Source organism: Triturus cristatus, chromosome 3_2 (assembly GCF_964204655.1).
Source record: "Triturus cristatus chromosome 3_2, aTriCri1.1, whole genome shotgun sequence".
Classification (NCBI taxonomy): Eukaryota; Metazoa; Chordata; class Amphibia; order Caudata; family Salamandridae; genus Triturus; species Triturus cristatus.
Window position 1 is genome coordinate 298,904,849 of NC_140584.1, and position 72,089 is coordinate 298,976,937.

General features: G+C 47.4%; 1 protein-coding gene across 1 annotated transcript; it reads right to left on the reverse strand.

Moving 5' to 3' along the window:
- Positions 1-18,763: 18,763 nt before the first annotated feature.
- On the reverse strand, positions 18,764-56,729 carry SESN2 (sestrin 2). Its single transcript, XM_085647683.1, has 10 exons — positions 56,528-56,729; positions 37,510-37,575; positions 29,105-29,302; positions 28,558-28,740; positions 28,009-28,209; positions 27,123-27,273; positions 25,893-26,008; positions 25,410-25,600; positions 25,129-25,273; positions 18,764-21,133 (listed from the first exon to the last, which is right to left on the reverse strand). Exons 1-10 carry the CDS (start codon positions 56,648-56,650, stop codon positions 21,047-21,049), a joined length of 1,461 nt encoding a protein of 486 aa, XP_085503809.1. The 5' UTR covers positions 56,651-56,729; the 3' UTR covers positions 18,764-21,046.
- Between the last annotated feature and the right edge of the window lie 15,360 nt (positions 56,730-72,089).

Sequence of the window (72,089 nt, forward strand, 5' to 3'; positions counted from 1 at the left end):
GCTGCAGACTGAAGCACCTCAGTGAGGACGTTAGTCCTCACAGCCACAGCAGGCAGCTTGAGCCCAAGGGCTGCGGCCGCCTTGCGCAGCACCACAGAGAAAGCAGCACCCTCCTCCGAAGCCAGTCGGAGGAGAGATGAATCCAGTGTCTGGTGAGGTATCCAGACCACTGGCCTCCCCCAGTTCATCTGCCCAGTCCTGTGACAGCGGAGCCTGAACGGCCATAGGATCCTCGGACCCCTCCCAGTCGCCCCCGTCATCCGATTCCTGGTAAACAGGAGGAAGGAGCGGAGCCGGACGATAGACATGTGTCTCTAGCAGCGCCGTACGCGGCGTCCATCGACGCCGCAACGGCGCCGGATCCGGAGCGGGGCTGAACAGGGGCTCGACGACGAGCGGAGCCGGCGTCGGAGGTGGAACCGGTGTAGACGCCGGCGGAGGAGGCGTGACGAGGTCGACCGGCGTCGGCGGGGACTCGGTGAATCCCTCGGCGTCGTGGCCGGAGCCGCCGGCATGCAAGGTTGCCCAGTCGGGTCCGCGGGGCCCAAAGGCGCGCCAGCGGGCGTAGACGGCGGAGCCAGGCTCCTCATGGCCGAGAGGAAGGCACTGACTTCCGCCGGCGTCGCGTCAGTCCCAGGGACCGGCGGGTATGGGGACTTCCGCCGGCGTCGCGTCAGTCCCAGGGACCGGCGGGTATGGGGACTTCCGCCGGCGTCGCGTCAGTCCCAGGGACCGGCGGGTATGGGGACTTCCGCCGGCGTCGCGTCAGTCCCAGGGACCGGCGGGTATGGGGACTTCCGCCGGCGTCGCGTCAGTCCCAGGGACCGGCGGGTATGGGGACTTCCACCCTGACCCTCGGCAGAGTCGCGTGACCCTCGGCAGAGTCGCGCGACTCTGCCGAGGGTCAGGGTGGAACCACCGTGACCCTCGGCAGAGTCGCGCGACTCTGCCGAGGGTCAGGGTGGAACCACCGTGACCCTCGGCAGAGTCGCGCGACTCTGCCGAGGGTCAGGGTGGAACCACCCTGACCCTCGGCAGAGTCGCGCGACTCTGCCGAGGGTCAGGGTGGAACCACCCAGACCCTCGGCAGAGTCGCGCGACTCTGCCGAGGGTCAGGGTGGAACCACCCAGACCCTCGGCAGAGTCGCGCGACTCTGCCGAGGGTCAGGGTGGAACCACCCAGACCCTCGGCAGAGTCGCGCGACTCTGCCGAGGGTCAGGGTGGAACCACCCAGACCCTCGGCAGAGTCGCGCGACTCTGCCGAGGGTCAGGGTGGAACCACCCAGACCCTCGGCAGAGTCGCGCGACTCTGCCGAGGGTCAGGGTGGAACCACCCAGACCCTCGGCAGAGTCGCGCGACTCTGCCGAGGGTCAGGGTGGAACCACCCAGACCCTCGGCAGAGTCGCGCGACTCTGCCGAGGGTCAGGGTGGAACCACCCAGACCCTCGGCAGAGTCGCGCGACTCTGCCGAGGGTCAGGGTGGAACCACCCAGACCCTCGGCAGAGTCGCGCGACTCTGCCGAGGGTCAGGGTGGAACCACCCAGACCCTCGGCAGAGTCGCGCGACTCTGCCGAGGGTCAGGGTGGAACCACCCAGACCCTCGGCAGAGTCGCGCGACTCTGCCGAGGGTCTGGGTGGAACCACCCAGACCCTCGGCAGAGTCGCGCGACTCTGCCGAGGGTCTGGGTGGAACCACCCAGACCCTCGGCAGAGTCGCGCGACTCTGCCGAGGGTCAGGGTGGTTCCACCCTGACCCTCGGCAGAGTCGCGCGACCCTCGGCAGAGTCGCGCAACCGGCGAGGGGAGTCCGAAGAGCGGTGTCGCCTCTTGGACTTCTTGGAGTGCTTCGACTTACCCGAAGACTTGGAGCCAGACGAGCGAGGATGACATCGGCTGCTGCTACGCGACCGATCCTTGGACCTCCTCCTGGACCGGGATCGAGAGGGGGGCAGAGCAGAGTGGCGAATCTCGAGGAGCTTACGAGACCGCTCCCGTCTAGCCTTCGAGGTCAGGGCCTTGCAGTCCGAACAAGACTCCGCGTCGTGGTCGAGGCCCAAGCAGTAAAGGCACCGGCGGTGATGATCCGTAACCGACATCAAGCGGTTACAGTCAGCACAGGCTTTGAAACCAGGCATCCTACCGGCACCGGAGTAGAGACAAGATCAAAAAGGATCAAAAAACTTAGTCAAAAAAGACTTAAAGGGGTAGCTCTCCCGGATCTGCGCTTACTGGCGCGGAAAAAAGAAGAACTGACGTCAGCGCGCGAGGGCGGCGTCTAAGTACTCCGACGACGTCATTCCAGCGCACGACGCCGACGACGGATACGGAGCCGCAGACGACGCCTAGCGACGTGCAAGGGGTATTGCTGAGGAAAAATCTTCCGGATCCAGTCTGACGCCTGGGGATATTCCAAGGTGAGGAATCTAACTAACGTTTTTCTTTCAGATCTATTTTACACTGCTGCACTCTCCGCCACTCCACTCTATGCCACTGCACTCTATTCAACCTAACTCTGCACCACTATTTATTTGCAAAGTTTTATATAGCGCTGGCTAGACCCGGAGGTATCAGAGTGCTTTACATGAGGATCAGCGAGTTACAAGTTACAAAATTACATCAGAGCCAAGTAGAACATTGGAGAAAAACAGTGAATACACAATAACATGCGGTTATTAGCACATAGCATAGCCAAGACAACTCAAATGGGGTATGGAAGGTGGTGGTGGTGGGGGGGGGGGGGGGGGGGGGGGGGGGGGGGGGGGGGGAATGGTAAAAAGGGGTAAGGAATGCATAATCGGGTCAGGCAGACCGGCAAGAGGGAAAGTACTTACAAGTAAAAGACATACAAACCGGCTGGGGACCAACAATCATCAACATCCTGTGAATCGGTGATAGTATAAGATGGGAGGGGAGTAGGAGACCAAAGGGGGACGACTTGAGGAAAAGAACAGACAGGCGAACAAGGAGCAGTCCAGCAACAATGAGGATAGGTGGAAAGATGGAGGAGCCAGGCCATGGGAACCGACAGCATCAACCCAAAATGGCGGAACACACAAAAATCCAACACGAACACCGCAAGGCAGCAGATTTGAAGGCTTACACTGTACCAACCTCTGCCAGTGCACTTTACTCTGTGCTACTGCAATCTACGCTGCAGCATTGTACGTCGCTGAATTTTGTGCCGATGTATTCTAAGTCACTATACTCTGCAACACTACTCCAATGCACTCTACACTAGGCTAATCCACACCGCAGCACTCTATGCAAGTCCACTCTACGCTACAGCACTCTACAACATGGCATACCACTGCAATCTATGCCACTCCGCTATAATCTACTCTGACCACTTCACTATTCAACTCTATAATCGAAGCTGCTGCATTCCCTGATGGTGCATTGTACTCTGCTGAATTCTATGCAACCCTCTACGACAATGTACTCTACACTACTCCACTCTATGCTATGCCACTGTACTCAACGCCACTCCAATACACTACACTTTCTGCCACTCCACTTTTCGTCAATCCACTCTACGACACTACATGCCACTCTCCTCTGCACCATTAACTTTTAGCCATGCTGAACAGCAGCCACGCTGGTGTAAAACAGGTCTAAAACCCATTGGCAAAACCAATAGTTATTGCATAGGCAAGACCTATTGGCTTTGCCAATGCTGGTTTCCAGCGAGCAAATACCCAGGAGAGCTAGCTGCTGGTTTCTCAAGGTCTTGGCTGCTTGTCCATCTCCATCTTTCCAGGGTTTAATGCTAACTAACAAGTTACTTACCTACGGTAACGCTTTTTCTGGTGGATACAATATCTGCCTGTGGATTCCTCACCTTATGAATATCCCCTGCGCCAGCATTCCGCAGAATTTTTTCCTAGCTCTCCACGCGGACGTTGGCTCCGCTCGCGACTCCGCATGATGTTACCGGAGCCCTAAGAGAGCCTCATCGGCGTGATAACGTCAGTTCCACCCTTTTTTTCTGTGCCTCCGAGGCGAACAGATGGACCGACAACAGATTCAAAGTATACACAGTACACAACATTTGAACCAATATACACAGTAAAAAGTCAAAAAGGAAAGCTAAAGAACATCAGCATTTCCTATAAATGTACCAGATAGAAAGAAGATACAATGTAAAACAAGCCAAATAAGGCATCCTTTTAGTTATACAAAGGTGGACAACGGGGAGGAGGGTGGGTCAGTGAGGCATCCACAGGCAGATACTGTATCAACCAGAAAAAGTGTTACCAAAGGTAAGTAACTTGTTCTTCTGATGGATACATTAGCCTGTGGATTCCTCACCTTATGAATAGATTCCCACAGAAGTCCCACTCCCGGAGGAGGGTGTCCACCTTTCCTATACCAAAAACTCCTGCAAGACAGACCGCGCAAAATGGCCCTCCCTCCTCACTTCGGAATCCAAGCAATAATGCTTCGCGAAAGTGTAGAGGGAGGCCTTACAAATGTCCACTACTGGAACACCTCTGGCCAAAGCAGAGGTGGAAGACTTGGCTCTAGTAGAATGAGCCCCAATACCCTCAGGCGGTTCCTTACCAGCAAGGGCGTAGCCGATCTTGATGCACAAGATGATCCACCTGGACAGAGTGCGCTTCTGCACAGCTTTGCCTTTTGAGTGTCAAACGTAGCCCACGAAGAGCTGATCAGCCAAACGTAAGAACTTTGTTCTGTCCAAATAAAAGCTCACCGCTCTTTTAGGATCCAGGCGGTGAAGTCTCTCCTCCTTGGAAGGGTGAAGGGGAGGATAAAACACAGGGAAAGTTATGGACTGCGCCAGATGAAAAGAAGTAACTACCTTAGGCAGAAAAGCAGCCCTGGTCCTGAGGACCATTCTTTCAGCATGTATGGTCAAAAACGGGGGTTTTGAACTAAGAACTTGAAGCTCACTCACCCTCCTTGCTGAGGTAATGGCTACAAGAAAGACTGTTTTAAAGGACAAAAGCCTCAAAGGACAGCTATGAAGGGGTTCAAAAGGGGAATCCATCAAAAAAGTAAAAACAAGATTAAGATCCCACTGGGGCATAACAAAGGGAGTAGGCGGACACTTATTGGTAAGGCCTTTGATAAATCTCAAAACGATAGGAGACAAATAAAAATGGCTGATCAGGAAGACACAGGAAAGCCGATACGGCCGACAAATAGCTCTTAACCGTGGCCACAGCAAAATCCTGCTGAGCCAAGGAATGAGCAAACTGAAGAACATTGGACAAGTGGGCCCTTAAAGGGTCAATGGATCTCTCCACACCATTTAACAAATCTTGACCATCTGTAGGAGTAAATGGATTTGGTGGAGTGTCGCCTGGGCGATAAAATAACATCCACCACATCAGGCGGGAGAGGGGAAGAACTCCGGTTGCCCCGTTCAATCTCAAGGCATGAAAGTGCAGGCTCTGGAGGTGGGGGTGTAGAACCTGCCCCTGCGAGAGGAGGTCTGCCCTGAGACTGAGAGGAGGGTGCGATGAGAGGGTAAGTAGATCTGTGTACCACACCCTTCTTTGCCAATCCGGGGTGATCAATATGACTTGGGCCCGGTCTTTGCGAATCTTCCTCAGAACCCGAGGAATCAAGGGTATGGGAGGAAACACGTAAAGGAGTGGAGAGCTCCAACTCAACTGAAATGTGTCCCAACACCCCCTGCATCGGAAACTGGGGACTGCAGAATGACGAGCAGTGCGTGTTCGAGAGTGGCAAACAGGTCCACCCGAGGAGTCCCCCACGTTCGGAAGATGTGTCGAACTACCTCCGGATGAAGCCTCCACTCGTGGTTGGCGAAGAACTGCCGACTGAGACTGTCCTCATACACGTTCAACACCCCGGCCAAATGATTAGCCATCAAGCAAATCCGATGGTCCTGAGCCCAGGACCAAAGCCGCAACGCCTCTCTGCAGAGACGGTACGACCCTACTCCTCCCTGCTGGTTGACATACCACATCGCGGTAGTGTTGTCCGTCAGGACTTGAACCGACTGACTGCGAAGGGAAGGGAGAAAGGCCTCGAGTACCAAACGTATCGCCCGCAATTCCAGAAGATTGATATGAGACTATCTTTCTTCTGGAGACTAAAGACCCTTGATCTCCAGATCCCCCAGATGAGCACCCCACCCTAGGGCAGAGGCATCCGTTATCACTGTGGCCACCGATGGAGGAAGATGGAAGGGCTTTCCTTGAGACAGATTGCCCTCCACGCTCCACCAAGACAGATCCACCGCAGCTTCTCCTCAGATCCTGACAGACTCCCGAGATCTCCGTTGGGCTGATACCACTGCCGTCTGAGACACAACTGGAGCGCCCTCATGTGCCAGCGTGCATGGTTGACCAACAGAATGCAGGAGGCGAACAGACCAAGCAGGCGAAGGACCTTCAGAACTGGAACGGCTCCATTGTGGAATAAAGGGATCATCTCCTGAATGTCAAGAATTCATTGTGGAGGAGGAAATGCTCGACACACAGTAGTGTCCAGTACCACCCCTATGAACAGGTTGTGCTGAGAGGGCACCAGGTGAGATTTGGGCACATTGATTGAAAAACCCAAGTTGAACAACAGTTGAGATGTTACCCGCAGATGATGCACCATCTCGGACGACTCCGCTTTGAGCAGCCAGTCGTCCAGATAGGGGAAAACAGGAACTCCCGACCTGAGTTGAGCTGCCAGCACTGCCATCACCTTTGTGAAGACTCTAGGTGCAGTAGTAAGACCAAACGGGAGGACCGCAAACTGGTAGTGTTGCGACCCAACCGTAAAACGGAGATACTTCTTGTGCGACTTCAGAATGGGGGATGTGAAAATACGCAACCTGCAAGTCTATCGACACCATCCTCTCCTTTTGCTGCAGCGCTAAAAGAACCTGAGCAAGGGTCAGCATCTTGAATTTCTCCTGCTTCAGGTAAAAATTCAAGACCCTGAGGTCCAGGATTGGACGCAAGTAACCTGCCGTCCTTTGTGGGAATCAGGAAATACCGGGAGTAGCATCCCTCACCCCTTTCCTGCTCCGGAACCACCATCATCACATCTTTTTGAAGCAATGCAAGAACCTCCTTCTGCAGAAGCAGCAGATGGTCCTCTGAGCAAAAACCTTGACAAGGAGGAGGAAATTCCCAAAAGGGAAGGGTGTACCCATTCTCCACAAGGTTTAAAACTCAAAAAGGTCTGTTGTGACCTATTTCCAACCTTGCAGAAAGTGAGACTGCTGACCCCCTACAGGACCCACATGATCCAGGATGGGGGATCTAGGGCTGCTTTCCTGCAGTACCAGAGGGAGCGGGGGGGCTGAAGAGGAGGAGGAGAGATTGCGGGCAGAACCACGTTGGCGACCTTTGGCTCTTCCTCCAAGATTTATAGAGCGGATTTTGGTGCTGCTGAGGTTGACGGAAGTTGCGAAAGGAGGACCTTGCAAAACCTCTAGATTTCTTGTAGCCGAAGCCTCTCGACTGGGTCTGCAACCCCAAGGATTTCGCAGTGGCCCTGCGGTCTTTAAGCCTTAATAAGGCCGAATCTGCTTTTTCCCCAAAAAAGCTTCGACCCGTCAAAGGGCAAATCAACAAGAGTGGCCTGGACATCAGGGGAAAATCCAGAAGAACGAAGCCAAGCCTGCCTTCTTGTAGCTATGGAGGAGCCCATAACTCTGGCTACGGAATCAGCCGTATCCAAGCCTGATTGAATAACCTGTCTAGCCACAGCCTGAGCGTCTGACAGAACCTCCATTAAGTTTCCCCTCTCTTCATCAGGCAACTTAGGGGCCAATTGCTTTGCCGAGTCAAAGCATGTATGTAGCGGCCCAACAGACAAGTGGCATTGGTTGATTTCAGTGACAAGCTAGAAGAGGAGAAAGCCTTTATTGCTGACTGTTCCATCTTCTTTGAGTCCCTGTCAGCTGGGGCCTGTGGAAAAGCACCTGATGATTGCTTGGAGCAGGATGCTTGAATCACCAAACTCTGGAGATGGGTGAGAAGAGAGAAAATATGGATCCCGTGGAGCAGTCCTATACCTCCTAGCCACAGCCTTAGAAACAGCAGGTGAAGAATGTGGCTTGCGCTAAACTGCGATCGGATCCAAAAGGGCTTCATTAAAAGGTAACAGAGGCTCAACTATGGAGAAAGGTGAATGCAACACCTCAGTCAACAAATTTGGTTTATATTCAGCAGTAGGTAACTGCAAATCTAAAAGCTCTGCAGCTTTCCTCATCACCAAATGGTAGGGAGTTACCTCTTGAGGAGGTGAAGCCCTTGTAGAAGAGAGCTCCCACTCAGGGGGAGGTGTCCAATCCACTCGCCTCTTGAATTCCCTCGAATTCATCTAGAGACTCCTCCAACTCGCCCTCCTCTACATCCTCTCTACGATACTGCTCCTCTTCTAAAAGCCGCTGAGCCTCTTTCCGTGAACGAATCTGCAGACGCGGCGTCTGTGGCGCTGTATGTGGCGCCGACTGCTCCGGAGCTGGCGTCGAGGGAGGCTCCGATGGAGTCACAAGATCCACACAAGGCTCTCCAGACGGCGCCGAAGATTCGATCAACAGCGTAGAGACTCTGCACCAGAAATTGCCATGACTGCGCCATGGGCATGAAGGGTGCCTGGGCATAGTGTTGTGGCACGCCCAAATTGAATGCCAGCGGACCCACAGGACTAGAAGTTGCTCCGGATGGGAAAGTCGCCCTTTGAAAAACTCCGTACATGGCATTTAAAAAACGCGACTGATCCACCACCGGAGCCGGGAATTGAGGATATGGATTCGAACCAGTATCCAATCAGGGAATGTCCGACGTCGGAACGATCGAATTCACCGGTTCAATCTCAGGCACAGGAGAAGATGGAACATGAACCGGCTCGGCGTTGGAAGCTGGTGAATCCCTCGGTGCCGGAGACTGCTCCGGAGTGCCTCTAGGCGAAGGGGACTTCTCCGGAGTCGCACGAGGAGGAGAGGGCAAAGGAGAAAAAAGTCCTTATGGCGACGTCGAGGGGCAGGCGATCTCGAAGCCTTACCCTTCGTCGAGCGGCGCCGAGATCCAGGTCTTCTTTTTCTTGCGTTTTCTCGACTTCGACGTATGCGAAGTAGACGACTTCGACTTATCACGCTTGCTCCCTCTACAATCTTTCTTCGCCTTAGCCAGAAATAACTTTGCTTCACGTTCCTTAAGTGCTTTGGGGTTCATCTTCCTGCAACAGGAACAGTCCTCCACATCGTGATCCGACGATATGCACCACAATCTTCATGGGGGTCAGTGATGGACATGTGACCCCCACATTCCCTACAGGGCTTAAAACCAGACTTCCTCGAAGAAGACATCACTTCTAGCGACAGTTAAAACAACAAAGTAACTCAACAAATATGGAGAGTGCTAGAAAACCGTTATACGTCGACGGCGCGGCAAAAAGGGAACTGACGTCATCACGCCAGCAAGGCTCTCTTATGGCTCCGGTGACGTCATGCGGTGTCGCGAGCGGAGCAGACGTCCTTGTCGGCATGGAACGCTGGCGCAGGGGATATTAATAAGGTGAGGAATCCACAGGCAGATGTATCCATCAGAAAGGCACTACAGACCAAGAGAGGGAGTGAAAGAAAGCTTGAATGAAAAAGATGGTAAAGACAAAGGAAAGAAAGACGGTAGGCAGTGGCGTCTGATTTGAATATTGTTGCCACGGCTGCTTTTATATCCAGTCTGGTCATATGCATATTTTCTGGTAGGTTAGGTTAGGCATGTTTGATAGAATGATCAAGGGGGGGTACTTAAAAAGAGTGGCTGTCTCTCAGCAAGGTATCCTGGACCTCTAGAGCGAATAGGAAGCAGTGGCGGCTCATCTGCTAAGAAGCATCACCCACTGCTCAAAAGGAAAAATAAACGTATCGTTATCATTTATTTTTATCTTATGCGGTAAGTGGCAGGCGGTGCTGGCCAGAGTAGGACGAGGAGTGGTTTGCACTCCTTAAGTGCTCATGACTTTTTAGCTGGCCCAAACAGTCATGCGCACTTTGTATGTTTCCCACCAGGCTGCATTACACAGCCTGGTGAGGAACATGCACAGGCTCCCTTTCCCAGTCTGAGCGCCGATCCATGGTGCTCAGACCGATCACAATGCAGCGTTGGGATTGGTTCAGGGAAGCCGGTGTACCCGGGTGCTTAATGCTGCTGGCCGGGACTGTAGGCAGAAGGAAGAGGACATGGACGGAGGAGAGGCACTGGCCAGCCGTTCGAGGCAAGTCCCCCCCCCCCCCCCCCCGCCCCCCATATACACCCCCTCGCCACCCCACTACCCCCATTCAGTAGCAGCTGCTACTGGTAAGAAAGTCAGATGAACAAGTTACTTACCTTCGGTAACGCTTTTTCTGGTGGATACAGTATCTGCCTGTGGATTCCTCACCTTGTGAATATCCCCTGCGCCAGCAACATTCAGAAACTTTTGCAGCAGTCCACGCCGATGCGGTCGAAGACGACGTCACAGAGACACGGCTCCGCTCGCGACTCCGCTGACGTCACCGGCTCCATAAGAAGACCCCATCGGCGTGATGACGTCAGTTCCGCCCCTTTTTTCCGTGCCTTCGAGGCACACGGACGGACTGACAGCAATATGTACATTAACAGTATACACAGTACACAATATGCATATCAACACACAGAGTGTGGAGAATAAACATCAAAGCACTAGAAATAACATAATGCCCTTGACAGTAAGAAACACATTTGAAACCATCAATAGAATTACAGCCATAGAATTACTGGTATAGAAGGATGGACAACGGGGAGGCGGGTGGGTCAGTGAGGAATCCACAGGCAGATACTGTATCCACCAGAAAAAGCGTTACCGAAGGTAAGTAACTTGTTCTTCTGATGGATACATCTGCCAGTGGATTCCTCACCTTGTGAATAGATTCCACAGCAGTCCCCACTCCCGGAGAAGGGTGTCCATCCCTCTATACCAGAAAGTCCTGAAGGACGGAACGAGCAAAGTGTCCGTCCCTCCTCACCTCGGTGTCCAAGCAATAATGTTTTGCGAAGGTGTGGAGGGAGGCCCAAGTTGCCGCCATACAAATGTCCTCCACAGGAACACCCCTAGATAAAGCAGACGTAGAAGACTTTGCCCTGGTAGAATGAGCCCTCAAACCCTCCAGAGGCTCCTTACCAGCTAGGGAGTAGCAGATCTTGATGCATAGCACAATCCATCTGGAAAGGGTGCGCTTGTGCACCGCACGACCCTTTCTGCAACCAGCAAAGCCCACGAAGAGCTGGTCATCAACTCTGATGTCCTTTGTCCTGTCCAGGTAAAAGCTCACCGCCCTCTTAGGGTCCAAGCGGTGAAGTCTCTCCTCCTCCTTGGAAGGGTGAGGGGGGAGGATAAAAGGAAGGGAGGGTAATGGATTGCCCCAGATGGAAGGGAGTTACCACTTTAAGCAAAAACGCAGCCCTGGTCCGGAGCACCATTCGTTCAGCATGCATAGTCAAGAATGGGGGTTTTGAACTAAGAGCTTGAAGCTCACTTACCCTCCTTGCCGAGGTGATTGCAACAAGGAAAACCGCTTTAAAAGACAACAGTCTCAAGGGACACTTATGTAAGGGCTCGAAGGGAGAACCCATAAGATAAGTCAGTACAAGGTTTAAGTCCCATTGAGGTACAATAAAGGGAGTAGGAGGAAATTTATTTGTGAGGCCCTTGAGAAACCCAAGTACAATAGGTGATTTAAAACAAGGACGGCTGATCCGGCAGGCATAGGAAAGCCGACAAAGCCGATAAATATCCTTTAACTGTAGCCACAGCAAAGCCTTGCTGAGCAAGAGAAAGGGCAAACTGCAAAGTGTTAGACAAACGAGCCTTCAAGGGATCAATTGACCTCTCTCCACACTAGAGAACGAATTTAGACCATCTATAGGAGTATATGGATTTGGTGGAGTGTCGCCTGACCGATAAAACATCCACCACATCCGGCGGGAGAGAGAAGGAATTCAGGTTGCCCCGTTCAATCTCCAGGCATGAAGGTGTAAGCTCTGGAGGTGGGGGTGTAGAACCTGCCCCTCCGACTGCGAGAGGAGGTCTGCCCTCAAAGGGAGACGGAGCGGAGGGCACGAGGAGAGGTGGAGAAGATCTGTATACCACACCCTTCTTGGCCAATCCGGGGCGATCAATATGACCTGGGCCCGGTCTTGGCGAACCTTCCTCAGAACCAGAGGAATCAAGGGTATGGGAGGAAACGCGTAAAGGAGTCGTGAGCCCCAACTCAGCTGAAACGCGTCCCCCAAAGCACCCTGCATCGGATACTGGAGACTGCAGAATGACGGGCAGTGAGCATTCTCGTGAGTGGCAAATAGGTCCACCCGAGGAGTCCCCCACGTCCGAAAGACGTGACGAACCACCTCCGGATGGAGCCTCCACTCGTGGTCGGCGGAGAACTGCCGACTGAGACTGTCCGCACGCACAGCACCCCGGCCAGATGATTTGCCGTCAGACAAACCCGATGGTCCTGAGCCCAGGACCAAAGACGCAGGGCCTCTCTGCACAGACAAAGAGACCACACTCCTCCCTGCTTGTTGACATACCACATCGCGGTCGTGTTGTCAGTCAGGACTTGAACCGACTGACCGCGAAGGGAAGGGAGGAAGGCCTTGAGTGCCAAACGAATCGCCCGCAATTCCAGAAGGTTGATATGAAGCAACCTCTCCTCTGGAGACCAAAGACCCTTGATCTCCAGATCCCCCAGATGAGCACCCCACCCTAGAGTGGATGCATCCGTTATCACTGTGGCCACCGATGGAGGTAGATGAAAGGGCTTTCCTTGGGACAGATTGCCCTCCACGCTCCACCAAGACAGATCCGCTGCAGCTTCTCTGGAGATCCTCACAGACTCCCTGAGATCTCCCCTGTGCTGATACCACTGCTTGCGGAGGCACCACTGGAGCGCCCTCATGTGCCAGCGTGCATGGTTGACCAACAGGATGCAGGAAGCGAACAGACCGAGCAGGCGAAGGACCTTCAGAACTGGAACGACCGCTCCGCTCTAAAATAAAGGAATCATTTCCTGTATGTCGAGAATCCTTTGAGGAGGAGGGAATGCCCGACTCACAGTAGTGTCCAGTACCGCACCTATGAACAGGTTGCGCTGAGAGGGCACCAGGTGAGATTTGGGCACATTGATCGAAAAACCCAATCTGTACAACAGCAGAGTTGTATCCCGCAGATGGAACAGCACCTTCTCCGACGACTCCGCCTTGATCAGGCAGTCGTCTAAATAAGGGAAAACCGAAAACCCCGACCTTCTGAGATGGGCTGCGACCACCGCCATCACCTTTGTGAAGACTCGAGGTGCCGAAGTAAGACCAAACGGAAGGACCGCAAACTGATAATGTTGCAACCCTACCGTAAACCGGAGATACTTCCTGTGCGACTTCAGAATGGGGATGTGAAACTACGCATCCTGCAAGTCGAGCGACACCATCCAGTCCTCCTGATTCAGCGCCTGAAGAACCTGCGCAAGGGTGAGCATCTTTAACTTTTCCTGTTTCAGGTAAAAGTTCAGGATTCTGAGGTCCAGTATCGGACGTAATCTGCCGTCCTTCTTGGGAATCAGAAAATACCGGGAGTAGCATCCCTGACCCCTCTCCTGCTCCGGAACCACCTCTATCGCACCTTTCTGAAACAACTTCAGGACTTCCTCCTGAAGGAGAAGACGGTGGTCCTCCGAGCAAGCCCCTTGGCAAGGAGGGTAATTTGGAGGGAATTCCCGAAAGGGAAGGGCGTACCCATTCACTACAAGATTCAGAACCCAGAGATCTGTAGTTACAGATTCCCAATCTTGTAGAAAATGGGCAAGCCGGCCCCCCACAGGACCAGCATGATCCGGAATGTCGAATCTAGGGCTGTTTTGCGGTGGTGGGAGGGGCTGAGGAAGAGGAAGAGGAGGAGGAGAGTTGACGGCCACGTGAGCGACCTCTAAGTCTTCCTCTATATCCCTTGGACAGAGAGCCTTGCTGCTGCTGCTGCTGCTGCTGCTGGGTTGGTCTGTAGGAACGAAAACTCGCCCTTCCAAATCCTCTGTACCTCTTGAAAGTACCTCTCGGCTGGGATTGAAGGCCCAACGACCTAGCCGTAGCCTTACTCTCTTTGAAGCGCTCGAGAGCAGCGTCAGCCTTCTTCCCGAACAGACCAGACCCATCAAAAGGTAAGTCCAATAAAGTTGACTGGACATCAGAAGAGAATTCGGAGGACTTAAGCCATGCACCCCTCCTGGTGGCAACTGAAGACCCCATGACCCTGGCAACTGAGTCTGCTGTATCCAGGCCACTCTGAATAACCTGGCGAGCAGCCGCCTGGGCATCCGATAACTTCATTGAAGCCTCCTCTATCCTCCTCTGACAGTTTTGGCGCCAACTTTTTAGCCGAGTCCATAAGCGCATGGATATAGCGCCCCAACAGACAAGTCGCATTTGAAGATTTTAATGCCATACTGGCTGATGAAGACCTTCTTGGCCCATTGGTCCACCTTTTTTGCCTCCCTGTCCCCTGGGACTTGAGGAAATGCCCCTTTCGACCATCCAGAACAAGCCGCCTGAACTACTAGGCTTTCAGGTGAAGGGTGTGAAGATAAAAATTCAGGATCCCCTGGAGCCACCCTATACCTTCTTGCGACTACCTTTGAGACTGCAGGAGCTGAGAAAGGCTTGCGCCATACATCCAGCACAGGTTCCAAAATTGCTTCATTGAAAGGCAACAGAGGCTCTGAGAACGCAGATGGAGAATGCAACACCTCAGTTAAAATATTGGACTTGAATTCGGTGGATGGCAATTGAAGGTCCAACAACTCCGCAGCCTTTCTAATCACTGCTTGATAGGGTGCTGCGTCTTTAGAGGGTTCATCTGATGGTGGAGTGATCTCCCACTCCGGAGACAAATCCAGACCACTTGCCTCCTTCAATTCGTCGAACACCTCATCGGATTCGACCAATTCCCCCTCTTCAGCCTCTTCCATCAGAAAGCGTCTCTCCTCTAGCACTCTCTGCGCCTCCCTTCTCGAACGGATCCGCACCTGCGGCGGCGCCGTGATCGAATCAGACGGCGCCGGCAGTGGCGTCGAACGCGGATCAGCTGGAGCAGCCGGCGTCGAACGAAGTCGAGTCGGCGCCGGCGAAGAGGGAAGCGGCGTCGATGCTCTCGGCGCCGCCATCTGCCAAGACGGCGTCGCTGGGAAGAACGGCATAAACGGTGCTTGAGGGTAAACCTGCGGCACTCCCAGATTGAAAGCCATCGGACCCATAGGTGCACCAGAGGTATACATGGCCCGTGAGAACACCCCATACATTGCATTGAGTAGGGAAAGCAGGATACAGGTCAGGTAGCACCGGACTCGGGCCTATCGGCGCCGATGGTGGAGCAAGCGGCGTCACAGACTCACCCGGAGCCTGACGATCCTCATCCTGGGCCGGAGACTGAGCCGGAGGACTTGCAGGATCTGGAGATGGAACCGGCGCTGGAGATGACACCGGCACCGGGGATTCAGCCGGAGCCGGCGAAGGCACCGGAGAAGATGGAACCGGAGTCGAAGTCGGGACAGGAGAGGGAGACACTTGACTCTCTCCCGACGTCGAGCCGGCGATTTCGACTTTGACGTCGAAGCCTTATGATGCGACGAATGCCTCCTCTTTTTCTTATGCTTCTTGCTCTTTGAAGCATGTCCCGAAGTCGACTTGGAAGCAGACCTCGACCTCGACCTGGATCTTCTTCTTCCTCTTTTCTCCTTCTTCATCCGGGCGATAAAGAGCTTTGCTTCTCTCTCCTTAAGAGCCTTCGAGCTCATTTTCCTGCAACTCGAACAACCTCCCACATCATGGTCCGAGGACAAACACCAAACGCAATCGTCGTGCGGGTCGGTGATGGACATGTGCTTGCCACATTCTCGGCAAGGCTTAAACCCAGACTTCCTTGTCGACATTTTTAGAAGATAGACAGAGAAATCCAGAAAAACAGAGAAATCCAGAAAACATACAAAGTAACCAGAACAGCTACCAGTAACGATTCCCGAAATCCGTTGGCGTCGTCGGCGCGGAAAAAAGGGAACCGACGTCATCACGCCGATGGGGTCTTCTTATGGAGCCGGTGACGTCAGCGGAGTCGTGTCTCTGTGACGTCGTCTTCGACCGCATCGGCGTGGACGGCTACAAAAGTTTCCGAATGTTGCTGGCGCAGGAGATATTCACAAGGTGAGGAATCCACTGGCAGATGTATCCATCAGAAGTGCAAAGGACTCAAGGAGGAGTTATACAAAAGTGGGTTTGGAGAGAAAATGCTCGGAAGACGTTCACCAATTACTTGGCTACTCAGCACTTTCTTTGAGAATGAATCTGCTGTTTGCCTGCACATGGTCTTTCACAGTTCAGGGAAAGAAGTCTGGTGTAAGATGGAGCATCAGGATTTCATTGAGGGCAGAGCTCTGGGGATCGAGTGTATTGGCTGTGCAGAAGTGTGCGCAAAGAGTGACTGTAGGTTGTGACTGCTGGGTGAATCAGTGGGGTTCAGGTCTTTCTACCCTCAGTAATGGGTATTCACAAAACAAAAATATGGTGCCAGAAAGTACAGTCTGGGGTGTGTCAAAGAGCCACATCAATGCTGGGGTATCCTCGTGGTGATGTGGGTTTATGTGGACAGGAAATAAAAATAAAATTAAAAAAGGAGATAAATAAATTCAACAAAGTGCATTCTTTGCTCATTTTGCAGCAGCCTGACATGCTATGTGTATGTAGCCTATGTTTCTATAGCCTATGTTTCTATAGCCCATGTTTTTTTCTGTAAAATACATTTTTTTAACTGACAGTATTGCAATTGCATTTAAATAGCACTTACTACCCCACCAATACCACCACCAATCTAATCCCACCACCACCAATCCCACCACCTCCGCCAATCCCACCAATCCCACCACCAATACCAATACCACCACCACCAATACCAATACCACCACCAATACCACCAATTCAATACCATCAATCCCATCACCACTACCGCCACCACCAATCCAATACCACAACCACCATGAAGAACAGTACCACCGCTTAGAACAGTACCACCGCCAATACCCCCACCACCTCAGCGCCTCTGGATCACTAGAAATAGCAGGGGCACTGTATGAGGCTGCAGCCAATACCTCCCTCCCTCCCCACATACCTACATCCATCCATCCATCCATCCATCCATCCATCCATCCATCCATCCATCCATCCATCCATCCATCCCTGCCTGTCTGCCTGCACAGCCCGCCCTGCACCAGGAGGTGAAGCCAGGGCCCTACTACAGCTGGAGTGTTTTTTTTATTAGGCCAAAGATAGCAATGACATTACCCAATGCCACACTCAAATCATGTAGGGCAGGAAATCGCCCCCCCCCCCCGTGCTCTTCCACCTGAGCCGCGACAGTGCAATCTCAGAATGAAAGGTGCTGGAGCAGTTGGTTAGTGTTTATAGCGCATATCATACGGAACTCTCACTTCACACTGTAATTTACAACACTTACACATCTTCCCTGCATTACTTACCACTAATTTGAAGATGTCGCAGGACGGCCTCTTCCTCGGATATTCACAATCTAACAAGCGGTCGAGAAGGCCCTTTAATGCAATAGGTCTCGCATTTGCGAGAGTTTAAGCTATTCGTATTGTAAATGACAATGCCTTTCATTTATGTTTTAAAAGCCAAATGATAAATAAAAGGCATTGTCATTTACAATGCCAATAGCTCAAACTTGTGTGAATGCGAGACCTATTGCATTGCAACACATTGTTGAACAAATGACTTTGTATTGTAATTGCATTCATATAGCACTTACTACCCCCCAACGAGGTGTCAGAGCTTTTTTGGAAAGTAGCACGCTACTCCGGAACGAGTAAAGGATTAGTGCTGAATTCGTATAGTGAAATATGAAAGTAATTTGAGTGGTGGAACGGTTAGTCAGTTATATGGATTGATAAGGATAGTGGCGGGATAGAAGAGAAAAAAAGGTTTGCTTTTAGATGGTGCTTGCTACCCTTGATGGGGTGTTGAAAAGCTTTTTCGGCGACTACTTGGGATGTTCACAGTCCCAGGATGGAGCCTCATAGTATTGTAAATACACACCACTCTTACCCAGTGAACCATCTGGAATTCTAGTCAGTGCCCTCCTGTTGCACACATTTAAAGTTTGTAATGACAGGAATGTAAAGCTATGCGGCGCTGTTAAGAAAGACGCAGCTGCCGAGCAACTGCTACCTAGTCTTGTAGTGCCATGTGAACACAACCCCTGAAGCACAGGGCACCGTATTTGATATTTTCTTTCCAAATTGTCAATGTTGAGAAGTTTAAATAAAAAAATTTTAAAAGTATTTTAATAATACTGCACAAACGTAGTTCGGAGGTTTAGGATTCTTCAACATTGCATAACAATAAACCCCGATTGCATTCCACATCACTTCCTAAAATGAGGTTAAACATTTCTGCTAAGCGCACCCAGTGAACTCCATTCACAGCATAGTTGCCACTCACATCACTATGTGTCCCTAGAGCTCAGGGGGGGCAGCCCAGTGAGAATGACATTGGTTTCTAGAAGTGTGTCACAACAAACAATTACGACCAAAGTTGTAGGATTTCTATGACTATTCACTTGTTTATCACCAAACTCTAGCCCTAGAGAGCCCACACCCCATCTACCCACATGAGCTTAGATAGCCACCTCTAGCGGAGAGCGCAAACGGGCCTTGGCACAAAGAAAAACAAAACAATGCTGCACACGTAACTGAAAAAACAGAATTCTTTATTTCTCATTGAACAGAATTAGTAGAAAATCCACACAAAAAACAAGCAAAAGACAAAATTTCAACTACGAAAGTAAAGAAAAAACAAGAGTCAAATTACAATAAATTAAAAAGGAGCGTATATTTCACACGACTGCAGAAGTAGTGCCATCAAAACAATCTTCTCCCCCCCCCCCCCCAAATTCCTAAAGTGTACAGCAGTATAGGGGACATGCCCCCCGATCACAGTAAAAGCCTTCCTTTTATTTCACAGAGGAGGGCTGCAGCTTATGTGAAATGTAGAGGCACATTTGGTTGTAAAGTAATTCATAGTACTACCCCTCTACTCCAACCCCGCCTAACACTATACCTTCCCCAATCCCATGGGTATACCTAGTCGAAAAAACCTTCCTCAATCATCCCAAAAACCTTAGGGGTGGGAGGTGGGAGAATTCAACATGGTATCTGGGAGGATAACTTGTGCCAGTGACAAAAATGTAAATGCTGTTTGGCACATAGCAGTTTGAGACAAACCCTTTGCAGCACTCTACATTAACCCAACCTGCAAAAAGGGCTTTCATACTTTAGTAATGTCAATAAAGTCACCTGTGGCAAGCCAAAGGTTTAAGACGACCGGAGCCAAATGCACCACAGATCAGGTATTTGCTAACCCCATGTAATGGCTGCAGGTCAACCATTACTGTTTGAGGGAGTGCTCATTTCTGCCCCAAGACGGATAAACACATATTACTTTTAAACTTAGGCAGCGCACATTGGGTGGATATGCCATCTTTGGGGCACGCAAGATACCAACTAAAGGTTTATATCACAAAAAAATCACAAGAAGACACTAGCTGGATAAAGTACCAATTCTTACAGTCAAGCAATGTAGCGAGGACAGGGAGAAAATTCTGCACACTATATCGGTATACGTTCTATCACTAAAGACATACCAAAGCAGCCAGAGTCAGCAAACCAACACTACATGACGCATATACGAGAACCAGAGCGTGAAACAGGGACTACAGTACCCAGAGGCACTGGGGCAAATACCTGACAGGAAAAAAGTATTCCAAACAAAGTGCCAAACAAGCAGCTCTTTGGTCCTCAGTACCTAATTTGTGTTTATTCTTCCCAAATCAGGTTTAGTGAAACAACCTTAAAACCAAGCCACAGAGCAGACTGTATGAACTCCCCTGTTGCAAGTGATCTCCTGTGCTGAATGACCAAGCCGAAAATCTCAATCCTACCATTCTACAGCCAAATATGAACACAACAAAAAGGATATTAACTGATGACTTATTGGGGACAAAAAGGAAAACATTGGCTTCAAATGTGCAAACATGCCTAATCTAACCCATGCCCCTCCCTCAACGAGTGTGCTTGTAACCCACGAATCACTACTCTCCGATTTATGCTATGGCACAAGGGTGTGAGATCGGTCTAAGACTTAACCCTTCACTTTAAAAGCCGCTAGTGCAAGAAACCCAGTTGTGTGAAGCAGTCCTTTTGGGCAATGAACCCCCAATACAACACTCTTCCTGCTACCACCCGCCAGCCCCCCTTCCCATCAGTGCAAAATTTTTAATAGCATTAAACTGCTGCAGCAAGCGACATTTGCACCAATTGTGGATGTTACAAAAGCCTTGAGTGCAAAGGGTGTACACGCCCCTCGTCCCCACTGCCCCCCGTTTCACATTTGTAAACTAACACTCATGATGCCTAGAGCAAACAGATATTCTGCCTTCCCACATCAACCTGAGGGGTACACACGTGGTCCGCAGGGACGACTCACTAGTCCCAGGTGGCCTCTTTTTGGGGGTCGAGTGATGCTGGAGATCTTTGGTGAAAACATTGTTTTTATTCGGAAAAAGTGCAAGGGGAATCTGAATCACTTTGGTCCCAGCTGACCACAGCCCCGACCGGCTGTAGAAGTTCCACACTCCGGTGTGCCAGTACGATGCACTGAACACATGAAGATGGATGCATAGCTTTCCTGGTCGAAAACCAGCGTTGGAGCAGCAGCGATCCACAATGGGCACATGTCATTCAAGTACGAGTCAGGGGTCCAGCCCCCATACCTTTTGACCAGGTGAACTTTAATACTGGTTGTGACGATGAATCAGTGCAGCCTTGAGCAATCAGTGCATGAGCTGAGCATCCTCCAGTGTCACAGCATACTCCTTCAGAAAGAAAATCTTTACTGATGGTTTGCAACTCCTAATATGTATAAGGGGTGGAACTGTGCAGAAGGTGCTGCCAGGAAGAAGAGGGCCGTAGAGCAGCTCAGGTCATGTATCGAGTGATGGCTCTTAAGGCATAGAGTAGTGCAGCCTGCATTCGAGCTTCCAGGAGCAGCAGGTTCACATGGACCTGCAATGAAAAGAGAATAATAGGTTAAAACATTTTTTTTTATCTAGTCCTTAGACACACCAAGTACCCCAAAGCCATGGAAATGTTATTTCTCGAGTTATCAAAGTCTACTCAAAACTGGTACAAACTGTCAGACATTCATCAATTCCTCAATGTTTTAGTTAAGTCAGGAGTTTACAAAAGGAAGAGGTTTGTTTTGTTGGGCTAACAACTCTGGCACTGTATGACGAATCTGCACATAACTTTACAAAACAAAGTTCATTGACCTCTGCTCTTTCAGGGAAGTTTCACACCAATCCATCAAGTAGGGGCCAGAAAAAAGGGAGAGGGATGCTCCCAAAACATGGATTTCCCTTGATACCCATGGGAAAAAGTGCTCTCCGACACAGAACAGCTGAATGGAATTACTCCAAATTTGGAAAAAGTTAGCATTTTACTCAGAAAGGGTGCTTTTTGCGATTTAGTGTATATCTGTTCCATTTAAGAACTTTGCTTTTAGAGTTTTACGGTCCCATAGTACCGAAAAGGTTTTCAATAAATATAAATTAAGCCCCCTTATTGATCAATGAAAGATTTCTTCCCCATCGAACATTTCAGTACCATGGGACTGGTCCGGGCAATGAGATTGGCTGGCTGCAAATCAGATGAAAAAGTTGCAGTTGCCATAAGAGGACTCTGTCCTTGTGTCCTAAAAATGTTATATGGGGCAGGGTAGGGGGTGAATGTTTTGCCAATGTGCAACATAACGTCCATCATCTTGTGTGTTTTGCTGTTTGCCCTATGTGGGAAGGGTATGCCCAGACGTGGGTCCCGTGCTCACTACGCCACTGGAGTCAAGCTATCCTGGCTGAAGAGGGGTGAAACCCCGAAACCGGTCCTAGGATGCTTGATTCTGGTCCAGGGAAGACATGGCTTGGCAGTTCGGGCTGGACTGTTCCCATGAGGCACAGGATCAAGACTGATTTGCATATGGCCATGTCTGAACTGGGGTGGCGTGGTGAGCAAGATAACGATGGATTAAACCCAGATCTGTGACTGGGGGTAATGTTTTGCCAACATTCCGTACATCATCTTGTGCGTTTTGCGGCAGGGTAGGGATACCATGATACGTGTGGGGTTCCAAAGTGAAAATAATAGACAGAAGGCGGAAAAAAAAAAAAAAAAAAAGTTGCAGGTACTCTTGTGGGAGCCCCTGCTCAAGCTTCACACTTGCGGTAGCATGAGGGTTTGAATACCAGTACTGGGAGAGGAGGGGGAGACCGCATACGTTTTTAAACATATATTTTTTTTTTTTAGGGGGGGGGAATTTGGTGGTGGGAGATAGTCTGCTCTTCTTTCGTTTGTGGGGACCGGTACAAATCCTCCCCCGCCTGCTGCGCAGTCAATGGTCTTGTGCAGTTGAGGTCTGGCAGTCTGCAGGAAGGAGGCCTTTGGCTGTGCGCAGGGCAGTTTGCTGAATGGAGGAGGGGGGGGAATAGTAAAAAATAAATTCCAGAAATGCACTGAAACACCCCCCGCCCCCCAAAAACAGCAAAAGTTAAAGTGACACTATATTTAACACTGCACTTATTAGGAGTTGGGGGTTAGAATATCCAGGCTGTCAGACTACTCCTGCACCTTCGCCAGCAATCTACTCCTGCTTTAGAAATCGGTTTCTAGATCCATAGGTAGAAGTTTATGCAAATTGCCACCTGTTCCTCTAGGTTGCATATTGGGCTGTCGCCTCACAACATTGCTCTTTTAATGACCAGGACCAACGGACACAAACCAAAGACATTAAGCATGTCTAGTTATGTTATTCGAAGTTTCATCTCTAAACTAGAACGGTGTCCATTTTATGGACTATGGGTACCAGTAGTAAGGATGACCGTCTCATTGCCAACATTTGGGGCTGAAAAGCAAAAATGTATCTTGACAGATTTACCAATTTTTCCAGTTCCCAAGTTGCCTATTGGGTTACCTTTCCATTTAAAATATACTTTTCATCGGAGGTAGCCTGAATAAAAAGGTATAAACAACCATGAAAGGAAAGCCGAATGTGCACACACAAAGGGGCTTGCGTTGAAGATAAAACTTCAGGGGAATCTTGAGCTCAGATCAGTATAAAAAGCTAGCCACAAAAGTCTTAGATTATCACGTTAAATCATTACTAACAGTAGAAATCACACATGGATACCGATGTTCACCACACGAGATCTGATGCTCAATAAAATTAAGTAGCATGTTTAACATGTAAAGGAGTAAAGTCTTGGATGAGTAAGCCTGCCAAGGTACTTCTCACATAGGCACCAGTGAAGTGCCAATGCTGGGACTGACTGTTTGAAGAAGAGGAATCTTTAAGGTGCCAGGTCCGGTGAAGGCCCCAGAATATCCTCCGCTCAGATATTTGAGGCTCTAGTAGCAGTCACAGTTTAAAGTAGAAATATGGCCGGATTACAATTTTCACATCGCCAGGCCACATTCCACCTTGCCGCTGTTCACCAAAAACATCCATATTGGTGGATTGGTTTAACCTTACACACTTTAACGGGACTTCTCTGAAAGGGGTATGAGTGTCCTATACATATGCCCGTTTCCCCATTAATTCGCCCCCACCCCATAGGCATGCTGGATGGATTTCCCTTTCAATAAACAAATGGGGTTACACACTGAACCTTGGGGGGGGGGGGGAAGAGGGGGAGGGTGGTCTGGAAATCCATCTTCCAGATACCAAGAACATGGTCGGTGGATTCTGAAGTATCTGCAGGCGGCCTCTCCTCTGCGCTTCTCACTCCATCTTCCCCAGGTTAAAAACTGGTGTATGGTGAGACCGGATCAGACTGAAAGCTAGTGATGAAGAGGGTGACGGGCAACCATGAAGCACTGGCAGCAGCGCATGATCCGCAACCCGTAATAGATGTGGTGGGTCTACACCAGGACCGCGTGAGAACAGGGCACCGTTGGAGGGGGGAGGCTGGATTGAACCCCACTGTGGAGGTTGGTGGGTGAAACTGTAGCGTCCCCCAGAGGTAGTATTTGAAACAATGGAGCCAAGACGCCCGACTTGTAATCAGAACTGCTACTCTGCATTTTTCGGATCAGCTTTTAGGGACATTAAAGGAACTGGTGATTACTTCAGTTATTGGTAAAATAGAACATATCACTGATCTGCATAAAGCACGGTCTCTGCGCCTAGTTTACTACGGCACAATGCAAAACAATCGAAGTCCTCAATGGAAGAAGGCAATAAGTAATGAGACTACATGTCTCTGGCCATGCTTAATTCCAACGCAAAGAAAACCCCAGTAATGAGGAATGTCCTCTATACAAAATAGACATATGAAACAAGTCGTTACAGGAAGCAAAAAGAATAAAGGTAAAGGGTGGTCACCCGGTGGTAAAATAGATAATTGAAAAGAAAACATGCTGCCACGGATAACGGACTGCAAAACCTTTGCAGACAGAACTCAAAAGCTGGCAGACTGAGGAGTACTAAAGGAACATCTGTCAATTAAATAGCCGAGCATTCTCACACATGTTAAAAACAATTCAGACATTAAGGGAATCCAAATTAACAAACCCCTCTATGAATCAACAAATAGCAGAGAATTCATGCCATCAAGCAACATTTTGTGAAACCGAAAACAAAACACAGAATAAGAAGACATGCCTATGCAGTATGCTATAATAAAGAGAAGTGTTCTTAGGAACATCACTGTATGGCAGCCCAAAACCTACAACTCTATGCTCCCAGGGATCCCGTCACGAAAGTGGACCTCAAAAGACATGGGTGAATTAGTGACGCTGTAAACCGTGCACCATTCATAAACGGGATGACGCCAACAAACCCCTGGCTAGACTGAAAAAACATTTCAGATACTGTGTGTTGGGCCAAGCAGGGTCGGGTGGATCACACCTCGGTCTCACTGGGTGTGGGAGTTGCAGAGTGTTCAGTGCTTGCATAACATACGATTGAAGACACGTGAGCAGCGGCGGGCAGAAGCCGGAGGTTGTACCTTCTCAGAGTGCCGGAAGTGTCTCCAGAAGCCGGTGTACATCCGCTTGTTGGTCTTCTCTGGGTAACAGGCCACTGTTTTTATATAGACTTTCAGGCTGCGCTCCAGCAACTGATTCACTTCCCCGTAATCGTAATCATCATACCTGCAAACAAAGCAATAAAACCAGTTACTCCTCACTCATGCCAGCACCCACGGATCAGGAGTCTCCAAACATGACAGGATGGACAACTTCCTTCAGAGGCTTGGCTTAGAAGAGCATAGACTGACAGAGAACGCACCGGATGCCAAAGACGCAATGAATGTAGTTCCAGATCGCCCGTCGCAGCATGGACGTGTCCACACCACTGTGCATGGCCATGGTATGGTAGGTGAGGTTGTAAACAACCTGGAACTTCTCATCCAGGAGCTGGCCTACTTCTGGCAGAAGGCGATTGATTAACGAGTAACCGTGGTCCTCCCAGGTATAGTCCTGTATTTAAGAAATAAATAAATAAAAATAAACTACGGCCGTATAAAAGCCATCTCAGACTACTCGCAATTTTTTTTTTTTATAGGGGAATCACAATGTAAACACGGCTCATGTTCACTTCATCACTAAAAGCACTCCTCATTCCGACCAATCGGGCAGCTGCCTGAAAACCTTGCATGGGAAAGAGCAACACAGTTGACACTAGTCTTTAGACGCCTCCACTCTGATGCAATGTGAGTTTAAGTCCATAAGGCAGAGATCTTAAAAAAATATATATTATATAAAGGCAAACCTGTGCTCGAAATGTGGGTGGCGTCTGCTCTCCTCGGCGGGTGAAGTCCTGGTAACCGAACTCTGGATCTTCCACAAAGCACAGGACACTGGGAGGGAGAGTGCAATCTGCCAAATCTAGAGACAAACCGGACAGGCAAGGAGGTTAGAGGATCTAAGTAGTCTAACTATGAGAGAACACCAAAGTACAAATGAGAGGGAGCCTGGAAGAAGACTTCTGTAAGATGGGCTGGGAGGGGGGGGGGGGGGGGGGGGGGAGGGAACAGACTTTACATTACTTCTCTATAGGCCGAGAACAAGCTAGCTTCTTTTCTTTAAACCCTCTGCAAGCTTTCGCCCCAAAAGACTTCAGTCAGCTAAGATCTCTGTAGCCAGCGGCAGCTCCTCTGCTAAGGCAGGGAGCGTCACCCCACAGGAAAAATAAAACACCTTGTTATTATCATTTTATTTTTCCAAACTGGTTGTTTAGGGGCGGGGCTAGGCTGCCCACAGAGCAGGGAGAGGAATGGTGGGCACTTTCTCAGTGCGCACAACCATTTGGACAGCCGTCTTGGGCCGGCCAAACAGTCGTGTGCACTTGGCATGTTCTCCACCCAGCTGCACTGCACAGCCTGGGTGGAGTACATGCACAGGCTCCCAGTTCCTGTCTGAGCGCCGAACTACAGTGCTCAGACCAATCACGACGCTGCGGTCATCCTGGTGACAAGTGTCAATATTGGCTAGGGGAGTCTGTGTGCTTCCAGTTTCCTGCGTCAGACGGAGGAGAGGTGGCGGCTGTCAGTAGTGGATTATTATTTTTTTTTTTTAAATCACCCCCTCCTCCTCACAACCACCACCACCACCACTATAGCCCTGTAGCAGCCGCCACTGCGTGTAGGTGTAAGAAATTCTAGAGTTCTCCATTCCTGTACTGATCAGAAAACGCCAACAGTACATCTCCTCTTTACCTGCACAGCCCGCTCCACCCAATGAAAACTGCTCCTCCCCTCTCCACACCCTACCCGACCACAAATCCAGTCTAAAGAAAGACTAAGAGTTTGCAAGGTCGGAAAACTCGACGGTGAACATTCAGTTTGTTACAGTGGAGCAGTGAAAGAAATAGCAAGAAAGGCCAAGGATGAAAACAGTGAAATCTTGGCAGGTAAATGGTGACAGGACCAACATTAGATCGTTGGATGCAGAATCTCTCAACCCTCTAGGTCCCCCGGTGTATTCTTAGCATTAGGCCTACCTGCGGGTGCTACAAAAGAACTCTCCGTCTTTTCCTTCTCAAAACGAGTTTCCATCTCCTCCTGGCTGGCAGCCTCCTCCTCCAGCTGGCATTTGTGGAGTAGCTTCATCCGCTCCATCAGGGCCTCCACCTCCTGCATGGCGTCCCGGCCCTGGGAAAAGAGGTTCAAATAGTCAGTTGGCGGACCCCTTATTTCTTCAGTTTGCCAATGCTTTCCTCAACCTTCAGAACGCAAACAATATGCCGATGCTTGTATATCAAAACCTGCATCTCACACCTTTTCTTTTATAATGTGGACATATACCTCAACCCCAAACCCTACCACCCAAATACTTCACCCTGCCTGCACTGCCTCTTTCTTTAAATTGCTTTAGAACACTTATCACCATGTCATTCTCCCCCTCCAATCTACCCCCATGAACCACATTGTCAGTTTTCCATTTGCAGGAAGTCCATAGCAGCTTCCTAATATTCTTGATTTGCTTATACAAGCAGCCATTTTCATCATATTACTACAGAACTGTCACTACTTCCTCAGATCTCCGAGTTTTGCTCTCCCTTGTTTCTCCACTACAGCACATTTTCTGCACTTGCTCACATTTGTGCTCAGATTCATCTACGATGAAATAATTTATCAGCACAGCAACTCTTAGGAAATTAGCAGGAAAAGTGTGCTCTTTAAACCAGAGCGACACGTACGCCTTTGCTGCTCTTCTACGTGTCCCCTCCAGTTTTTCATAATGCCTATAGGGTTGCAGAAGTCATAGCGGAAGGTTCATGGGAAGAGTTGAACATCCAACTGTCCAAGTAAGCACACAAAAGGGTGGTAATGTCCAGGACATCTGCACCCGCCCATCAGAGGACCATCTAAACTCTTTTCACTTACACCACTGCCATTCGTCATGTCCTCCTGGTTGGTGCTTTCACAGTTCCGAGGAGAGGGCGGTCGCCCCCCTTCCTGATCACGTTCTGGGTTGATGCCACAGCCAAATACGAAAGATGCAAGCGAGTGGTAGTGCGTCAGAAGTACAAGGGCGTGGATGAGCTCCGCCAAAGACCAACTGCTCTGCTCAGTCTTCAGGAGAGCCTGAGGAAAATAAAAGTAAGAAGGTTGGTTAACAGAAGAGCCCAGTCAGCTGCAGAAATCTAACCATCCATTATAGGAGCATCACAATGTAAAGCTAAGAACAAGAGAGACTCCAAAACGAAGGAAGAACCAAGCAAGTGAAGGAAAACTCACTGAATGTACCTCCACGCTCCTACCCCAAATCTGCCCACAATCAGTTCTAGCCTTCTCACTAAACCAAGAGCACTCTTAGGCATTTCCATGCTTTCCCATCAGCAACATCACTGTATGGAATACAGACAATCCATCGACTATAAATTAAAAAAAGATCCAAGACACCCAACCCCCATTTCATGTCTCTGTCCTGACCTCTATGTGATCTTTGGTGATGAGCCAGGGACGGTGCGCCAGAATCTTGTTAATCTCGTTGAGGTTTCGCAGCTTTCGAGGAGCACAGTGCAAACCATGCAGCCACTCTGGATTCCCACCAACCTGCAGGAACTCTGCCATGTGTAAGTTCACAAGGTATGAACACTGGTGCCGTGCTGCTGCCTGCCGTAGAGGGAAGGAAGAAAGAATGACAAATCCACCAAGAACCACAAGCACTGGCGACAATATACTGTTGCACAAACTGAAAAACAGAACACCAGATACAATAGTAAAACTTAGGCCCGTGCTTTCCTAATACAGCGAGAGGGCTAACATGGGACTCTCTCCAAAGTGCGAGACTTCAGTGGTCATTGCTCTGGGGCCCGAACCCATCACTGTAAAACAAACGTGTTGCCTAAGCACCACCCTTCCCCCAATCCCCACAACCAACCTCACCCCAAAACACATTCAGCATTAGATACCAACCAATCACTGTACTAGTGATAATTTAAATGTTATGGTTCACAAACCCTGACTCTTATCTCACCATGATGGCCACATAATGTCTTTCTGGGAAGGGAAGAGGCCCATCCATGTGTAGCAGGTGGTACTGGGTCTTCCAGAAGCGGGCAAGGTACTCCGGGTGCAGCCCCATCACCATTGTTGTATGGTCCACGCGGCCGGTGGAAACAAATGCTTCAAGAAAGAGATGCCGCCCGTCCGGATGCGAACCCTCCTGGACAATCTGCAAAAGATACTGGAGTGTCAGAGTTAAAGAAATACAACTCCCCTGACTACACCACAGATCATAGTGTGTGAGACACAACCCTCTTACTGCTAGATTCCCTGTATAAAAGGTCCAGTGTTTCAGCCCACTGAATGTGCAAGTGGCCAAGAATTAGTGTCAGTGGCCCATCGAAAGTAACCTGAGAGCCATAGCCTTTATATCCATCAGGAAGGACCTTCTTAGTAAGTCACTGTTTACGGAGCAGCTAAACCAAAAGTAAAACTTCCATGACTATGTCCCCAATACACGATCTACAAAGTTAAGCCTGCATTCATTTCTTACAAAAAACATTAATAGCTTCCCATATCCTGTTATGCCAGCTACGAAAAGAGTGGGGTGGAGAAGTAGGGGAAAGGGGAGAAGGAATTAGTCGAAACTGAATTTTGTACGAGCCAAACACCGTGTGATCTGCGTATTTACAGCTAGTCTCATCTGATAAACTACGGGTTCTGGAACTTGTTTTTCCAGTGCTTGCAATGGTGGAAGATTACTTCACATCAGTGTCACCGAGTGTGTAAATTGCAGATTTACAACCATTGCTGAACATAAAAGGTGGCACAACCAAAGGCGCCAGCAGGGAGATATGTTAAGCTATGTACCAAGGCAGGCAGAAAGTACTAGGTTGCAGACATGAATCGCATCCAAAATTGACCTTAAATTATTCTCACACCTGCAGAGTTTTTGTAAGCAGAACTGCTTTCATGGTCCAACTAACAAACGTTGTTGATGTCTTATGGCAGACAACCAGGAAGGTATTATAAAAAAATTATTTTATTTTTTTTAAAAACCCCCAAAAACCCAAAACCACGCGGAGCTGATTACTAATAACCACTTTTTGCTCAAACAACTAGAAGGTAGTTCATGATCGTGAAGTATATCAAGGTGAGTTCACGACAAAAAGGTATTCAAGTAAGAGAATCTGAAATATACAAGGGATACAGGAGAACTTTGGTGGAGCATGAAAACTAAAAGTGGTTTAATGGCTTATAAAATCAAGAAGACACAAGGAGGAGATGCGGGCGACGCAGTGACAATGGTGGTCTTTCCGCCTGAATTAAAGGACAAGTTATCAAAAGACCACCATATCCAGCTTTCTTCATACAAAATCAACATGCTCTGTTGGCAACCTTTTCGTTGAACAGTATAGGACTAGGTCTTCTTGAAGCTGGCTGTGATTTGCCTGTGCTACATAACCCCCCCACCCCCACCCAAAAACAGACATACACACACTTAGTCTGGCTCGGATTCAAGAGCATTTTCTTTAAAAAAACATTTTGCCTGCACCAAGCTGCATTGGTAGCCAGATCCAGCCGACAAGACTTTACAATTTTCCCAAAGGCACCTAAATTGAACTTCCATCTACTATGGTATCTCTTCTTAGAAGAGAGGCTAAATTAGGATTTAAAAAAAAAAAATAAATAAATAAAGGGACTATATGCTGAACTTTAGCCGCATTGTTGCTCAATTAAAATAACTTATAGAAACTAATACCAGCAAGGACGTGTTGTTGCCATCAATACTTGTAGCAAGCAGTTGCGACAGCCTCTAATCAGCGGACGAGCAGGAGGTCCAATGCCTGATGAGTAAGAGAAAGGAGGCATTCCAGGACCTAGAGTGGAAACCAGCCTAAAAATCTTCTCATTCCTCCCTTCCTCACACACTCCCAACTGACAACCTTAAAGTATTGCTAAGAAGCAATCTACGCAGCCACCAAAGACATTGTTCGGACCTCCTTACAGATCTTTTAACCAGATTATGCTGCAGTGCAACAGTACAAGGTGTTGGGTTCTGCTGGCAGTAGAGCAGTTTAGTCGATTCATCAAATCTCCCAGTACATTAAATACTCTGCTTCCAAGTACTGGGAGGTGCCTGCACACTGATATGAATAATCATAGCCTTACACGCGACAAAAATATCCACTTTGTTGTTTCCGGTAGGATTAGTCACTACTACCTTACGTAAGAAGCGCAGACCTAGCTGTGGTTCACAGCGCGCACCAAGAGGATGTTGGTGACGCGGGAGAGACGGAACTGGTCGGGTGACAACTGGCACGGGCCGATTTATGCTCCGTCTTCAGAGGCAGTCAAAGGCTGCCTCCTACACCACTGTAGGTACTACATTTAAGGGTCTCAAGTTTTTTGAAGGGTTCGGAGGAGTTGGTGGGAAGGATGGCTGTCGTACCTAAAGAAAATAATTCCAAGCATCAGCCAGCAGGGCTTGCTCGTACTGCGAAAAGTCCTATTCTGCCACTAAAGATATCAGTCATAACGGATCTTCCAAACATCCTTACAAGATAATCATCACTTAAACACAGCTCCACTGACACCTAAACAGCACATGAAGACCTTTTCAAATGCTACAAAAGAACATACCCAGACTGACAGTCGTAGCTTTATTCTTTATAGATCACAGAAAGATCACAAAATAAAAAAAAGAAAAGAAAAAAAAAAAAAAAAATACCTGAAATCTCATATTTGCCATACTGCCTCACCATAACAAAAGCTAACTCGGCCCAGTGCAACCTTTCCCACATAACCGTTCTGTCCACAAAAGCCCAAACTGACTGGATGCGCTGGTTCTCTCTGGTCTGCTGTTTCGCCCTGGTGGGACTCCGTCCCAGGGTGCACGGGACCCTGCACCAACCGTCTGCAGCTGCTGATTGGGCGAGGCGACCACCATCACACTTATAGTGCTCCCCTCACCCACCCGCAGCACTGGATGCGTTGGTTCTCTGAGCCACTTTCTTTTGCCCTGGTGGGACTCCCCGTCCTAGGGGTGCAACGGATACTGAACCAACTCTGCAGTTGCAGATTGGGGGAGGCGACGACCATCATTCTTGTAGCGCTGCCATTCCTCCTGCAGCGTTGGACGCCCTGGTTCTCTGGGCTGCTTTCTTTTGCCCTGGTGGGACTCCCTGTCCCAGGGTGCAACAGACCCTGCACCTACTCTACAGCTGCTGATTCGGGGAGGGGTGGGGACCACCATCACACTTACAGCTCTGCCACTTCTACACGCCCGTCTGCACACATCCGAGACCAGAGGAGGCTGGGCTTTTCTTGAAAAGGCAAAAAAGATTGAAAGTGAATGCCATACAGCAATTGAGCACCTCCCGATGATACCTCCAAATAGCCCCTGCCTGCCTCGGATTGTTCAGCCCCCTGACCTACGAGGACTCCCCCTCAAAAACAATGGGTCATGTAACACATTCAAAACCTTTGATGAAAACGCCATTCCTAATATCTTAACACTTACACCGTCAACCACTTCTGCGACCCTCCACCAGCTAACGTCTTCAATGAGATTAAAAGTTATTTACTCCCTCTCTGGACTAAGATAGTGAATGCTTCAAGGAGCTTTACTAGATTGCCTAAAATCAGGCTAGATGACCCCTACTCTAAAAAAATCCTACAGCAGATCATATGAACCCAGATAACGTCCGTCCAATTTCTGCTATTCCCTCTCTGGCAAAGCTCCTTGAGAAATGCGCCCATACCAACCTATGCAATCACATTGCTCAGTTCCACCTTATTGACCAATTCCAACCCAGCTTCCGTCAGGGTAACAGTACAGAAACAGTCCTTACACACATAATTGAGGACATGCTTAAAATGCTAGAGAAGAACAAATCTTGCCTCTCAATCCTCCTAGACCCATCCTCAGCCTTCAATAGGGTAAAGTCTCACAGCCTCCTTCACTTACTTGAGCACAGAATGGGATTATCAGGGGTTGTCCTAAATTGGTTTGCCTCGTTTCTACCCAACGAAACTCAAAGAATCAAGGTGAACCAATCCGTATCCACTACTACTCCAGTCACTTTAGGGGGATCAGAGATCCACCGTATCACCTACTCTCTTCAACCTGTTTATGGAACCTTTACCTGAAATTATGAAATTTTCCGGAGTACAATACACTAACTAGGTCGCATAGTTAGTGGAAGAAACATGGTATCAAATTCATTAGGGACATCATAAGGGATGGCCTGGGACTGTACCACAGTGGAAAGATACCATGGCTACAGTATTTAAACACATTATTACCAAAATTGGATGCTAGCCTGACCGTTTTACATCCTTCCAGCATTTTGCAGTATAGCACGGGGGAATTAAGATCTATATATAGGGGGAGAAGAGAAGCCATCAGGGAGTGCCAGGAAAGAAACCAGAGTCCACTGTGGATAGATACTGTATGTTTTTCCCCCCCACAGGGGATCCAAGGATAACTGGTCAATGAGACCAATACCCAGAATAGGTTGCTGCGAACAAGTTTACGCCTAGAACAGCTCCACATTTAGTGGCATTCCCCAAACGTGACTTTTGAACTTTCCTAGATGCCCATATGATAAGGCCAGACAAAAATTAATGTTATTTTGTAAACTTTAAAAAGACATTAGATCTTGCATACTACATACCCCATTTTTGACTCCATGCCACATTTATCATCAAGTAGCCTTTAACTTTCTAAGTCGACAAGCATCAAAATACATTATGTAATTTTAGCTTACATAAAGATGGCCATTCAGAGATGTAAATCACTGTCACGTCCAGATTGCCTGCGCCCCTAAGACAGTTGCACTGAAAATGGTGAAGGCAAATGAGTGCTGTATGTTTTATCTTCTTGATAGCACTTTATATGGTTTCCTTCATGTATAGGTGATGTTCTCCTTTTTGCACTTTAGAATCCTGGATACTTTGATGACGACTTTTTTTTTTTTTAATTAAAAATGTTCTTTAAAAAGGGGGTAACTTTTTAAAAATATGTACATAAGGAATTTGTGATTATGCTGCCATCATGGATATATCTTGTACTGCGTCATTGGTTTTTATTTAAACCAAATGTATGATTATGCATTATGTGATCTTTAACTGTTTGAGCTTTTATGGATTTTTAATTCAATTCCTGAATAAAGAATTTTGACTGGACTGTGAGCAAACTATACAATCCGATCGCAGACTACAACCAAAACTGTACCCCTCCCCCCCCCCTCCATCTATAACATACCACAAAACCCCTACTGACCTCTACAATCCGATTCTAATCATACTAAACAACCACAACATAAAACACAACAGCCCCTTATCAATACCATCCGGAATCACCAAAGACACTGGTGATATCTACAATCTCATCTTAATCATACGTTACTACAATAGGACACTCATGAAGATCACAGCCATACAACCATACCTAAAACCTACGAAGAGGAACAGAGCCTTAGCCTCCCAAAACTGAACTCAAAAAGGAAATCCTCCTACTTGAAGCACTTCAAACAGGGGTAATGGACAGGCACTTTTACACATCTCCAGACCACATCTCCAACTTACTGTGTCTGGTGTAGACAGTATAGGCAACCAGTACCAAGTGAACCTGTGAGGTGTCGGCTAATGGTCACTAGACCCATTTCTACTAGGCTACCTTAGCTGGCTTAGATACCAACAAAGCTAACTGAGATGTGGGGGAAAAGATTGACAGCAGAGTAGGTATTGTGACACAGAGGCAGACGTGCTGTGGAGGCCACACACACACGAGTAAGAGAATACATAATATAGGAACTCTGTGGTTAGAAGGAATAGCATCAAAGGCCCTTGAACATTCCACCCCTCTTAACTATCTCCTTTTAAATTAATTCAAAATGTAGTAAAAATGAAAACAAACCGAAGCAGCCGCCATCAAGTGGACCTTCTAAAAAGTAGCACATTAGCTACCCTACTGGCAGGAGCACCTTGCTGACCAGCACAGTGGACCTCACCTGGTGCCTTGAACAAAGGGAAAACGGGTTCAAAAAGCTAAGCTGAGAAACTTTCTCTGCGGCCAACATGCTCAGCAAACTGAAATGAGCCCACTCCCCATGACTCAGATCTCCTCTAAAATGATGGCCAAGTTTGTATCCTCCCACAACTTGTACCTAGAGTTGGGGAGCACATATCCAGTCCACGCCTGTGTGGATGGCCTCCCATACCAGCTCACACAATGAGGCAAAGCATTATTGCAGATGTCAAATAATGCTCCATGGCATGACTGTCTTTGTCAAATATGAAGAATCTTCAAACATGGCGCAACTGCGAACTCCAATGCGCTCTCATAATCGAAATTACCAACTACTTAGTCAAATTCAAAATTGCTTAATTTCGATAGCCAATATCTTAAAAGCATTTCCAAACTTACAATTTTCAGTTTATATAAGCCCCAAAAATTTTTTTGAAAAAGAGACAACAATTTAAGAGACTAGAATCCGATAAAACATTAAAAATCATTAAATTCATCAATTTCTAATTGCCCTAAAAATTATAAAAGATGATGGGAGCAAAAATGAGCTTGGGTAAGCAATATTTAAGAATTCATTACAAGCCCTCCTTCACATAATACCCCCTACACTAGATTTTTCTTAATCCAGATATAGGGAATAAAGTGTCAGTGCAGAATATAATGTGCAAGCCATCAAGATGAAAATAGAGGCATAAAATCATTAAAAAACTCCATGCAAAAATGTAAACCTTACAATGCAGGCACAACCAAGATATTTGGCTACACCACAAGCAAAGAGTCCACGCGTCGGTCTTTAGAATACGTAGAGCAGTGCGATATTCGCGAGACTTCAACTCTCTGCAAATGGGAGTAAGCCATCTGGTTCTTACACTTTTATAAGCAGGACAGGCAAACATAAAATGGGCTACAGTCTCTGGTGTTTTACAACAGGGGCAACCTAATGGTGTCTGGTATGGGGTGCTCCATTTCGAAGTTAACTCTCTAACCGGCAGTGAGCCTACCCTAAACTGTATAGAGTGCTCTGTCCCGTGGTATTTGGATAAAATCTAAATACGGTTCTAAAAATGTAGATTGCTTGTGGAGATAAAACTCCTCCGTCAGTCTGCCTACTCCTGGATTGTTAAGCTCTTGAGCATTGACCCAAGCCCAATAACATCTTTTGATGGCGCAACTGCGAACTCCAATGCGCTCTCATAATCCAAATTACCATCTACTACTTAGTCAGAAACAGCCACAATAAAAAAAGGTCAAAGACCACGCCACCGAACACACAATCAGAACTTTCTGTACAGTGTTTGACAAGAGGAAGCGGTGGTGGGCTGGACACTGAATTAGGAGCAACTGTAAGCCGAAATGGACAGCTTAAATTCACCATACAAACATTTCGGGGCCCCAGAACTGCAATTTAACCATCCAAACACAACTCCCTTTCCGTCATGTCTAGGCTGTACCCGTCCCCCAGTCTCCGCCTGTGGTTTAAGATGGCTCCGATTTACATTCATGAAGCACACAAACTAAAGGAGACCCTCACTTCATACACACTGCGCCCTCTTATCGATTTACCACAATAAAAAAAACTATTATCTGCTAATATAGCCTGAGCGTCATGCTTACACTGATTTAAAAAACACACACCCCTTGCAAGAATGCAACAACAATTTCATATGAACATTGACCAAGCCAACCAGTTTGGCTGCCTGCCTTTTAGTTTAGCCAGAGTTGGTTTTGACACATAGAACACCGTTAGGCCCTCACCAAGGTATTAAAAATAAAAAACAACAAATTTACATTTTGCCTAAAAGTGCAAGTATTCCTGGGCTCAAAAGCACGCTACAACACTCGTCCCTAGCACTGAAGGGAACTACGGTGAGCCCAGATGCGCTCTTTCTGAAAGAGCAGAATGCTGTCACTCACTGTGGCGTTGGTCAAAGGCTAAAGTGGGCCTTGGGCAGAGGAAAAATATGAAACTCATGATGCATAGAGAGGGCTGTCTGGTGCCATATATGTAAATATAAAAACGTTGTTAAGATAAGAAATAAAAAGTCTTGGCTAGCGTCAGATGTAAGACGCTTCGTTTCTCTTACTAAAAGCAGCTGTCTGTAGTTTATAACAAAATAAAAATATTAACTTCCTTTGACCAGTGAAGGGTAGTCAAGCAGGCACATTCTTACCAACTACAAGTTGTGTCTCCAATCGCACTGTCTCTTTTGTGACCATGACCCACACAACATGCTCACAAAGCAAAAAAATTAGAACAGCACAAAACATTCTTTGCAGACAGAACAGTGTCCCCAAAATCCAACAATAAATGTGACAAAGGCAAGGATTAGAAAACCGCCCATTTCCTCGGGGCTCTCCATAAAAGCCACATCTGCCCATATCCGATGCATCTTTGCTCTTACCTGGCCAACGGGGATGAAGGAACTCGGACCCCGCACCAGCTGCTGCGCGATGCTCACCCTCCGCTCCTGTGAAGACAAGAGAAACCGTGAGTACTGGCAACCCGAACACAAACAATATGTCACCCACTGGCGCCAAATCATTCACTCACTAGCTCCCTCTCGGTCCTGCCACCAAGTCAGACACAGAAACGCGACCGGACTCGCCGGAAGTGGCAGAGGTGCCTGCCCAGCTGCCTAATCTGATGGTTCGGTGCCAGGACACGCATGGCAATAGAATCCAGCTCTGGGATGTGCCCAGGACAGGTGAGCCAGGTTCCCACCCACGCTCACAAAGACAGGCAGGCCGACTGCCTGGGGCTACAACTGACGCATGATAGGAGATGAGGAAAGGGCTGCTGGGCTGTCAGAGTGCTCTGCACGACACAAGCCTTAGCAGAAAGTACACTTTTATTTGTAATTGTTGTATGATAGCGTATACAGGACCCTCAAACGGTGCAGTGTTACATTATATATATAAAACATTTATTTATAGAATTTAGCATTGTAAAACAGGTTAAGAATATTGAAAGGAGGTCCAGACACGGGAATACCGGTGTTGAAAGAATACAAAGATATATAGTATGCATTCATTTAGAGTACACACGTGTTTGGCATAGACTACCTGCTATGGGAAAGCTGTGACATATTAAGGGAAAGCGGAGTAGCTCATGCATTTGGTGTAATGAAAGACAACATATTTTTACAGCTGCGAAATAGCTAGTTTCGGTTTATATTATATGTGGAAAAAGAGGGAGCATCTGTTCTGGTTGGCAATGGCATCCCCGGTCTTTGGTGCGTTTCAAGAGAGCATAGACTGGTTTTAAATTTGGTACTTTATGACTTAACACGGTTTTGTTTTACATCCGAGATCTCCATTGGTTTCGGGGACTTTTACGTAAGTTCAGAGAGCCCCTACATGGGCACCTTTCCACTCGGATATGTAGCCCTATTTAAGATGGAGGGCTCATAACTACCAGGATTGCTTCGCCCGGTACGATAAAAACACAATTACTCAAGCAGAAAATGGCCACAGCTTCGGCCAGCTAACTGCTTAGTCTGAAGCCTGTGGTTTTAAAGGGTCAACCAGGTCCCGCCAAGGTCATACTATACCATCTATACGCCAGTGACATTGGGATCTAATAGGGCACTTGCACGACACCTCAAACATGCACAATACCACCCTGCCAACAGGAACGCAGAACACGTATATAAGATCAGACACAAAGTTAACACCGTCTGGAAATAGCAACTGCCTTGTAGGTCAAAACAGGAAAGCCAGAAGGGGCAAAAAAAATCAGTTCCCATTTCTCCAAACACTGAGTTTGAAGAAATGGAAATCTATACTGACCGCATACAGACATTAGGAAACCTACCCGGTACAGAAACCATAACCGGGTAGGCAAATCAATAAACTGCCTCAGGAGGCAGAAACAATGAAAGGTACGATTCAAGCATCACAATAAATGAAAAAAACACTTGGGGGAGCACAGGAAACAGTTTGGAATCTGCAAAGTCATGTACGCCAGTCATATTTAAGGAGTTCTAATATGTGCCATCATAATAGAATGCTGCCACTTGCAGTAGTTTGATACAGCACACCTACACCCAGTGCTAGGAGCATCAGTGCGCTTATTGAGCATCTGAATTATAGTGAGAGTAAAGAATCATGAAAAAACGATATAAGCAAGCAGAACAGCGCAGGTATGCTCACCTAAAGACTGACATATTCAAGGTTAAAAAATAAAAAAAGTATATGACTAGCACTGTAGAGCAAAGAACAATACACAACACACAGGAAGACTAATCCTCATGATACATGATTAAAGCTTACGTTAGCACACCTAAAGATTAACAGTCTAGTTTGGCTAGATAATGACGTGCTCAGATAGGTGTATACAGTAATGACGGGACCGGAGGTGCAGAACAGCCAATAACATAGGGTGAGAGAAATGCCCCTCTGGACAGAACGCAGGCCCAGTATGCGCATTATCAAATAATTAGTAAAGTTATCAACATACCTGTGTCGAACAGCCTCGTCTACCTCAAGATTAACATTCAGGCTTAAACTGAAAACCTAACTTGTATTGACTGAATTATGCAACTAATATACTCAGAATTGTACACATGAAGACACAAGGAGGAAATAAGGCGGGTGCCTGGCACAACCCCTACCATTTTCCCCCAAAAAAAAAAAAAAAAAAAAAAAAAAAAAAAAAAGAGTCCCCAGACCACATCAACCAATTACTGGCGTGGCATGTTACTACCCAGTGTAAGTTTACTGTGCGCGGTTTTCAAACGGTTGATGTGCAGGGGAATGGAAACTGAAATTAAGAACTGAAGGACTGGGATGGACAAGCAAGGTCAGAGATCAAACATGCCATCTCAAATTCTTAGCTGGGGGGGGGGGGGGGGGCGGGGGCAAGGAACGCACAGCAGAGAGTGTCAGTCTGTGTCAAAGCAGCCGCCATCTGGGAGATGCGCACGTGCGTTTAGGGGGTGGGGTGCGAGTGCGCGCTCACGTGACCTTCCTCAACTGAAACAATGCGCATTCAAAGTAAACCCTTCGCGGGGCGGTGGTGTGGTGGAGGGAGACGGAGAACAACAATTAACCTCAGCCCAAACGTGCAGCAGTGCTCCAAAGCATTCATTTTAATGAGGTAGGTAGGGCGGGGGGGGTCAGCCAAAGGCTTCACAGGACACCATTACTGAGAAAGAGTTCAAAACTCGAGTACATACTGCACTGAAAGGGAGAACAATTCTAATTAGGTATGGTATTAATCAGGTTTTAAAATATTTTAAAGAAAAGCATAATAAACTGGACCACCCAAAAAAATACAGCCTTTTGCAAGGCAGCATGACTGCAAACTGCCGGACACAAAGGCGATATGCTCCCTTTCTAAACTGCCAGCTTCAAGGAACCAGGTGGATCATGGCCGGTAGGTAGGTCTCGCAAGGGGTATGAAAACTGCTATATTAACGCGCATACAGGACCACTTTTCAACTTCGCTCAGTTCGACAGTACTCGAGAAGCCAAGGCAGTGGTTCAAGCTCCCTCTCCGGGACATGTGATACCTACAGAGCACAGGACGGGTGTTACTTAGCAAGACAGTCTCAGCCGCCCACTGCCACTGATCTGGGCCCTAGCAACGCCTGCTACCAAATCTCTAGGCAGAAGAGCTACATAAACAAGCACAGCCAACCGGTCTCAACTTGTGCTTGGCCGGTGCTTTTTGTCGACGATGTAAAACCCATAATACTACGGCACCCAGTGTCAACACACTACACAGTACACATCGGTAGTGTCCCCATTAGGTCTGTGGGCGAGACCTTAAAACGCAATAGGAGGCAACTGCATGGGATAGAACTGGTTTTGTGGACTTCGATGTTGAGCCCGTCATAGAAAAGACACCCAAAATATATACACATGAAAAGCAAGCACTGGCAAAGGGCAAGCTGGTACGATGGCAATATTTTTTATTGCAAGCATTCATAACGAGAACAAAAAATGTTAGCTGAATGCTTGCAATAAACATGTCATTTCAAGAATAAAGCAAGCTCTGCATATGAATTTAGTATAACACTACGGGTGCTTCCTAGCAGACATGGTACTCTGAAAATATATAAAACCTTCGTAGTTTTAATCTGCATCAGAGGAAAATAGTATACTTATTGGCACAAAGAAAAAAGTACTTATTGTAACCCGAAGACATCTTTTAAACCCACTAGAATGACAAAAAAAACCAGGAAATAAAATGAAGAAAACGATATTGTTCATGCGGTACTGGCAGTGAAGCATACTTTGGGCAGATGACGCAAGGAGACAACATGCTATCACAGTACAAGAGCCGAAATGCTCAAGTAAGGTGACTCACTGCCCCCATGTGTGATCTGGTGAACCAAGTACAGTGGGACTGACAGTTACAAGGATCAATGGACGACAATGACGGACTCAGAGCCCCTCTAAGCATGCGCACATGCATGCATTATTTTGATTACATGCCAGAAGCGAGGATGAGGAATGATTGGTTTAATTGGCTGCTGCCTAGCCAGGCCAGAACAAATCTTAAAGCAGAGAGCTATACACTACCCCTCCCCCAAAAGCCACAATGCCTTTAACGTCCCCACTAAATCACACCAGGCATCTGAAGAGACCAAACCCCCATCGCCCAGACATCAATATCCAATCACTGACCCCAACAACGACCACCCCCAAATTTACCTCTAGTTTGGGACAGGTAGACTAAGCAGCACTCGTTTTAAAAGTTAAAAAAAAAAACAAACAAAAAAAAAAACCACAAACAAAACACCACAAGTACTTCAGAGAAACCGAAAAGATAGCGACCAATGACCACATGCAAGTTGTCTCATGTAAGAAAACAGCTGTCTTACAATTACAAATCCATAAATAAATGTTGCTGGAGGAGAAAGTGCCCTAGTAACTGCAGAACCTGGGGCCAGCTTGCCCTCCCTGTGCTCCCCCACCCCATGACAGCCCTGCGCTCTCTCTCTCAGATATGCCGTAATAAGGACATTTATTTATTTTAAAGCCCGGATTCCCATCTTTTGTATTCAACCCTATGCCGCATCCACCACCTAAGTCTTTTGCTAGATCAGAAAATAGATTACCCACGTCTGAACTTACCAGCGAGTAATGCATACACTGGGACCTCGGCACAAAACCTTTTACACCAATTAGGATAACCAGCTGCCACTAGCGCGAAAAGTAGAACAGTCCATGAACCTTGACCAGAGGTGAAGGCTGGACCAGCCCAGGTGATGACATCTCGCTCACTGGCACCACCATGCTAGATTTTTCAATTATTGGGAGTGTGCAACACTTAGTTTCAAGTATATTGGAGGATGCTGCCACACTAGTCCAAGGAAAGCGTTGTGTACTGTAGGCTAGAAGGCCTCTAGCCGAAATAGTATTTTTCTCAGTCCTCTGACAGCCACTGGATTGCCTATGCGGTGGGTACGGTCAGGTGGAGACCGGAAGTTTAGGGGAGCTTGGGGTGAGCCTGTAAAAGAATACAATCAAAGCACAGAGGAAGAGTACAAGGGGTAATCTAAGCTCCTCCAAGGCAAATGAGCAGTAAACCAAATGTTTTAATGTCAGAACGCCTCAGACTTTTCCACCAGAAAACGGGCGACAATGGCATTTAGTGGTAGAATCATACCACATTTTTAAACTACTCCCATCTCCAGAACCATGGGTTGGACGCAGCTGGTGGGAAAACGATCAGGACAGGCACTTAAACCAATGGAGCAGTACTCGATTGTACAGATCTCACAGGGCAGCAAGGAGTAATATGATCTGAAGGAAAAAGTTGGCCTTTTTTAGGGTCGAGACGGCGAGAGCATTCACTAGCAAGATACTATTCTTTACAAAAAAGGGCTTGGAGCCCGCCCATTGCTTGCCATTTGGTGGCTGCAGTGGAACTCTTCTTCGCAGCCTCATTAATTGGCCAGTAATAGCCAAACATCAGTTCCGACTCTTTCAGTAGAGCAGGGACCAAGCACTGAGTGATTCAACATAATCAGTGCCTGTCTGCATCAATATTCAGGTTCTATTTCTTCACCCTCACAATGCCAGAGGCTTCTTCTTAGCGCATTTTATTTAAAGCTTAGTCTCTCTCCTCTCTTGTACAGAGGGGCCTTAGATTAGGACGTCTGATTTTTCCCTGCAGCATATTGTTGGCAGCATTTCTTGCCTTCCCCAGGGACCTCATCTTATCTCATGGTGACAGGTTATTGTTGAAAAGAGACTCATGGCCCCTTCTCCTGTTGTGGTCTTTCAGTCTCTGCTTTCCTCCGATTTCATTTACCAAAACAAATAGTCTCGTTTCCTCGTTAAGTGTCTTAGATGGTTATTTAATTTTAAAACAATGCTGTATGTTGACACTAAATCTCTAAGGGCAATATTTCTTTATTTCTCATGGCAAGGCTTGTGCACGCTTTCAGGAGTAGCATTTTGACTGAAAGTGATGTTGCAAGCACATAGCATGAGCTCAATAGTTCACACACCAGCCTCAGATGCACAAGTAGTGATGAGGGATGCCGTCTGCTCACATGCGTTATGTGGCATTTTACATGGATCGCTGAGGTGTTTGAGGGACGTACAGGAGACGTGTGACTTGTCACATGATTATACTGATCTCAGAAGTAATGCCCTGCGTATGGGATACTTACTCATCATACAGCAGATATACTGCATGACTTCCGGTGAAATTCTGGTGCTTGTCAGCAGCACTGCACCCTGGACTCTTCGGAGAGCAGCTCTTTAAAAGGAAGTCCTGTTCAACAGTGCAGATTTGGGAGTCTTTATCCAGCCGTTCAATATATAATATATAAATAACACATTCAACACCGTCACTCACAGTGGATCACATCATATTGCAACAGATTGTATATAGTTTTATTATGACAGATGTTATCTGCTTCCAAATGTATTAAAACATGGGCACAACTACTTTCTTTGTGATAAGATTTTTGCCAAGTAATTTTTTTTTTTGTTCACGCATGGGGAGATGAATCGATTTGCTCAGAATCAGAGGTGATGTGCCAAAACCTAGAAAGCATTGGCAAAGCCACATCGGTCTTGCCCTTAAGACTACTGGCTCTGCCATTGTCTTTTGTTGTTGCTGCACAGCAGAAACATAGCTTTATTTTGCAATTATTTGTAGCACTGCTGAATAGCAACAAGTCTGCAGTGCATGGCGGCTAAAAATAAAAAAAGTTGCTGTAGACCTGGCTGCATCATAACGCTTTTAAAAGCTAGATTAAGTCATACTCCAAAGCATCTGCGCCACTGTAAGGCATGGCAAAAAAAACACCGCCAAGGATAACAGCTCTCATAGGCGAGACCTATTGGCTTTGCCAGTGCTTGTTTTTAAAGGTCACTCCTACTAGACAGCGAACGTGCTGTCTGTTGCAAAACCTATTGCTAGCTTACAGTGGGCTTACAGGCCACCAATTACTTACCACTAGTTTGGCTTGGTCCCTTATTTGCTGTTTTTTTTATTTGCTGGATTGTATGGGATGTCCTTCCTCTGTGCGTTCATCCCTCCTCTGGAGCTCTGATACTACTTATGTTCTTCCACTGCTTGATATTCCAACAACTTTTTTCTTGTTGAAGCACACTACAGAGCACGTGCGTTTTCCAGTCGTCACCCTCGAGTACTTTTCCCTCCCTTGCTACCCTTAGTGTTCCTCTCTCAGTGGTGTGCATAACCCCCTACTACCTCCGACGTTGGTTTCTCGCCCGTCTGCTTCTCACCACCAGGTCCAGATTGCTCTTTTACACCAGTTTGCAACACCCATCAATGCTGTATGTATTGCTTCGTCCCCACTAGCGTCTTGCTTCAGTCCACATTACTGTGTAGCTTCCAACCCCACCAGAATCCCTGGGAGTCTTCGAACTCCCACAAAAAAATAAAATAAAAAGTGTGATCCTTTTAGTTAACGTATCAACAGACTGGTAACGAAGAGGAGAACGCGAAGAAAAAAAAAAAGTGTCACGTTTTTCTCCCCAATGCTGTACATCATGGTTGAAGTCCACTGGCAAAACCAGTAGTTCCCAAAGGCAACACCTATTGGCTTTGCCATGGTGTTTTATAAAAGAATCTGTTGACCAGCTAGGCTCTTAAACATACTGCTTTGCTATGGTAGTAGTAGTACAAAGCTTTATTTCGATATTTGATATCATAAAAGGACATTTACAGATTGGAACACAGTTCATAAAAAAAAACATTAAAAAAAAGAGAAGTCATTTAAAGACCTTTCTGTTACAATAAATAATTTAAAACAGTATTAAACTTTAACAGCTTTGTTAATAATAAAAAGGATTTAATAGAAATTCATCACATAGCCTTCCGCCTAATCAACCACGCCCAACTTAGGAATTTAGCCACTCCGCACACTGAGGTTGTACTAACGTCAGCCTTAAGTATTCTAAGTGCAACAGAGTGGTCCCTAATTCCAAGCTGCAGACACAGGTTTTAACCATTTCAGTCTAGGTTTCGAATAGGCTGGGCATGCTAAAAGAAGGTGGGGAATATTTTCAGTGACAACTAAGCAATTTGGACAATCCACTGGGGTTTGATACGGAGGCTTCCACTTAACTAGTGCGATCACGAAGAGGGAGGGTGCCCATCCTAAACTGAATAAAAAGGGATCTATCCCTGGGCTTCGTAATAAAATCTAGATAAGGCTCCAGGCGGGGCGTAGACTTATGCCTCAGTCAACCTGCCTTGATTTAGGTCCCTCTGCTCTTGGTTATCAACCCATGCCCAAAAAGCTCTCTTAATTTCTGCCTTAGATAACAGGGCCCCAGACTCCCAAGCAGTTGCAAGGCCTATTGCAAAAAGAAGCTTCTTTAGGTTAACTAGCCATCCAATTTTGTGAGCTCCTTGGAGATTCATAACCTCTCTTAAGCCGTCAGCGTATCTGGAGAGCTCTGGAGTACGCCATAACCGCGCCCAATATAAAAGAGGACGCAGAGTGGCTAGGTCTTTAATAGAACGCTGACCCAAATCACAAGAGTGGCTTGGTTGGAGTGCCCCTCGGGAGCGATACAAGCTCCCTAAAAACTTGTTTTCTGAAGTAGCTAGCATGTCTACACAACCAAAACCCCAGAGTTCTGCACCACAAAGGGCGCTACCTACAGCTTTTGCAGCAAAGATATCCAGAGCAGGAGCAATGGGCTTGGTGGTAGAGGCACGAAGTTCCCTCCCCAATACTCCTACTACTCGCTTGTGATTGAACGCCATTTTATCTATGTGAGGCTGCCATTTAAATTTATCGGAGATTCTAATCCCCAAGTAATCAAACTTTGACACGCTCTAGTGGCATCCCGTCGAGAATCAAAGTAGATCCAGACGATTTACTCGGTTTAAAATAAAGAAAATTAGTTTTAGAAGTGTTGATGGCAAGGCCCCTCAGCTTACAAAACAGAGAAAAGCGGTCCAACAACTTCTGTAATCCTGCCGGAGTTTGAGATACTAACAACGTATCGTCCGCAAAGAGTAGGGCGGGGACTTAATCACCCGCCAGGACCGGGGCGTCCGCATTAACTTCAAGCAAAAAAGAAACTACAACGTTCACAAATAGCGTGAAGAGTGGGAGCCAGTACACATCCTTGGCGGACCCCTCTATTCACCGGGATTTTTGCAGTTTATAGCTCCTGCGACCCCCATCTGATGCGAGCATAATTACCATCATGCATGCGGACCAGGAGGTTCAAAATGGGTGGGGGAATCCCCATCTCCTGCAAAACCAGCCATAGGCGGTTACGGGGGACCAAGTCAAAGGCGGTCTTCAGGTCAATGAATGCCAAATAAAGACCGCCCTTGCCAATGGTAACCACCTTCCAATGTAGAAGCGCCAGCCTAAATGCCTGGTCAATCGTGCTTGTTCAGGCCCTGAAGCCCGCCTGGAACTGTGAGATAATGTTATTTTCATCCGCCCATGAGAGGACCCTCTCCAGGAGAACCCTACCAACCAACTTCTGTCCAGCGTCTATGAGACTAATAGGACGGTAGCTGGCAGGGTCCCCCCTTTGCTATGGGCAATCAGCCCACGTTTATCAGCTACTGAGACATGCTCATATTGCTTTAATCTTCTAACAGTTCTCCCAGCCAGATTTTGAAGGCATTGACGTTTTCCCAACGCATTATTAGGAACCCTATAAAAAGGTGTTCTCTACCATGGTATCGGAATGGAAGCTGCTCCCAATTCCGGAGGAAAAGAAGAAGAAGAAATTGCCATTGACATAGGAAAAGGTAATAAACCCATATGGTCTACTTAAGTTGCTCAAAGGAGGCAGGGGATTTAGCAAGCCTTGGCTCACTAGATAGAGATCATACTGACCAATGGAGTGCTCCAACTGCTGACTTCGCCACAGACTGGGGTGTGTTCTTCAGGGAAGAGAGAAACCAGGCTAAATTCTGGCTTTTGATTACCACAAGATCACCGAACAACAATCCATGATGGACTGTGTCAAAGGCTGCAGAAAGATCTCAAAGTAGAACCCCCCTGCACCAGTTCTTTCTCCCAAAGTCCTTGTATTAGTCAAGAAAGGATACTAAAGGTGTTTAGACCAAAAACCTGCCTGATGCCGGTTCATGATCATTTTGTTCTCCAAGAAATTGACAACCAGGCCACCAAATGTTTTTCCACCATTTTGGCCATAAAAGGTATTGGGGATGAAAATTTGAAGTTTTTAGGGTCCTTTGAGTCTAATCCCGGTTTACTCTTCAACATAGGTGTTTCCACTACTTTCTTAAAGTGATCAGACACTTAAGACTATAATAATATGTAAATAGCAGATGAAAGATGTTCTTCATGGACAGGGAAAATGTCCTAAATATATTGATGGGACAACAGTAGTTTGGAACCTCTGACATAAGCAAGAATATATATCCCTCCTAACACAGAATTCAGAGGCAGCACATCGAGAGCTGCACATGCCACAGATGATAGAGAATTATCACAAAGGGTTTAAGTGGGAGAAACCGGTTAGTAACTTAGAAGGATGATCAGTAATTAACAACTGTAAATAAATCTCTGGGCTCACTGACAGTGTTTTTTATCTGTCCTAACATTATGTTTAATTACCTTCACAGAGTAGCTCATCAGACGGTTTCTAAATACTTCTAGGCTTTCGTCCATCTGCTGAGACGAACCCCCCACCTCATTAACTCCACAGTAAACTATTATGAGGCTTTGCTGGTGTAGCCCCCTTCCCAATTCACCAAAAGGTTCCTCAGTCACTCGTTTGAGATTGCAATAGAAATGGCTTCAACTAAAAGGGGAAGTGACTGCATGCCACATGAAATAACATACAGCTGTTAATAAAGCGCATGGGCAACCTCCATGCTAGCTTTACTTCACTTTCTTTTCAGACCAATCAATATTCAAATTCTGCTCCTGCTTTCACTGGAGAGTTAGATAATAGAAAATTAATCAGGCTGGTGTCTGGGAGGAGGTCTGTCCTACCTGCGACGCTGGTAGGCTTGCAAAACACTTTTAAAAATGAGTATTGGAAAAACCAATAGATCGCCTAAGCAAAAGATATTACCCATCCCATTGTGTTTTAGCCATGTTGTACACCAGCGTAGCTGCTGTTCAGCATAGCTAAAAGTTACTGGTGTGGAGTACAGTGTAGTGGAGTAAAGTGTAGTAGATTGGAGAGGCATATAATGGAGTCTCGCAGAGTGTCGTACAGTGGAGGGGCCTAGAATGGACTGGTGCAAAGTATAGTGGTGTTGAGTACAGCGGTGTACAATGCAGTGACGTACATAGAGTGCTGCATAGTAGAGTGCAGTGTAGGCTATAGTGCCGCAGAGTGCATTGGTATAGAATGCAGTGATGCAGAGTGCAGTAGTGTGAGGTGTAGACTGTAGCGGCAGAGTGCAGCAACAGATTAGAGTGGATAGTGCATAGTAGAGTGCAGGCGCGCAGAGCAGCTTAGATTTTAGTGGTGCGGACTGCAGTGATGTAGTGACAAAAACTGTGCATCAATTCGTGCTTCCCTAATTCGGATTTATTTTGAAATACTTACACAGTCCATTTAAATGTTATGTGGTAGAAAACAGAAAAAAAAAAAAATAATAATTTACTCCCAGTAACCAGCAAGATTGCTACAAATCCTCTTACTTTGAAGTCAGAGAAAGAAAAGTAAACACCAAGCTCCCTTGAAGACTTGAGCATGGCATTTGACCTCCTCCTTTAAATGCACAACAAATGTGACAAGATAAGAATACGATTTACAGAACTGGTTACTGAAAGGAGCAATGGAGGAAGAATAGAAGTAGAATGAAAAGGCTTTGCTTCCTGGCAGGGACAAACTGGAGCTGGACAACCTAAAACAAAGCCAGCAAATAGAAAGCCAGAAAATGTGATTTACAAACCACAAAGCCAAGGGTAAGCACAAAGCCAATGGTAAGCAAGGGGTGGAATGCATTCCAAGGGTAGCTCTCTGAATGTCTCCAAGAGGTCTTTAGCAGAGTATGCTGTCACCTAAAAATAGCACAGATCCAAAGTATGCCCTTGTTTTCTGTGCAAATGTTCTTTGTCTCAAACCGAGCTACTCCGACTATAATATAATACTTAAGGGAGATCAAGAAGCATAATCATATAAACCTACTTTGAGCCGGGAGGACAATAAACCAATTATCAGGGGAAGGAAGGTAGAGGAGTCAAATGCAAACTACATACGAGCATTTCTGACACGGCTCCAGTACATTCTCCATTTATCTCTAAGACAAGGGACTTACAGAAAATAATGGCTACTGCACCCCTTCTTCCTATTCCGTCGTACTGGAGGACCTTGAACACTCGTGGAATGGTTACATGAAAACCAAGATTACAGCATTCCAGAAACCAGGTCTCAGAGAAAAATACTATCAAGCCGACCTTGCTCTGGCACGGTTATCCCCAGTGGGTGCTTGGGGGAAGGATCTAATATTTAAAAGAAGGCTCAATCACCAGAGGGGACATCAGGACCAATCCCCAAGGTCTCTTGACTTCGGACCATCTGAGAGCAGCAAGTACAGAGTAATCACAGTGAACATTTGTATGAAAGCTTGATTCACATTTCTATTCTTTGGAGAAGATGGCTAAGAATAAACAGTCAAGTAAATGGCGACAGGCCCACACATGACAAGCAGCTCACAGCGTGATCAGTTGAGCACAGGTAAAAAACTGCTAGCAAACACTTTCTTACTGGAGTGTACGTTAAAAACACTGAACTGCATCTGCCAGAATGCAATGGATATTGCTACCGACTTGCTGGCAGAGTCCTCCCTCCCCTCGACTGTTTGGCTCCTCCAAGAGTTATGTGTTTGACCTGCCATGAGTTGACCCCGTTTTCGCTTGCAGAGGTGCTTCACATTTACAGGCAGCGTTAAGAACCCATACTTTCTGCTTAAGATCGATAAAACTCCAAAAACACACCAACACATGCGAGCAATGGTTGCGCCTAAAAGGACGGCAGACACTCTGTACTTCAAATACATCATGAACTGCATCTACCACAAGGCAAGAGAAGCGTTACTGAATTGATGGCCGTACCTTATTCGTACGACCGTGCAGGGACGAAGTATGCAAGTGTTTCGGGGCTTTCCTGTTGCTTTTGGCTTAACTCTTCTGAAGATTAAACCCACACACACAAGCCTTCATCCTGTCGCATAAGACTATCTCCCCGATTGTCTTAAGCGACAGGATGAAGGCTCGCAGACATTCACGGAGCTCTCCAACGTATGGATCGAGAAAACACCCGCTTCCCCATTCCCAGACCTTCCTTGATGCACCTTCCTTCCTGCCCGACCTTTTGTCCACCCTCCAACAACCCTGTCAGCCAAGATAAGGGCCGAGGCTGCTGAGTCGGCACCCTGGCCAGCCGCCGCGTCGCTGACATCTGGCAGCAGGGCAAGCCGCTGACTTGGCAACATGGCAGAAAGGGCCCATGATTGGCACAGGGCGCACAAGTGCGAACAGCCGACGCTGCTCCAGCCAATGATCACACAGCTCTGCCGTGGGCTGAACCAACTAGACGGGCATGCGCCAAGTCTGCCGTGAGGTTACCTTGGTTCAAATGCCCGATTCCATTCCTGGGGCCTCAGAGCAGAAAAGAACGCGCGGGCCGAATGCCACCATTTCAAATGGCGAAAAGCGGAATGGTTGGTCCCGGCAGGATTTAACGCTGCAGTTTACAAAAGTCACGGCTGTGGGCAGCAAGCCATCAACGATGAAGAAGAATCGTGTGGGCCTTACAACAGAATTATAAAGTCTATGAGGGGGCAATGGGGAAAAAGAAAAAAGGGGAGGACTCATGTGGCTGAAGCAGGACTGCACTGGGGGGCTAGGAGTGTGGGCGTGTCGGGGCGAGCCAAGTCCTTGGAACTTTATGCCTCTGCATTTAATTGAACAAGGACAACACGCGTGCTTTCACGTGCCCCCAGGTGACTCGGAAGCCGAACCTGCCCAGCCACCTCACGCTCACATTCCCAAGTCAGTGTTCACAGGCAGGTCCAGCCCGCATGCGTCTGGCATGGCGCCCACTTTAGTCTCCAGTTAGAGAAACGCTGGACACTATGTACCATTGAGCCAAGGCCAAAAGCTGATCAACGACCAACCCTGGTCAAGGAGAAACTAGTGCCGGAAAGATCAGCCTCTTGTGAACCATGGGGATGCCCAGACGATAGGTCAGGCGAACACGGAGGAAACTTAAATTTCTGTGTCCATTAAAGAGCAAAAGCTTGTCGAGTTATTGAGGGTTACCCTCACATGCACCAGCTACAACTCACTGAAGGATAGCAACTCGGGTTAGCGCAGGCAGTCCTTGAAGTCAGTACACAAGATATCTTCACCTCTTGAACCACAAGTACAGCGCGACTGCCCTACGGAGCCCCTTGATCTCCACCGGACAGAGTCTGTGACCAGCAGGGCTCGTTGTTGTTACCGTAAGCTGACCTACTAAGTTGTCCCGGAAGGACAAAACAACCCATGAACCCCTTATTTCAGCTGTGCATGCCATCGAAACATAACTGACCACTGCACTGGCAAATGAAGAGAAAAGAAAAAAAAAAACATATGCCCGAACCGAACCAAGAACGTGTCCCCCAGGGGTCCATTACTAAGAGCAAGCAACTGAACAGGGCACAACTAGAAAGTACATTTCAATGACATTCTAGGAGTAGGGACCTTAACATAGCCCAAGACCCTAACCAAAAAGTACATGACTTCCTACATTGCGCCAACCTACCATCCACTTCATGCTCCTTTAACCATCAGTGGTCATAAACTAGCAGACTCCCTCCCGTAACAGAGCGCGGTGGAAGGGGCGTGGTTGGGAGCTGATGCAACGGAGATTCATCCAGCTTCCTAGCACACACAGCTGCCCAGTCAAATACGCCTCCAATCCCACTTATTAATTGGATTACATTTAGCCTCTGGCTCCAATGCCCAAAATCCAATCTAGATTATAAACGCGAGGTTGAACAAGTTCTCAATTTACTGGACAGTGATACCAACACGAAAACAAAAACCAGGGGAGGGCATAAATTAACCATTCTTCCAACACTTTAGAAATGCAGCTTAACTGTGACGCTCGAGGTCCTAGGCGCAGAGCAGAGTCAAAATGTGGTACATTTGTTTTTAAAGATTAAGTACTACATATATATTTCGACTGTATTCCCGCCGAAACACTGCGTTGGGATCACTGGCTCTCAAACCGTTCACTTATTCTGTACTTCTAACTACCCCAAACAACAGTTTCTTGCCCTAGAATACTCTAGAACATATACACTCAAAATACAACATTATTGGCACAATATTTACACGTGACTGTATTACCGCGCGCCTGAGATACTTGTGTTCATGTAAAGTAAAGCGCTCTGATACCCGATGTCTCGGGTCTAGTTCGCGCTCTATATATATAAAAAAAAAAAAAACAGTGCCTGTTAACTGGCAGTCTCGTCTCTACTCAACATGCCCTCCTTATTGCTGGCCAGGCAGGCTGCCTTGCATCAGAAACCGGTTTCTGATGTAAGACGGCCATTGGATTTCACTCTGCAGAGATCGCTGGAGAAGGCAGTGACTTATAAATAGGAGTGGGGGCTCGGCGGAAGGCGAAGGACTGCCTGAGGCTCGGAGAGGGCCATGACGTCACACCTGCGACGGGCCCAGCAATGCAATCACTCCCTTTGTTGATGCAACAAGCGCCGGTCGCCTCTTGCACCAGACTAGCAAACATACGAGACCCGGTTCAGACAGGAGATCACAATTTTCGAACTCTAAATTGGCACAAGTGTGGTTTAATTCAGGTATACTCGCTTAAAATTGCCTCTGCTTCATTACCAGTCAATAGAAAAAAGATATTCCCACGATTGGTTTTCAAAACCCTCCACTTTTTTGTTCGGAAGTGTTGGCAGGTATGAATTGAGTCTTAAACTTCGTCGAAACAACCTGTCCCCGCATTTACAGACATGACAATATCTATGTGTCACAAGTGATCGCTTTTCTTCACACCGTCATCTTGCGAAAAGCCGACATGACACAGCGAAAATAGGGTGCGGTGAAAACCCCCAAACATATGTAGCGTCGCCTCCAATTCATGAATACCAGTCAATGTAAAGGCAGAGGGAGCACAGTTCACTGAGATGTCATTGCACGATAAAGTACAGGGCTATATCACAGTACAATAATTTGGTCGAATAGCGTAAGAAGTAAATGTGGGAAGGGTTCTGGTAACCAAAAGGAGACATGCGCAGGTTGGTATCCATTTAATTTCTACTGTGACAACATGGAATTAAAGTTTGCAGAGTAGCACTAAGTGTGTGTATGTGATTATTCGTAAAATTGTCCTAGATGACGAGTTATTGGTCCGTATATTAAGGGTAAGCAGCACCATATAGACACGTTATAGTTCAGTCCTATTATGATGGCTGGGGGAAAGAGGCCCAATACGAAGTGGAGCTTGCATGTTAGCCCATCTCTTAACTAGGCTATAGACTTGTAGATGTGCCACATAATCCGTCATCTGCTGTATTATTTGCAGATTGTAATAATTTTTTGTTGTTTCTGGATCAAACCGTTCAAAAGTTAGTAAAAAACAGTGATGCATGTTGCTGTGTAGTGGAAGGCCCTTTGAAAAGCTCAACTGGCAACCTTTGTTGCTTATTGCTATTTAAGTGTTAAACTGGTGCTAATTACGTGCAACCAATGCTCAGATAGTGTAAAAGTAACAAAGTAATACCATCACAAAATGTGCTGCATTGCGTCGAATAAGCGGTCTTCTCTTGCATCATAATTTTCTCAACCCTGCCTCATAGTTTGGCCTAACACCACCACAAATGTACAAGCATGAAATGGACATCGTGTGACTACCCCCAGCTTATCCGTTGATCTCCAACTCAGAAACTTTAAGAGGAAATGAAAGGTAGGGCGATTTAAACAAAAAGGAAGGTTAGCACTTAAACCAAAAGATCACTATAAGGGCGTAAATACACAGCATTTCTGAGAAGTCCATTAAAATGAAAAGATGATCTATATTAAGGCAGTATGAGATACATTCAGCCTCAACATCTTTGACAAGAATAATGTAAGAGTTGTATATACACCAGTTCATTATACATAATCCTTTTATACACATCCATTCAGTTGTTTGTTTATGCACTAAAGCTTTGTATTCTGTTAGACACTGATAGCAAGAGACATGATGCAATTATTAGAAGGTAGGTGTATTATATAGATTGGAGTAATGAAATGTAGGAGTAGGGTGGTTGACTTCATCAGAGACACTCATTTGTGGGCTAATGCGAATTTAAAGGCCACGAACTTCATGGGCGCTCTAGGAGCATAAAGTAAGATGGAGGGACACCTCACTTTAACACCGGAGCATGGATACCTTCAGGGGTGATAGTGCACTTACTATACAAATCGACATAACATAATAGACTTCCAGGAGTTGACGAGAGATTCAACGAAAGGACATGAACAGACAATCCAGGCTTCCGATGGAGGAGGTAAAGCTTAAAAACAGTGCCAAAAAGAATCTTCAGGGACATTATCATACGGAGCAATTCAAGAAGAACCCAAAGACAGACGCACCCATTTGGGAACCCCGAATATTCTTAAATACTACCATTTAAAAGCCTGTTGCCAAGGTTTTATGTTGAAACGACAACCCTGCCAATCACCAGGACCATATAATTCATAACGGTTTCCGGAGAGGCATTTCATCTTCCTGGCGGTGCCTACCTTATTCCCCGACTATCAAGAGAACTATTTAGGGGGAAAGTGAATACTGCTAAAACCAGAATAGAGGGCATTCTCTGGTAGTGTTCGTCCAGCACAAACGCTGCTCCCATGAGACACAATGAGATAAGTAACTGCTCTTCGGCTGCTGCCTTCTGCCCTGTAGTCACCTTCCCAGCCACGAATGGGCGTGTTCTTAACAGCGCATGTCTGCGCCCCCACAAGCCAGGCTCCCATGGTGCCAAGGGGTTGTCTGGACATGTCCGTGCGAGTGAGGGAAGCTGCGGAAGTTTCTGGAATACCCACGAATAACAAGCGACCATCACAGGACCTAAGGGTTTGGAAGCACCAAAGTAAAGGCATATCTGCAGCAGACAAATGATGTCTCCGATATGCAATCTGGTGTTCCGGTGCAGACGTAAGCCAAAGGGCGACGATATGTTAGGTATCTGCACAGAAGTACTATTTACTCAGTTTACCTATATGATGTACCACTCACTGCATGCCTCGCAGTAGACCGGCTTATTTAAACACTTAACAAATTAGCCAATGCACCGTGGCCCGCAAAACAACCATGTCCATTTAATGGCCCCCACTCACAGGGCAGCCCCAATAATGGAGAACGTCCATAGGCAAACAAATTCTCCAAGTTACTCAGAACAGGACACGAATATAATGTTCACACTTCGTGTCCCTTCAAAACCCCCCGTCTACATCTCCGCTGTTTTTGGGGTACACACGATTTGTTTTATTTCAAAGGTAGCATGAGGTCTCACCTATGAAGTTGGGGCTAACGTTGAGGCCACTTATATGCAATGGATAGGTACCCTAATTGACCGGAGCACAGAGGCTTAAGATCGATGAAGGTTGCGGTGGGGCAAGATGGAAGGGTTTCAAATGCATTTCTTCTGGGATGATGATGATGCAAAGCAGGGCTGATGAAAAGTAGGGTTGGGCTAATGTCGAATTAGGAACAGTATGTGGCTCAGAAAGGTTTCGAGGTCTAGTGTTCAACTCAAAAGGGGGGTAGTCTTGTTCCCCATCTGAAGGAAGATATTTAGCCCTAGTCCTTACTCTATAGGGAGAGGGGTGTTAAGTAGCCATTCACGCTTTTCAAAATGCGGAAATTGGTAACCCTGTTGATAGCCGCCGCCCCGCCCCTCCCCTCCCCTCCCCTCCCCTCCCCTGATACTCGGCTAAGCGAACATCCCCCGTATCTTACCTGCTCCCTCGCCCGGAAATACTGGTCTCCCCCAGACTCTCTGCACAGCAGACTGGGCGTACCGCCGCACTCGGCGGACGGAAGGGGTAGCAAAGGGCCTACGCGGCTGGGAAGCAGCTCCATGTCTCCGGCTCCGATCTCTACTTCAGACCGCGACTCTCTCCAAAGACTTGGGCCGCAACAGCTGCTTATACGGCTGCAAGTGGATTGTGACGTGTGCTGGATGTTTCACCAATCAAAAATAGAGAAGCAAGCGTACTTCACCAATCAGAGACGGTGACAACAGAAACCACTGACTTGAACCTCCCCCCTTGTCTCTGACGTCTAGGTTTGTCAATCAAAGCACCACAGAATTATGGGGTATGTAGTTTCATTGATTCTTTCAAACGATTACCTGAGTAACCGCTGTCCCACTGTAGTATTTTTTAATAATACATTTTTATTGGTTTAAATGGCAACGGACCTCTACGTAAGACAACGGAGGTTTTGATTTCTCTGGACTCCACTGAATCAATATTAAAACCCGGGATTCGGCCTAAGCAGTCGCTGCTGTTTGAAGTTTAAAGCAATACATAAAACTACCGGAACACTTATAGGTCAAGCGAATTAGTTTATTTCCTCTCCCTTTGTATTATGTTTTATTATCATTTCCACTGTAGGTATAGCACGTCCTAAACAATATGTACATTACGTGTTATAAGACACATTTCCTGAGGCAGCATTATACAAAATACCGTGTGCTGGACCATAACTATCAATCCTCTGGCATGCTATAACAGCGTTCGCAAATTTATTTAATTATTTGCTTATTTCTGAGTTTTATATAGCGCGAAGGTGTCAGAGCTCTTTACAACAGAACCAGTTACATCACATAAGAACTTTAGAGTACATGAATAACATAACAGATACAAATAGATAAACTCTATAATCACATAAGAATGGTAGTAAGTCTGCTACAGATACTAGTTGTTAGAGTTACATATATACAAGTTGCAAATTCACTCAAGATTACATTTGAGGAAGAGTTAAAGCGATTAAGGTTGGACAATTATATAATACATATTTACAGAGAATGATCATCTTGCCATTGCTGGGGTTCTTGCGGTACTCGTTCAGCTAGGTTTCCAGGGTGCTATTGCACTCGCAGGCCCGTGATCTTGGACCTGGAGGGATCCCCGACTGGTGATTGCCGAAGGGGTAGAAGGCCTCGTGGTGGTGGGCTTACCCGGCATGCTGGATTCCTGGGCAGTTCTTGAGCTCGTGCCACAACGTCAGGTCTCCCACCAGGCTCAAGCACCCACAGCGCCACTGTGTTCCGACCTCCACACCGCAAGATCTGACATCGAGGCACCCCTGGGGGGCGCTCTCGTTACTCCATCGCTCCTGCCGCTAGTCTCAGGCTCCAGGCCTCTCTTGACAGAAGGCCTCGGCTGCCAATGGGTCTTGCTCGGCTGCTAGTCACAGCCCTCCTCCGCCATCTTGAGGCCCGCACGCGTGTCTGTGGCCAACGGCCGCTGACTGACGAAACCAACGCTGTTAGTTTCTCTAGACCCGGCAATCAGTGCTGGGGGGGAGGGGGCAGAGGGGTTCCATTGGAGCACACCGGTGCTCCCCCGGGCCATTATCGCCTGCAGGATGGCATCGGATGGGGTCCTCCAGTGGGAGCTCACCCTGTGAGACTCCCGCCAGAGCACCGGAAGATGTCATCAAAATACACAAACTTTGAAATATTGTTTTAAATTCACAAATAAAAGAATATACAAAATTCGACATTTTAATAGGAATGCAGAGCTTTTCAAAATGTGTTTTTAATTTTTTCAAAGACAAAGCAATTGTAGTGTTGTGTGCGTTTGAAATAGTGGCACCCTTGTAGTTTCTGATGGATTGCATAGAACTGTAACATAAGCATCGGAGAGTAGTGAAGTGAATGCATGTTTAGAAGGTTGAGTTTGCGGTTACCCGCAGAAGAATAAAGCCATATTATACTAAGCTGTGTGTGTGGCCTAGTCATTGGTGAGTACCCGGGCTGGGGAAGACGCTGCAACTGGCGACGTGAGAGTGGATTAGTAACCTGAAGATCGACCGCGCTCACTTAGAGAGTTTGCCGTGGTCCAGCAAACTGCTCATGCGTACCACGCATGACTCTGTCGAAGTGCGGAATCGACATTTGACGTATGTGAAGTCAAAGCACAGCCCCAGTTCCGTGTAAAGCATTTGAATTTAATGAAAGCTTCACTGAGAAGTCTACACATCGGTGGCTGAGAACATGCTGGGAAGGCGGCAAAGAGAGGTACTGCGATACTACGCAACTCAAAGCCGTACATTCATACAGAGTAATAACGCTACAGGTGGATGCAACCGGGTTTTGAAAGAGCAGCAAATTGCACGTTAACACTGTGAACAGAAGTGCTGCAAGGCCTGGACCAACCAGGTGTCAGAAAGCAGACAGTGATGTCTGAAGGCAAAGTGATACAAGAAACGATCATCTGCTTACCAGTACTGATTAAAAGGAGTCATCATACCACAGCACTGTAGGGAGCGATCCCAGAGGCAGCACCTGGGGTTGTGTTTATGGACCTGTCCATACTTGATGCGGCATACCACATCTACAGACCAATGGTCTTATCGAACATTTCATGAGTACTCCTAAAAAAGCTGTCCAACTTGCTGTGCATAAAAAGCTCATCCGTAAACTGTCTTAAATTCTGCTCTTCAAGGTTACCATTGGAACCCTCACTCGACCACAGTTGAAAGCCCTGCAACCTAGATGTTCATAGAGAACCACGACGAACAAGTTATCTCAATGGGCCAACAGACGATCACATATTGACGAAGACATCCGCATGAAGCACTTGAATCATAAGAGGACAATGAAGGCCTATACAGACAAGTGTCGACATGATAGGACGCTACGTTTACTAAAGGAGATCAAGTGCTTGTTCATCAGCATAGAAAATGAAAGTCTGATGCTTCTTTAGATGCTGAACCATTTCATGTTGTGAACAGCAAAGGACACATGGTGACTGCCCAACATCCTGGGAAGTCCATTACGTGAGACTCCTTGCATTTCGAGACATGTTGCTCATCTCTCGTCAGGCACTGATGTCAATGTAGACTGCGCCTGAAGGGACAAGTGAAGAACCCCTGACTGCTGCTGCGTCTACATCAACAACACCGGTCAGGGACACTTCTACTGCTTGTCCCCAGTTTCCGAAGACATGGCTATGATGTGTGATCAAAGCGCCACAAAGACTCATTGAAAAGCTATGATCGAGTCTATGGTTGCACAAAATTTTAATTGTTCATTTAACTGAGTGGTAGATGTAGTGCTGTGTGAGTTTGAAATGATGAAACCCTTGTGGCTCCTGATGGACTCCATAGAACTGTGACGTAAGCATCAGAGCTTAGTGAAGTGAATGCAGGTTTAGACTGTTGAGTTTGCGGTTACCCATAGAAGAATAAAGACTTGTTATAATAAGCTCCGTGTGTGAGGTAGTCATTATCGAGTACCTGGGTTGGGGAGGACGCAACAGCAATATGCTAGACTCTAGCCTATCACTTTGCATTTTTAGCTCCAAATGCATTCTCTGTTTTTGTCTGCACATACTGATGCTATTGTTAATGGTTTTCTTAGTGACAAATTCTGAGACTATAAAGAGCTTATTCCAAGAAAGGGAGGGACTCGGGGCTAGTTTAACTAGGTCCAGCATACAGGCCCAAACGTAATACAAAACAGAATGGTATGCCATTCCTACTGTGTGTTACAGGCGAATGTATAAGAAGCGACCACTGATGTGCTCACTAGGGCAGGCGAAAGATTTCCTCCTTTCAGAAAAAGACCCTCACACACCCAGTCAGCTAGCTGTCTTGCTTTATCATTGGGTCTGCTCCTTGTCGGGTCGGCGCTGCAATACCCAATCGGCACCCACAATGGGGCCTTTTAGCGGAGATCTTTTTTCCTAGCCGTTGGGTGTGGTGCGGTAATTGGTCAAATGGCCTTTGTCTGGACCGAACCTTAGATCACTGTTTTTCAAAAAGAATCCACTGTTTGTGGAAACAACTAGCTATGTGTATTTCACTCATTCGAGCATGCCACACATACAAATCATACTGAGATCATTCCTCAGTTTTGAATTTAATAGATTTCTTCATTGTGCCGGTATACACCCATTCAGTTCCTCTAATCATAAAGCAGGGACTATAGGAACATAATATGTGTATCTGGGGCACTGGCCTTTGACAAAAGTGTGACTACAAGGTCTGCCTGCCTCTAATACCCTATGGGGCACACAAAGAGAAGAGTGACTCACCATAGGATTATTGATAGCACCACTGGAAAGTACCTTCTGCTTTTCTGGAGGTCACCAGGCATCCCCATGAGTACCTGCACTTTGCGCTCCACGCCCCACTCTGTAGATCTGCATGGCATAACTTATCCCGAGACATCATAAAAAAACAACTCTTCCAAGCCCACATGTCCTTCAAATAACTACAATTAGTTCGAATAATTACACTTAGATATGCTGTTTATTAACACATATTCTTAAATCAATACATCAAAATCAAATCCTTAATTTTTGCCAAAAATAATGAATCGAAAACAACTTGGTTTATTTACTACTTCAGTTAATTATCCATACATTATACATACAGCATCGCATCAACAGCAAAAGGATCCAGAAACCATTTAATCCATCCAATAAAAACAGGCCCCTATTGTGTATCATAGTTTAACACCATATAATCTTTCCTCCTTCGATAGGCAACAACAGTAGGCAGATTAGACGTGTCAACATACATTTCTGTTGATCATAAGCAATTCCTCTACCACCTTCATCAGGACTGACAGTTACAGCAAAGTCTTGGTTACTTCCTTTTAGCACAGACCTAACACATGAATGTGTTTTTTCAATTTTTAAAATGTTTTAATGCTTTGAATTTTATGGCAAGACCCGGAGGCTAACATTATGCAACATACTTTAATGCCACTACTGCAGCAGCTCCTTTAAAGAATACGGAACTTCCCAGTCTCAAAGAACACGAAAGGTGGCAAAAAAGAGAAAGCACCTTTCCAAAGAATATAGCGCAGACAAAAAGAAGTCCACTGCAGCAGACTATGCCTGTGTGAGCACGAGGCATGAAGGTGTCTAGGACACACGGGGGACAGGTTAAAGGCCCCAGGAGAGAAAGTAAGATGAAGAATATTACAAATGTAATAAGCACATTGTTGTGCTTTGTGATGAATTTGCTGGGTAGTGCCGAAGTCGAGATAAGTTGCTCATCAGAATTTGGGTCTGATGAGTCTGGAGGAGAGGATGTAATACAAGTTAAATAGAGACAGGAGAGCATGAAGAAATCGGATACTGTTGAGATTAAGAACCCTTCAGGGGATTTGATGATTGACCCTTTTATGGTTAGGCGCCCTCTTTCTCCAGAGTGGTCGCCACTAGAGCATGTTGCAGAGTACTTGCATACCTGGTTCAGGAAAAAGATACCAAAGGAAGTATGGGTCAGACTGAGGTCAGAGTGTCCTAGGCCTACTGTCGCCGACAAGGTTATGGTGACCCCGGAGCTGGATCCCAAAATGTTTGCTTTTATAGGTAAAGGGGGACGTGATCTCCACAAAGGGTTGGACAAGGGTCTACGTATGTGCCAAGATCGGCTTTTGGATGTCGCTGGCCCACTGACAAAAATGTTTGATTTGGTGGAGGAGGCGCATATGAATAAGGAGAGTGTGGTTACAGACGAGTTACGTCAGTGGTTCCAACGGGCAATTTGTCTGTTGTGCAACGCAAATACTGCTCTATCGGTGGAACGCAGAAAGAGCATTTTGCTCAAGATTGACCCTAATCTAGTTGATTTGGCCACCTTGAGACTGGGACATCTGTGAAAGGTCTTCTTTTTGGAGACAAGTTTATTAAGTCTATGCCAAAATGTTTTGATACAGAAGTCCCAGATAGATATTAAGAGGGTCTTCAGTGACCATGTTTTTGGTTGGTCCAGGGAATATAGGGGATCTTTTCCCAGCCAGAGACTGGCAATTATGAGGTCTTCATTTCACCAGGGACATGGTCCCTCACAAGGACAATGAGCATGGAGATCCTCCAGCTTTTACCCACAAGGCAATGTTCTAGGGGAGATGGAGGTCAGAGTGATCGATGGTTCAGATGAACAGGTAGGATGAGGCCTTACTTCTATCCCTGTAAAGTTGTGCGGCAAATTTGCCCAATTGTATCACAGTTGGTTTCATGTGACAAGAGAGCCTTGGAATTTAAAGACAGTGCAGGGTTATCGCATCGATTTCATAGAGGACCAGGTTCAGAGATGGGTGCCTGGAGTAGTGCAGTTCAGTGTAGAACAGGCAAAATTAGTGGACAAAGAGGTGTTGGAGTTGAGAGAGAAAGGAGCAATTGTGGAAGTATGCCAAGAACGAGGTGGTTTTGTAAGCAATATTTTCTTGGTGTACCTTCCATTCAGTCTTTAATCGACTCCATGGTGTTTTAGAACAATTTTGAGACCAGTGGTGTATTTTCTGAGAGAGATGTGAGGATGATAATTTAGCTAGATGATATTTTGATCATGGATCAAAGCATTTAAAGAGTCTAGGATTATACGAAGATGGTAGTCAGTTTGTTGGAAACCTTGGTTTTTTTTGATCACCAGGTAGAAATCATGTTTGGTCCCAAAACAGGAGACAACGTTTTTAGGATTTTTTGTGAACACTGTAGAAAGGGTTTTAAAACTTCCAAAAGAGTAGTTGAAGAGGATAAGAACGCAATTGAGAAGAGTGTTACAGCAGGATCAGATTTCTCTGAGGATGTTAGCTCGTGATGTTGGTCTTTTGTCTTCTACGATGCAGGCTTTTTTTCCCTGGTCCTACGAACTATCGGCCTACACAGAGGTTAAAGGGAATACATCTGAGAAGTGGTTTGAAGCATTCAGAGGAGGCTGTTCTTACGGAAGAGATGAGAGAGGAACTGAGATGGTATTTGAAGAACATGGAAACTTGGAATGGGAGAGGATATCTGGATAGAATCCAGAATTAATAATAGAGTTAGATGCAAGTTTAGATGGTTGGGGTGCAGGGTGTGGTGCAGTGTTGGCAGTAGGTTGTTTGACGGAAGAAGAGAAGAAAATGCAAATAAATTGCCCAGAGTTGCTGGCACTGTCTTTTGTGGTAAAGTTTTTTATGCCGAACGAGGTGAAGTGCTTGGTGCTTTTATGAATGGACAATTGTGAGAAGTTGGCCTGGCATATGCTGGTCACTAGTTATAGTGGCCACCTTGCACCAGTCTAATTCGACTCTTATGGTAGATAGGTTTAAGACAACCTCTTAAACCCTTGTGCGCTCATGACGGAACCACGCCGGCATGAGCCACGGGCGGCGTGTGCTCATGACGGCGTGGTTCCGTCATGCTGCGGCCGTTGGCGGCCGCTCCTCCCACGCGGCTCTAATTCCCCGCCTGTGCGGGCGAAATAGAGAGTGGGCGGAGTCGTCACGGAACCACGCCGTCATGAGCACAGCTCGCCCGTGACTCATGACGGCGTGGTTCTGTCATGAGCATGGCGGCGCCGCGCTCACCCCTCACCCCCCCAGCGCTGCGGCGGAATTCGCGCCGCAGCGAAGGGGTTAAAGAAAGCTATCCTAGTGGTAGCTGTGGAGAGCAGCCTTCAGGCTAAGTCTCAGAGGAATGTAAAGCAGCTTGTTTTACCTTATAATCTCATGAATTACCAAATGAAAGGACACCACACAGGTATATATATCAAATATATATGTATTTATTACTAGACACACTTTACTAATCTCTTTATGAGATTAGAAGTCAAGAACATATGCAAATATCAACGTTTCACAATAAGTTAAGCACAAATATGGCTAGGGCCCTAGGGCCGTACCAGACCATATACTAAAAAATAAAAAAAAGGTTTAGGAATGTCGACTTGCAAGGGGACAAGGCCTAGGGCCTGTAGAATTGCTGGGGCCTCACTAATCCACCCAAGGCAGGTAAGTAAAGGACCCACGGGAGACGCGTGCAGTGTGAGAACATAGCCTCAGGTTACCTATTGATTTCAATGGAGTAAGTCGCGGTTAGCTTTTTAAAGTTTTAGGGTACTTCAAAGGAGTCTACAAGCAAGCCACTTACAAGGTAAGTAATTCGAGGGCCAACACGCACAGGAGCACCGGAGTGCACGAGTTACCTCACCCATGGAAGCCGGGTGCATAGGTGGTGTTTGGTGCCGGGTCGCGTCGTCGTTTTCAATGGAAGCCGAAGAAGATTTGCTGCTTGCGAAGACTGGAGAAGTGTCCTGTGGAATCCAAGGCTGGATTCAAGATGAAGAAGACCTGAAAGCAGAAGTGACAGTGTTCAAGGTCACTTGCCAGTGACCCGGGGCCAGGAAGATGGATGCCCACAGTCGTCGGGTGATTTCAGGTGATCAAGGGTGTTTTGACTCTTCAATCACGAGGTCCAGGAGGCATCGACGATGACCGGGAGCTGGATTCGGAGTGTTCCACGAAGTCTGCAGCTTACTGAGGTGGCGGCAACCGGATTGGAGCCAACAAGCCTTGGCAACAGCAAGTCTTGTGGAAAATGAAGAAAGTCAGTGGTGCAGACCAGCAAGGTTTGAGGGACTCACCCAGCGAAGGTAAATCAGGGCAGGCCTGGAGCAATCAGGGGAGCCATTTGGTTTGATGAGAAAGTCTTCGGGGGACTCACAGGCCAATGGGCAAGGGATCGCGAAGACGCCTCATGAGGATTCACTTCACAGGAGCCCACGGTCCCTCGGGATGAGGTAGGCCTCTGATTTTCAAGGGAAATCCTGCTGGAGGCTTGGGCTACACGTGGTCCAATGTACAAGTTCATAGAACGTCGTGAAGGGGTTGCACTCGATAATAGTGCATGGTACCTGGGTATTGCTGTTCCGGTTTCTGGCATTTCAGCCGTCTTCAGCCAGGCTTGCCTGAATCCAGTGGCAAAGTGAGCAAGGGACTCATGTCTGAGCATACCCTGCCAACTTATGGAGAACAAAGCGGTACAAAAGGGGGTGGTGATGGACGGAGCATCAGAACCAATCAAACACTCACACCCAGTCAACAGATCTGGGTTTGATCCATCACCGTTCTTTAGCCCACTCTGCCACCCCAGTTCAGACATGGCCATATGCAAATCAGTCTGACCCTGTGCCTCATGGGAACAGTCCAGCCCGAACTGCCAAGCCATGCCTTCCCTGGACCGGACCATTTTGTGATGCCAGGGCTCTTCAGGATTCTACAGTGTTTCCACAGTGGGTACATGTCTATCCCTCTAGAAGGGTGGGATCATACTCTTACACCAGTTACTGGTGTAGGGGTATGATTCCAAAGCGTTTGACACCAAACACGACATGTTTTGATGCAGCCATCCGAAAGTTAGCATTCACCGCGAGGTTATAATGTACTTAAGAGTATATGGTTTAACCGCATCCACAAACAGCCACAGAGAATGGACTCTGAGAGCTGCAGAGGGGCCCTGCTCAGGCAGAGGCACCCCCTCACATGGAAACCAAGCACCCTGCCCTCAGGATTGATAGGGCCTACCTTAGGGGTGACTGATAGGTTTATATGTGTGTGCAGGTAGAGATATAGTGAACCTATATCACAGTGAGGAGTGCTAACACTACGTCACCCAGGCTGCAGTAGCAGGCCTGTGGTGTCAGATTTAGTCTGCTTCCCAGGGGTGGCATAATACATGCTTCAGCCCCTGGTAGACCTGTGAAGTACCTATGCCCTTGGTACCTAAGGTACCATATACTAGGGACTCATAAGGCACCACAGTATCCAATCACAAGTGCACCTAAGGTGCACACCATGTCGTTTAAGGGAGTAAGCAGATAGGCTGGGGTCCTGGATAGCAGGATCCCAGCCAGACTAGTCAAAAACCATCAAAACACCAGGGAAAAAGTGGGGGCAACCATGTAGTCAGATTCCACCTCCCTACATAACCCCCCCCCCCCCTCCCCAAACGAAAGGAGATAAGGCTAACCTTGTCCAGCTAAGCCTTTATTTCCTGAGTGGCCATATAAGGAAGAACCTGCACTAGCATGGCTGCTCCCTGTCTCATGGTCCACTTGGGAAATCCTACCATAAGGGGTTTTGGAGTTTCTCCAAAGTCTAGGGAAATTACCTGTATTGTGTTTTGGTACAGAAGCAGGCTGGTGGGTGTCTGAGTCTGGAAGGGAGGCCCTATTTAGGGTGGTCTCAACTTCCTCAGGACACTGGTCACCATGGAAGCCTTTCTGTCCATGACTGTGTCATATCTGGCCCAAAGGGTCAACCTCTGGATGCCTACAGCTGGGGCCTGTGTCCCTCTGCTTGGAATAGTGGAGGGCATTGGAATGTTTGGGGCAACTATGTCCCAGGTCTCCCTGTGCCCAACAGCGTCCATCTGTGGGATAACTGTACCTAGGGGGATCCCTCAGAATGTAGAGGAATATTCACCTGCCTAGAACTACTCTGCTGGGTGTCCCTAATCTGTTGATGAGGGGGTTCCTCTGGACAGGGGCCCGCTAAGGGTCCACTGACCTCCCTGACCTCTGCAGCCCTGGGCTGACTGAGGCAGGGTAGAGAGGGGCAGGATACCTGCTCTAGACTGGGTACCACCTTGGAAGGATCCCCTGCCATCAGAGATGTGGCCAGGACAGGCCTGACCACCTCGGGGACAGTTACTTCACAAGGGGCAGGATCAGTTTCCTTATTAAGCTGACCCTTACCTTTAGTCTGGTGGGGGGAGGACTGTTCCTCACCCCCTATGCTCTCTGTTTGTGTGGAGTGATCCATTGTTTCAGGCTTCACTCCCCTTAAGTTCTCCTGGGGTGGAGGTGAGGACCTCAGGGTCTCATCCACTCTCTCAGGGATGCCTAACATTCTTAAATGGGCATTGTGATCCACCTCAGCCCAGGCTGACATTTCCAGATCATTCCCCAGTAGACAATCTACAGGCAAGGTTGGGGACACTGCCACTCTCTTTGGGCCAGTGACCCCTCCCCAGCTGAGATTTACCACTGCCATGGGGTGGTCTGTCCTAATTCCATCAATATTGGTCACCTGGTATCTAAACTCAGGTAAAAGCTGTTCTAGGGCTACTAGTCTCTTTGTCACCATGGTGACACTAGCCCCTGTATCCCTGTAGGCCACAACCTTCTGACCATTGATCATGGGCTCTTGTCTGTACCTGCCCAAAGTATTGGGACTCATGGCAAAGTTGGCAAACCCCATGCCACCATCACAGACTAGAGTTGCTTGTGTAGGGGACCTGGTGAGGCCAGAGACCACCTGAGTTCCCCAAGAAAACCCAACTAAGTTTTTGGGTGAACTCCCACCACCTGGAGGATTACTACTAGTAGTAACAGGAGGTGTTGGAGCTGCAGTGGGAGGAACATTTTCTTTATTGCCATTCTTTGGACAGCTGGAGTCAGTTTTCCAGTGGCCAGGTTGCTTGCATACATGGCAATAGGGGTTCTTATTGGAAGAGGAAGGATTTTGGGACCCACCCCCAGAACTGGATTTTTGGGGCCCTTCAGAGGACTTTTCTGTATTTTTATTATCCCCACCTTTCTCTTTGGGTTTAGGGGAATCTTTCTTCTGGTCACCACCTTGGTTCTTGGGCCTCACCCTGGTTCTGACCCATTTGTCTGTCTTCTTTCCCAATTCTTGAGGAGAGGTCAGATCAGAGTTCACCAGGTACTGGTGTAAGAGCTGGTTTTGACAATTGTTAAGGATCTGCTCTCTCATCATTAGATTATACAATCCCTTAAAGTCAGTTGCTCTACTGCCAATTATCCAACCCTCCAGAGCCGTGGTAGCACAATCTACAAAGTCCACCCAGTCCTGTGTCTGTGCCTTCTGGGTATCTCTGAACTTCAACCTGTACTGCTCAGTGGTTAAGCCAAACCCATCTATCAGTGCACTCTTCAGGACTTCATAATCATCAGCATCCTATTCTCTAACAGTGAGGAGCTTGTCTCTACCTTTATCTGAAAAGGAGAGCCACAAGATTGCTGCCCACTGCTTTTGGGGGACCTGTTGTACTCTACAGGCCCTTTCCATAGCAGTTATCCACTTGTGGATATCATCCCCACTCTGGTAGGGAGGAACAACCTTGTACAGGTTCCTATGGTCTGGAATGTATTCTCTGATCCTACGGACACTGTTGCTGCCACCAGGGGGTTCTAACCCCTCTCTTTTAGAAGCTCACTGGAGCTCAAAGGCTTCTTTGTCTAATGCCAACTGCTTGGCCTTAAGGGCAAATCTTGCTTCCTCATACTGCAGCAGTTTGTACATTCTTTCAGTGGAGGTCTCTCTTCTAGTAAAGTATGAGCTCCTCTGATGGACAGATTGCCTGCCAGAGTGATAGGAGTGTTCAGATTCCCTTGAAGGGGACCTAGGCCTCTCTTCCATTCTGTCAGTTCTCTTAGGGAGAATTCCTCTATCCTGTTCAGATCCTTGTGGATCTGTCCCTTCAATCACAGAGTCCTGGTCATCTTGATTTTCATCATCTGACCCAGACAATCTAATTGACCCACTCCCTGATTCAGATCTGTTAGCTCCTAGAGCCAACCTCAGATCATCTGTTGTCAGCAGATCTATCAGGCCTAGTGTGGAGGGACTCTGTCCTAGCTTCAGGTGTCTTGCAACACACAAGGCCTTCAGGTCAAAGAAGGTCATGTCCTTATACTGAGGCTGAGTGGACCCACTAGCTCCACCCTTTGAGGACATTTTAGTGTTGTGCAGTGTTGTACTACCTACACTAGTTTGTGGCCTACTGATCCTAGCTTGAGCTGTAGCAAGGGTGTGCTATCCCTTCACAAACAGCTCTAAGTTCAGTAGAACTTATTGATACTAAGCTTGACTTTATATGTACCTTGAGTACCTTTAGTGGTTTTCAGTTAGTAATTCAAATAGAGATTTTCTGGTAAAACAATGGCAAGCTGGAATCCCACACGCTGCCCACCAATGTGAGAATTTGGCCTGGCATATTCTAGTCACTAGTTATAGTGGCCACCTTGCACCAGTCCAATTCGACTCTTATGGTAGATAGGTTTAAGACAACCTTTTAAATAAAGCTATCCTAGTGGTAGCTGTGGAGAGCAGCCTTCAGGCTAAGTCTCAGAGGAATGTAAAGCAGCTTGTTTTACCTTATAATCTCTTGAATTACCAAATGAAAGGACACCACACAGGTATATTTATATCAAATATATATGTATTTATTACTAGACACCCTCTACTAATCACTTTATGAGATTAGAAGTCAAGAACATATGCAAATATCAACGTTTCATAATAAGTTAAGCACAAATATGGCTGGGGCCCTAGGGGCGTACCAGACCATATACTAAAAAGGAGGTTTAGGAATATCAACTTGCAAGGGGACAAGGCCTAGAGCCTGTAGAATCGCTGGGGCCTCACTAATCCACCCAAGGCAGGTAAGTAAAGGACCCACGGGAGACGTGTGCAGTGTGAGAACACAGCCTCAGGATCCCTATTGATTTCAATGGAGCAAGTCGCGGTTAGATTTTTTAAGTTTTAGGGTACTTCGAAGAAGTCTACAAGCAAGCCACTTACAAGGTAAGTAATTCGAGGGCCAACACGCACAGGAGCACCGGAGTGCACGAGTTACCTCACCCAGGGAAGCCGGGTGCATAGGTGGCATTTGGTGTCGGTCGCGTCGTCGTTTTCAATGGAAGCCGAAGAAGATTTGCTGCTTGCGAAGACAAGGGTGTTTTGACTCTTCAACCACGAGGTCCAGGAGGCATTGACGATGACCAGGAGCTGGACTCGGAGTGTCCCACGAAGTCTGCAGCTTACTGAGGTGTCGGCAACCGGATTGGAGCCAACAAGCCTTGGCAACAGCAAGTCTTGTGGAAAATGAAGAAAGTCAGCAGTGCAGACCAGAAAGGTCTGAGGGACTCACCCAGCAAGGGTAAGTCAGGGCAGGCCTGAGCAACTAGGGGAGTCCTTCGGTTTGATGAGAAAGTCTTCGGGGAACCCACAGGCCAACGGGCAAGGGATCGCGAAGACGCCTCATGAGGATTTGCTTCACAGGAGCCCACGGTCACTCGGGATGAGGTAGGCCTCTGATTTTTGAGGGAAATCCTGCTGGGCCACACATGGTCCAATGCACAAGTTCGTAGAACGTCGTGAAGGGGTTGCACTCGATAATAGTGCACGGTATCTGGGTATTGCTGTTCCTCGTCAATCGTGGGGTCCACTCGCCTCAGCTTTGCTGGGGACTCACAATGGCCGTCGAGAAGTCAGGAAATCCACTTCCGGGGCTGCAGGGACTTCGGACTCCAGCGGGAGCGGGAAAGTTTGCGACCATTGATTCAAGTTTTTGGTACCTGACAAGCAGGGGAGTCTCTCCTTGACTCCAAGGGAGATTCTTCTGTCTTCCAAAGGTAGTGGAACGTCGAACAGCCAAGATTCTTCTTGTATAGCGTCGTCCAGGGATATCTAGTTTGCAATGGCAAGGGTTCCCTAACTTATACTAGAAGGAAGGGAGGGACTAGCTCTATGACCCCTCCTATGGGAGGGTCAGAGGAGTGGGTGGCTACACCCACTTCCCTTTGTCCAGTTTCGTGCCAGAGCATGGGCAGGTAGCCCCTGAACCGGTTTGAGCTTGCATATGCACAGAGGAGCCTACTGCTCCCCCAGTGCAGGACTTCAAAGCACTCTAGGAATGCACCCACCCAGCCCCAATACACTAAACCCTGTCTGGGAGGTGGTTACACCTCCCTGTGACAGGATGCCTATTGTTGGGCCTCCTCCACTGCGAGTTTCGGTCAGCAGCAGGAGGGCAGACCAGTGTCTGTGACTGGTGGCATCCATTTTGTGATGCCAGGGCTCTTCAGGATTCTACCGTGTTTCCACAGTGGGTACATGTCTATTCCTCTAGAAGGATGGGATCATACTCCCACACCAGTAACTGGTGTAGGGGTATGATTCCAAAGCGTTTGACACCAAACACGACATGTTTTGATGCAGCCATCCCAAAGTTAGCATTAACCGCAAGGTTATAATGCACTTAAGAGTAAATGGTTTAAGCGCATCCACAAACAGCCACAGAGAATGGACTCTGAGAGCTGCAGAGGGGCCCTGCTCAGGCAGAGGCACCCCCTCACATGGAAACCAAGCACCCTGTCCTCAGGATTGATAGGGCCTACCTTAGGGGTGACTGATAGGTTTATATGTGTGTGCAGGTAGAGATATAGTGAACCTATATCTCAGTGAGGAGTGCTAACACTACCTCACCCAGGCTGCAGTAGCATGCCTGTGGTGTCAGATTTAGTCTGCTTCCCAGGGGTGGCATAATACATGCTTCAGTCCCTGGTAGGCCTGCGAAGTACCTATGCCCTTGGTACCTAAGGTACCATATACTAGGAACTCATAAGGCACCACAGTATCCAATCACTAGTGCACCTAAGTTGCACACCATGTCGTTTAAGGGAGTAAGCAGATAGGCTGGGGTCCTGGATAGCAGGATCCCAGCCAGACTAGTCAAAAACCATCAAAACACCAGGAAAAAGT

Bases quoted from the DNA above. Each gene is read 5' to 3' on its own strand.
- SESN2 (XM_085647683.1), bottom strand. From the start codon at position 56,650: ATGGAGCTGCTTCCCAGCCGCGTAGGCCCTTTGCTACCCCTTCCGTCC. The intron at 28,741-29,104 runs GTGAGATAAGAG...CCTCTACGGCAG, and splicing joins GACATTATGTGGCCATCATG to GCAGCAGCACGGCACCAGTG. The intron at 28,210-28,557 runs GTCAGGACAGAG...TATTTTCCTCAG, and splicing joins TCACCAAAGATCACATAGAG to GCTCTCCTGAAGACTGAGCA.